The 72,089-nt window shown below is 36.0% G+C and overlaps 3 protein-coding genes across 3 annotated transcripts; 1 reads left to right on the top strand and 2 right to left on the bottom strand.

Moving 5' to 3' along the window:
* Nucleotides 1–5,872: 5,872 nt before the first annotated feature.
* LOC128557297 (shematrin-like protein 1) lies at nucleotides 5,873–6,544 on the top strand. The gene has a single exon (XM_053544543.1). The coding sequence runs from the start codon at nucleotides 5,873–5,875 to the stop codon at nucleotides 6,542–6,544; it is 672 nt and encodes a 223-aa protein (XP_053400518.1).
* Nucleotides 6,545–34,520: 27,976 nt separating this feature from the next.
* On the bottom strand, nucleotides 34,521–35,837 carry LOC123558322 (toll-like receptor 3). The gene has a single exon (XM_045350200.2). It carries the CDS (start codon nucleotides 35,835–35,837, stop codon nucleotides 34,521–34,523), a length of 1,317 nt encoding a protein of 438 aa, XP_045206135.2.
* A 1,559-nt stretch (nucleotides 35,838–37,396) lies between these two features.
* Nucleotides 37,397–38,689, bottom strand: LOC123558323 (toll-like receptor 4). The gene has a single exon (XM_045350201.2). It carries the CDS (start codon nucleotides 38,687–38,689, stop codon nucleotides 37,397–37,399), a length of 1,293 nt encoding a protein of 430 aa, XP_045206136.2.
* Between the last annotated feature and the right edge of the window lie 33,400 nt (nucleotides 38,690–72,089).

Here is a 72,089-nt window from a genome sequence, read left to right on the forward strand (position 1 = left end):
TGTGAATGGTCATGCAAGTTGCAACTATTGTGATGGACATGCCAGTGGCGAGTATAGGGCAGGTCATGCAAGTGGCAACTATTGTGATGGACATGCCAGTGGCGAGTATATGGATGGCCATGCTAATGGCGACTTTTGTGATGGACATACCAGTGACGAGTATATGGATGGCCATGCAAGTGGCAACTATTGTGATGGACATGCTAGTGGCGAGTATAGGGCTGGTCATGCAAGTGGTGACTTTTGTGATGGACATGCCTGTGGCGAGTATAGGGCTGGTCATGCAAGTAGCAACTTTTGTGATGGACATACCTGTGACGAGTATATGTATGGCCATGCAAGTGGCAACTATTGTTATGGACATGCCAGTGGCGAGTATAGGGCTGGTCGTGCAAGTGGTGACTTTTGTGATGGACATGCCAGTGGCGAGTATATGGATGTTCATGCAAGTGACAACTATTGTGATAGACATGCCAGTGGCGACTATGTGGATGGTCATGCAAGTGGCAACTTTTGTGATGGACATGCCAGTGGCGAGTATAGGGCTAGTCATGCAAGTGGTGACGTTTGTGATGGACATGCCAGTGGCGAATATAGGGCTGGTCATGCAAGTTGCGACTTTTGTGATGGACATGCCAGTTGCGAGTATTGGGCTGGTCAGGCAAGTGGTTACTTTTGTGATGGACATGCCAGTGGCGAGTATAGGGCTAGTCATGCAAGTTGTGACATTTGTGATGGACATGCCAGTGGCGAGAATAGGGCTGGTCATGCAAGTGGTGACTTTTGTGATGGACATGCCAGTGGCGAGTATGTGGATGGTCATGCAAGTGGTGACTTTTGTGATGGACATGCCAGTGGCGAGTATAGGGCTCCTCATGCAAGTGGCGACTTTTGTGATGGACATGCCAGTGTCGAGTATGTGGATGTTCATGCAAGTGGCAACTATTGTGATGGACATGCCAGTGGCAGGTATAGAGCTGGTCATGCAAGTGGCGATTATTGTGATGGGCATGCCAGTGGCGAGTATAGGGCTGGTCATGCAAGTGGCGACTATTGTGATGGACATGCCAGTGGCGAGTATGTGGATGGTCATGCAAGTGGCAACTATTGTGATGTATATGTCAGTGGCGAGTATAGGGCTGGTCATGCAAGTGGCGACTTTTGTGATGGACATGCCAGTGCCGAGTATGTGGATGGTCATGCAAGTGGCAACTTTTGTGATGGACATGCCAGTGGCGAGTATTTGGATGGTCATGCAAGTGGCAACTATTATGATGGACATGCCAGTGGCGAGTATAGGGCTGGTCATGCAAGTGGTGACTTTAGTGATGGACATGCCAGTGGCGAGTATAGGGATGGTCATGCAAGTGGCGGCTTTTGTGATGGACATGCCAGTGGCTGGCGAGTATATTGATGGTCATGCAGGTGGCAACTTTTGTGATGGACATGCCAGTGGCGAGTATAGGGATGGTCATGATAGTGGCGACTTTTGTGATAGACATGCCAGTGGCGAGTATGTGGATGGTCATGCAAGTGGCAACTATTGTGATGGATATGTCAGTGGCGAATATAGGGCTGGTCATGCAAGTAGCGACATTTGTGATGGACATACCTGTGACGAGTATATGGATGGCCATGCAAGAGGCAACTATTGTGATGGACATGCCAGTGGCGAGTATAGGGATGGTCATGCAAGTGGTGACTTTTGTGATGGACATGCCAGTGGCGAATATGTGGATGTTCATGCAAATGGCAACTATTGTGATGGACATACCAGTGGCGGGTATAGTGCTGGTCATGCAAGTTGCGACTTTTGTGATGGACATGCCAGTGGCGAGTATAGGGCAGGTCATGCAAGTGGCAACTATTGTGATGGATATGCCAGTGGCGAGTATAGGCTGGTCACGCAAGTAGCAACTATTGTGATGGACATGCCAGTGGCGAGTACAGGGCTGGTCATGCAAGTGGCGACTTTTGTGATGGACATGCCAGTGGCGAGTATAGGGCTGTTCATGCAAGTGGCAAATATTGTGATGGACATGCCAGTGGCGAGTATGTGAATGGTCATGCAAGTTGCAACTATTGTGATGGACATGCCAGTGGCGAGTATAGGGCAGGTCATGCAAGTGGCAACTATTGTGATGGACATGCCAGTGGCGAGTATATGGATGGCCATGCTAGTGGCGACTTTTGTGATGGACATACCAGTGACGAGTATATGGATGGCCATGCAAGTGGCAACTATTGTGATGGACATGCTAGTGGCGAGTATAGGGCTGGTCATGCAAGTGGTGACTTTTGTGATGGACATGCCTGTGGCGAGTATAGGGCTGGTCATGCAAGTAGCAACTTTTGTGATGGACATACCAGTGACGAGTATATGGATGGCCATGCAAGTGGCAACTATTGTTATGGACATGCCAGTGGCGAGTATAGGGCTGGTCATGCAAGTGGTGACTTTTGTGATGGACATGCCAGTGGCGAGTATATGGATGTTCATGCAAGTGACAACTATTGTGATAGACATGCGAGTGGCGGGTATAGAGCTGGTCATGCAAGTGGCGATTATTGTGATGGGCATGCCAGTGGCGAGTATAGGGCTGGTCATGCAAGTTGCGACTATTGTGATGGACATGTCAGTAGCGAGTATGTGGATGGTCATGCAAGTGGCAACTATTGTGATGGATATGTCAGTGGCGAGTATAGGGCTGGTCATGCAATTGGCGACTTTTGTGATGGACATGCCAGTGGCGAGTATAGGGCTGGTCATGCAAGTGGCGACTTTTGTGATTGACATGCCAGTGGCGAGTATAGGGCTGGTCATGCAAGTGATGACTTTTGTGATGGACATGCCAGTGGCGAGTATAGGGCTGTTCATGCAAGTTGCGACTATTGTGATGGACATGCCAGTAGCGAGTATGTGGATGGTCATGCAAGTGGCAACTATTGTGATGGATATGTCAGTGGCGAGTATAGGGCTGGTCATGCAAGTGGCGACTTTTGTGACGGACATGCCAGTGGCGAGTATGTGTATGGTCATGCAAGTGGCAACTTTTGTGATGGACATGCCAGTGGCGAGTATAGGGCTGGTCATGCAAGTGGCGACTTTTGTGATTGACATGCCAGTGGCGCGTATAGGTCTGGTCATGCAAGTGATGACCTCTGTGATGGACATGCCAGTGGCGAGTATAGGGCTGGTCATGCAAGTGGTGACTTTTGTGATGGACATGCCAGTGACGAGTATGTGTATGGTCATGCAAGTGGCAACTTTTTTGATGGATATGCCAGTGGCGAGTATAGGGCTGGTCATGCAAGTGGCAACTATTGTGATTGACATGCCAGTGGCGGGTATAGAGCTGGTCACGCAAGTGGCGATTATTGTGATGGGCATGCCAGTGGCGAGTATAGGGCTGGTCATGCAAGTGGCGACTATTGTGATGGACATGCCAGTGGCGAGTATGTGGATGGTCATGCAAATGGCAACTATTGTGATGGATATGTCAGTGGCGAGTATAGGGCTGGTCATGCAAGTGGCGACTTTTGTGATAGACATGCCAGTGGCGAGTATGTGGATGGTCATGCAAGTGGCAACTTTTGTGATGGACATGCCAGTGGCGAGTATAGGGCTGGTCATGCAAGTGGCGACTTTTGTGATGGACATGCCTGTGGCGAGTATAGGGCTGGTCATGCAAGTGGCAAATATTGTGATGGACATGCCAGTGGCGAGTATGTGAATGGTCTTGCAAGTTGCAGCTATTGTGATGGACATGCCAGTGGCGAGTATAGGGCAGGTCATGCAAGTGGCAACTATTGTGATGGACATGCCAGTGGCGAGTATATGGATGGCCATGCTAGTGGCGACTTTTGTGATGGACATACCAGTGACGAGTATATGGATGGCCATGCAAGTGGCAACTATTGTGATGGACATGCTAGTTGCAAGTATAGGGATGGTCATGCAAGTGGTGACTTTTGTGATGGACATGCCTGTGGCGATTACAGGGCTGGTCATGCAAGTAGCAACTTTTGTGATGGACATACCAGTGACGAGTATATGGATGGCCATGCAAGTGGCAACTATTGTTATGGACATGCCAGTGGCGAGTATAGGGCTGGTCGTGCAAGTGGTGACTTTTGTGATGGACATGCCAGTGGCGTGTATATGGATGTTCATGCAAATGACAACTATTGTGATAGACATGCCAGTGGCGGGTATAGAGCTGGTCATGCAAGTGGCGATTATTGTGATGGGCATGCCAGTGGCGAGTATAGGGCTGGTCATGCAAGTTGCGACTATTGTGATGGACATGCCAGTAGCGAGTATGTGGATGGTCATGCAAGTGGCAACTATTGTGATGGATATGTCAGTGGCGAGTATAGGGCTGGTCATGCAAGTGGCGACTTTTGTGACGGACATGCCAGTGGCGAGTATGTGTATGGTCATGCAAGTGGCAACTTTTGTGATGGACATGCCAGTGGCGAGTATAGGGCTGGTCATGCAAGTGGCAACTTTTGTGATTGACATGCCAGTGGCGAGTATAGGGCTGGTCATGCAAGTGATGACTTTTGTGATGGACATGCCAGTGGCGAGTTTAGGGCTGGTCATGCAAGTGGTGACTTTTGTGATGGACATGCCAGTGACGAGTATGTGTATGGTCATGCAAGTGGCAACTTTTTTGATGGACATGCCAGTGGCGAGTATAGGGCTGGTCATGCAAGTGGCAACTATTGTGATGGACATGCCAGTGGCGGGTATAGAGCTGGTCATTCAAGTGGCGATTATTGTGATGGGCATGCCAGTGGCGAGTATAGGGCTGGTCATGCAAGTGGCGACTATTGTGATGGACATGCCAGTGGCGAGTATGTGGATGGTCATGCAAATGGCAACTATTGTGATGGATATGTCAGTGGCGAGTATAGGGCTGGTCATGCAAGTGGCGACATTTGTGATAGACATGCCAGTGGCGAGTATGTGGATGGTCATGCAAGTGGCACCTTTTGTGATGGACATGCCAGTGGCGAGTATAGGGCTAGTCATGCAAGTGGTGACGTTTGTGACGGACATGCCAGTGTCGAATATAGGGCTGGTCATGCAAGTGGCGACTTTTGTGATGGACATGCCAGTTGCGAGTATTGGGCTGGTCAGGCAAGTGGTTACTTTTGTGATGGACATGCCAGTGGCGAGTATAGGGCTGGTCATGCAAGTTGTGACATTTGTGATGGACATGCCAGTGGCGAGAATTGGGCTGGTCATGCAAGTGGTGACTTTTGTGATGGACATGCCAGTGGCGAGTATGTGGATGGTCATGCAAGTGGTGACTTTTGTGATGGACATGCCAGTGGCGAGTATAGGGCTCCTCATGCAAGTGGCGACTTTTGTGATGGACATGCCAGTGTCGAGTATGTGGATGTTCATGCAAGTGGCAACTATTGTGATGGACATGCCAGTGGCAGGTATAGAGCTGGTCATGCAAGTGGCGATTATTGTGATGGGCATGCCAGTGGCGAGTATAGGGCTGGTCATGCAAGTGGCGACTATTGTGATGGACATGCCAGTGGCGAGTATGTGGATGGTCATGCAAGTGGCAACTATTGTGATGTATATGTCAGTGGCGAGTATAGGGCTGGTCATGCAAGTGGCGACTTTTGTGATGGACATGCCAGTGCCGAGTATGTGGATGGTCATGCAAGTGGCAACTTTTGTGATGGACATGCCAGTGGCGAGTATAGGGATGGTCATGCAAGTGGCAACTATTATGATGGACATGCCAGTGGCGAGTATAGGGCTGGTCATGCAAGTGGTGACTTTAGTGTTGACATGCCAGTGGCGAGTATAGGGATGGTCATGCAAGTGGCGGCTTTTGTGATGGACATGCCAGTGGCTGGCGAGTATATTGATGGTCATGGAGGTGGCAACTTTTGTGATGGACATGCCTGTGGCGAGTATAGGGATGGTCATGCAAGTGGCGACTTTTGTGATAGACATGCCAGTGGCGAGTATGTGGATGGTCATGCAAGTGGCAACTATTGTTATGGATATGTCAGTGGCGAATATAGGGCTGGTCATGCAAGTAGCGACTTTTGTGATGGACATGCCAGTGACGAGTATATGGATGGCCATGCAAGTGGCAACTATTGTGATGGACATGCCAGTGGCGAGTATAGGGATGGTCATGCAAGTGGTGACTTTTGTGATGGACATGCCAGTGGCGAATATGTGGATGTTCATGCAAATGGCAACTATTGTGATGGACATACCAGTGGCGGGTATAGTGCTGGTCATGCAAGTTGCGACTTTTGTGATGGACATGCCAGTGGCGAGTATAGGGCAGGTCATGCAAGTGGCGACTTTTGTGATGGACATGCCAGTGGCGTGTATGTGGATGGTCATGCAAGTGGCAACTATTGTGATGGACATGCCAGTGGCGAGTATTGGCTAGTCATGCAAGTAGCGACTTTTGTGATGGACATACGAGTGGTGAGTGTATCGATGGTCATGCAAGTAGCGACTTTTGTGATGGACATGCCAGTGACGAGTATATGAATGGTCATGCAAGAAAGAAATATTGTAATGGACATACGAGTGGTTAGTGTATCGATGGTCATGCAAGTAGAGACTATTGTATCGACATGTCAATGGTAGGTATATGAATGTTTATGTAAATAGCAAATATTGTGAAGGACATACTAGTGGCGAGTATATGGATGGTCATTCAAGTGTCAATGTTGTGATGTCATGCAAGTGGCAACTATTGTGATCGACTTGTCGTGGTTATATGAATGTTAAAGTTATAATCCTGTTCAAAATCACCGTTTAAAGAAAACAAATAACTTTGTAGATTTGTAGAAAACAGTCTAATGAACAAATTTGCTTGTTAGGTAGACTTGGAGGGCCAAATATTGTTAAGATACGAATGGGTATAAAACCATAAAATATTTAATAACCAGCTAGTCCCTAATTAACTCTCCAGGCTCCGCCGATTTCCGTAAACCAACGAATACAGTGTCACGTGACAAAAATTTAAATACGTCGAAAACGTTTTAACCCCACACATTTCGAAGAAAATGAAAAGAAAAATGGATTATTTGAAAGATAGAGGATTAATCTTGCATTTTTTTTTTGAAGAAAAGATGTATCAGTTTTGCGTTAAAAGTCATGATCCATGGTCTAGTTTCATGTCATCAACACAGATTTTGTACATTTTTAGACATTTACATGCACTTTATCGCCAACGAACAATTTTAGTGTTTGGATATGCGTTGAGGATTACAAAAGCACGGAGAATGATACATGAGTGTATGTGTGTGTGTGTGTGTGTGAGTGTGGGGGTGGGTGGTTGAATTTCTGGAATAGTCCAGTTATCCAAGTTATCCAGGATTCCTCTTTGAGCCCTAGCCCAAAATGGTAGCACATTCTTCTCGCCTTGAGCTTAAAATACCTTGTTTGAATGATTGTAAAAGTACACATTTTATAACACACACACTCAACATGTGACTGTGCCATAACTGCTTGAGTAATTATTGATGCAATATGTTAATATATCACAGAATGGTGTCAGAGTAAAATTACAAATTATGTAATATCTCTTCATATATACATTGTAGAAAAAAAATTCACATTCGAAATGTTTGGCCATTATGCATTCTATTAGCGATCAAGATACAGATATTGCTGAGATAGTTTCGAACGATGGAAAAACAAAACTATAGGTGTTATCAAAATATAATATATTTCGGGGCGTAACAGTTTAAACAAAGATAAATAATATCATATATAATCAAGAAGTGTCAGCAACAATTACAAATTAGATTTTTAATGAGTATTTAACTAGTTTACCTCCGAAAACCTCTTCTGCATGTTCATATCAGGAAATAAGATATTAAGATATTTTACAACATGCGATGCCGCAAGAGCCAATACGTGATTTGGAAGTTCCTTGTTCCGTTCAAGGGAAAATAATCATCTCTATTGACCTTAAATGATACTTAAGATTCAGTATAAGCAATATACAAATAAGTTCCTCAATATATTTCTTACATATCAAGAACAATCCAATAAATCTGGATTTCTTCTTTCGAAAAATTCGTGATCATTAACTGTGGTATTCTAAGAAGACGGCTTTTAAACACAATGCATCTCAAGTGCTGGTATCCTATCCCTATTTCAAATGTCCGTATGGATTGTCTTTAACAATGCCACATAGTACAACAAGGAAGACAAGTGTGGTATTCTAAGAAGAAGAAAAATTAACAATTAAATATACTTAAAAATAACTTGAAATACTTACGCGTTAGGATGAAAATAAACATTTTCGTACAAACTTTTACACATCACATTGATTATCGAAATCATAAATAAGAGATTAAAGAATTAATACAATACTGGTGGGATTTAATGTATGTCAGCAACAACAAGGCCAGGTATCCAGTTAGAAAAGCCCTTCAGCCTAAACCAAAGTTTCAAAAAACATGTATATATGAAACTTAATCTGATCTTAATTGATGATCATCAAATGAGTGAAACTGCTATATAAAAAGATAACTATATGAATTTTTCCCTAATTTTCATGAGTCTGTTCCTGAGTACAGTTACAGAGTGACTTCGCGGCACTTGAATAAAATGAAAGACAATGCAGTATGTATTTACAGCAAGTCATCTAGTTTCAACCACTTATTTTATACGTGAATTGCAACAGGAAGTAAATGGTAACGTATATAATTATGCTCTTTTACACCACAAGATGGCTCAAGTGTTTAAGTGATGTGTTTCAATCTCTTATTGTTTATGTAGGTTTGTTAGATATTTCAGAGTAAGTAATTGAGTTACAATGTATAATAGGCAGAAAACAAAATACATTTGGTACCTTGTTACTAATATTGTAAGCCTTTCCTATCTTATTTTTCATTTTATAAAACTACACAGCGCAAAGGGATTGGATTGTACGGTGGTATGTTTAGGACATATGTTATTTTATTTAAGATTAAATATTCTCGTGTGCACGACATCTTATCTCGTACGCACGACATCTTATCTCGAGCGATCAACATATTATCTTGAGCGATCAACATCTTATCTCGAGCGCACGACATCTTATCTTGAGCGATCAACATCTTATCTCGAGCGATCAATATATCATCTTGAGCGATCAGCATCTTATCTCGGGCGATCAAAATATTATCTCATGCGCACGACATCTTATCTTGAGCGATCAACATCTTATCTCGAGCGATCAACATATTATCTTGAGCGATCAACATCTTATCCCGAGCGATCAATATATTATCTTGAGCGATCCACATCTTATCCCGAGCGATCAACATCTTATCTCGTGCGCACGACATCTTATCTTGAGCGATCAACATCTTATCTCGAGCGATCAATATCTTATTCGAGCGGTCAAAATCTTATCTCGAGCAATCAACATCTTATCTCGAGCGAACAACATCTTATCTCGTGCGCACGACATCTTATCTTGAGCGATCAACATCTTATCTCGAGTGATCAACATTTTATCTCGTGCGCACGACATCTTATCTTTAGCGGTCAACATCTTATCTCGAGGGATCAACATCTTATCTTGTGTGCACGACATCTTATCTTGTGCGACCAACATCTTATCTATATATATTTAGTCCCTTTTTGCGTGTATTTAGGTCATCAGTAAAACATACGGACAAGTTGTTGATTGGGGTCCCGCCTATTCCGATATTATTTAAACTTCCCACAAGTACATGTACAAGTTTATCACATCATTTGGGAGAGCAGTGCATATTATTGGTCATCCTATCTTCTAAATCAAATGAACATAATCAATGATGCATTCTGCATGTTAGAATAGCAACAAATTTCAGTTCGACTGATAAATTCGCGCAGAAAAGTTGCATGCATGAACTAAGGGAAAACAAAGAATTTTTTTTTAATATATGGGCGAAGCCTACATACAAATTGATTTTTTTTGTCAAGGACTTAAATTTCTTTCTTTGCATCATCACTGACGTTTTGCTGCCTTTCTTTTATCAGTTTGCGTATTTAAATTTATAACCCTGCAAACATGTGAAACGGTTATAAGTATAATCGAAACAAAAACAAAAACGGTAGCAGCCGTATGCTTTTACTAATGATTTGAATTCACACAGACGTCCTTAATATATATTGATAAGATGACCGTGACGTGCGCTCAAGAAAAGTTGTTGATCGCTCATGATAATAAGTTGATCGCTCAAGATAATATGTTGATCGCTCGAGATAAGATGTTGAACGCTCAAGATAATACGTTGATCGCTCAAGATAATATGTTGATCGCTCGAGATAAGATGCTAATCGCTCAAGATAAGATGTCGTGTGCACGAGATAAGATGTTGATCGCTCGAGATAAGATGTTGATCGCTCAAGATAATATGTGATCGCTCGAGATAAGATGTTGATCGCTCAAGATGATATGTTGATCGCTCAAGATAATATGTTGATCGTTCGAGATAAGATGTTGATCGCTCGAGATAAGATGTTGATCGCTCAAGATAATATGTTGTTCGCTCGAGATAAGATGTTGATCGCTCAAGATAATATGTTGATCGCTCAAGATGATATATTGATCGCTCGGGATAAGATGTTGATCGCTCAAGATAAGATGTCGTGCGCACGAGATAAGATGTTGATCGCTCGAGATAAGATGTTGATCGCTCGTGATAGTATGTTGATCGCTCAAGATAATATGCTGATCGCTCGAGATAAGATGTTGATTGCTCAAGATACGATGTCGTGCGCCCGAGATAAGATGTTGATCGCTCGGGATAAAATGTTGATCGCTCAAGATAATATGTTGATCGCTCGAGATCAGATGTTGATCGCTCAAGATAGGATGTCGTGCGCACGAGATAAGATGTTGATCGCTCAAGATAGGATGTCGTGCGCTCGAGATTGCATGTCCTTAACATACCACCGTAAGATTGTTTAATTATGTTTATTTTGAAAAGTTGAAATTGTTATGTAAGATCTTGTTGTACCCTTGGATTTGTGTTTTGAGCGAATTTGGGCTAAAGTCACATGAACTCTTTTCATATTTTTACCAGGTCCTGTTCTAACCACTCATGCAAACTATTTTCCGATACTATCTATCTTCCGATACTGACATACACTTTACAGGGACGTAGACACTTTCGCCATCAAAATGATAACACTTAGAATTAATGTATTGTTGTTTTTTTTATCTCTCTTTGCTTCAGCAATAAAAAGACTTTCTCTTTATCTCTGTAATTACTTGATGGATTTGTTTCAAACTTTAAATAGTTATTTCTGATCATCATCCACATCATATGGCACAAGGGCCATAACTCCCACAATAATTGTTCATGAATTATACCACCTTTTACTTAGAATTTCATGTTAAAGTTTTGATGCACTTTCACTCTTTCTCAGTTATTAATAAATGGATTTGATTTAAAAAGTACAAATACAAATAGTTGTTTCACAGCATCACCAACATCATACGACACAAGGTCCATAACTCTAGCAGCAATATTTCATTAATTATGCCTCCCTTTTATTAGAATGTAAAGTTAATTTTGATGCATTTTAACTATATCTCTGTTATTACAGAGAGGATAAGTTGTTTCACATCATCACATACATCGTATGAGACATGGACTATAACTCTAGCACCAGTAATTAATGGATTATAGCTCCTTTTGTTCTTAGAATTTCAGGTTAAAGTTCTGGTGCACATTCACTCTGTCTTAGTTATTACTAAATGAATTTGATTCAAACTTAAAGTAGTTGTTCCACATCATCACCCGCATCATATGACACAAGGTGCATCACTTTTGCACCAATATTTCATGTATTATGCCCCTTATTTCCTTAGAATTATGCTTATTTAATGTTGTGATACACTGTTTCTCTCTTATTACTTAATACTTTAACACAAACTCAAGCTATTGTCCAATATCTTAATCCAAATTGGAGTCATTAAACACTCCAGTGACAGCTCCAGCTTCCTCAGATGTGCCGAGTTTAAATATCCAGCATCAAATAGTCGAGCGCGCTGTCTCCTGTGACAGCCCTTGTTGATGTCTTTTCGATTACTTTTTTGTGTCCACCGAGAGGTGTTTGAAGTATTGTGTATTCGACTCGTACAGTTAAAATTAAAATGAAACTTGGTATACATTATCAAAACGAAGTTTTATGTCTGAATATTAGTTTTTAACTTACCAGAGCATGTAGTGTTAGGATCATTGGATGTCAGTCCATAATTTCTTTTAAAAATATCATTCTCTTAAAACCACTGCGCCACTTTCAACTTAATAACAAAGGAATGTGCCTTGTGTGGTTCCTATTCAGATTCCTTTAAATCATGTTGAATTCTGGTTCCTATGGCAACCGAAAGAGATTGCCTCGGGAATCAAAGGCCCGATTTTAAAATAATTTTACAGAAATGTTCCTTTGGTGACTCTCTACCGACTTCAGATCATTTTGGTCCTATAAAGAGGGTAGGGCTGGTTTTCCTGTATGTCTTTATGGAAAAAATTTAAAATCTTATCCCTTTTCCTCTCAAATTGCTGGTTCGATTTCAAAATAATTTGACAACAGTGTTCCTTGACCATGTACCAAATTCCTCTAAGCCAAGTTGGTTTGTTAAAAAACATGGCTGCATAAGGATGGTGCTAGTTTTCTGTGTATGACTAAGGACAATTTTAAAAACCGCCCGTCTGCTTTTTAAAAACTTTTTTTTTTTACTTTTTTATATTGTCTCTCTTAGTATCATATATTATCCCCTACACAAATCATACCTGTCCATGTTTATTTATTTAGTGGAAACTTTTACAACCATCTTGCCAGAAAAGGGTCTCGCCCTATTTCAAAACAATTTGACAAATATTTTCTTTGCATGACCATCTACCAAAAATGTCCAAGCAAGTACAGTATTTCAGGTGAGCAATCTAGGACCAAAATGGTTCTCTTATTTTTATTTTAACCAAACAGACTCCATATGACACCAGACACCAACACATTTGTGTTACTATAGTTTACCAACAAAAGTTTCTATATCTCAAACCAAACTTGAGTAATTGAGGAGAAGTAATAGATGCTTTTAAAAACAAATATGCATAAAAATTCAATCTGTTACCATGGTAAAAAGTCATTAAATTTGTGACCATGACAAGTTCTAAATTTACAAAATAAGATAGAATAGATATAAAACAATGAACATTTCTTGATGTGTCTTTATTTTGAAAAATTGAGAAAATACAACTTTTACGTTACTTTTCAGCATTTTTGAGTAAAGAAGAGTTATCTCTCTTGATATTTTTTTCTTCAAGTACTATAAAGGGTATTAAATGTCAAAATGAATTGCACACTGTATTAGCAAGGAATTATCAGGTAAAGTTCTAATCTAAGTAAATAATAACTTCAGTATGGCACTTTTTAAAGCATATCCCCTCATAAACCAAATATTCACACACTTGGACGCATGCATATATAAATAATATTTAAAAAAAAACAACAACAACAAAAAACAAACAAACATACCGACTTTATTAAGATATTTGGCAACTAAATCAAGAAAATAGACATATTTTATAATCTAATGATGCATTTAAAAACAAAATTGGATCGGGGCCCTAAACGCCCATTATCATACATGGTCCTTTACAAATATTTTGCTTTTCTCTGCCGTTTCTACAAAAAATACATTTATGTTATCAAATTAAGCCTGTTGTTCAATAAAAGAAAGGCAGTTTACCAGAAAATGCGATACGAATGTGCTAGACACGTTGTTGTTGTGTTTCTTAAATAAATTTAGCGTTGCTCTTTGTACGGTCCTGTACGAACAATCATTTAGCGTGACTCTTTGTACGGTCCCGTACGAACAATTAATTTATCTACATCTGCACGATCCTTCCTGGTAAATTAACTTCAGCTCAGAGATGTAAATATGCTGTTACAGATCTCTGAGCTAAAACGAATCCCTTACTGAAACGTGACAAGGAATCGTGCCAGACGTCTGTCACGTTTTAATTTCATCAAATGAAATGCAATGGGCTCACTTTTACTTTATAACATTTCTATTCCATTTTCCTTTTGATCTGGCATAAAAAAATCCATGCAACATAATTTGAACACGAGTTATACATACAAGTTTCAAACTGGTACCCTTGTCTGCAATATTTTGTCCGCCATTGCAATTGTCACCCGATCAGGGTACTCTTCATTTTGAAAACCAATAGGCGGTATAGAATCGTTATTAAACGTTATTTATTGACACTTTCTGAGAACTTAAACCTTCTAAGGTATGTTTTTATGGATTTTATCGAAAATGGTTATGTTTGTGATTAAATACGTGCTCTGAACTGTTGTATGGCATCATCAGTTTCTCACGAGAGACTGTACGAGATGTTGCAGTTTGATACTGGTTAGTTTACCAAATGGGGTTTTGCCATAACTTAATGGACGCGACCATCAGAAAATAAAAACAGCGTCAGTTCAGTTATGGTAGCTTATCAGTAATCTAAGCCACTCCTGGACTCATTAATAGCACTGGATTTTACATGATGTGGTAGGTTGTTCCAGAGTCTAATGGTTCTTAGAAACAATGAGTTCATGTGATAATGGGCGCGAGAGGAGGGAATATAAAAGTGAAGGTCCCTAGAGTCTAGTAGGTACAGGTGATCTACAAAAACAATGGAATGATGGATTTTATATAAAAATAGGAATGTGAAATTTCTCCTTGTTTCTAACGTTTGCCATTTAAGTACAGTTAACATTTCTGTGATGCTTCATCTACAGTCATAATTGATTTAAACATATCTAGCGGCAGCGTTCCGTATTCTTTCAATTTCATTAGTTAGATTTTGTTGCCTTGAATGCCAAACAGTTTGTCAGAATAATTTGTATATTTAATATATTGATAACGTAACACATAAGCACATATAGGTTGGATTCAACTAATAATTTATCCCAGTACCTTGATAAGGAGACTATTGTAGTTACCCTGTCAGGGCGGATAAATTATTAAAAAGAAGACGTTTGAAGTTCATAGACTAAAGAACAGTTGCAGAATTTCAACAAGATTTCGAGCTATAGGGCCAGCGCATAGGAGTTTTACCTTAAGGGTAGTTGAATGCTATAGACGATAGCATATATAAGCTGAGCATCGGGAAGCTGAGACAGAGACCCAGAGTTTGGTAATCTACTGAGATAGTAGGAGCGTTCCAGTTTATAGACGGTTCAGCATTATTGGCGAAGTACAGCCAAGGCATCGGGGATATACCTATATGGTAGTTGAATCCCTACATATGATAGCATATAGCCTGAGCATCCAGGAGTCAGGGCAATCATATAGAGTTTGAGAGGACGAGGCCGACATCTATGCGATAGGACTTGTATGTTTCGATTCAAAGACTTGTCTGACGGAACTTCAACAAAAAGACCATCAAGTATAGAGTCTCCATCCTAAGGATTTTGAGCTAATCATTTTAATTGAAGATTGTTAGCTTAAAACATTTAGTGATTTGCCTGACCCTGAATTGTCTAGCCATAATAAAAAATCATTTACGAATCATTGGTAAAAACGAATCGTTTTGGCAAGGTAGCGAGAGGAAAATTCAAATATATGAGATATTTGGTCTCACCATTCTAACGTTTTAACAAAGGACATTCTACATGGGTTGTCAGCTAGTCTAAGACATAGTCACCTTAGCGATTGGACCCCAAACTATTGTTCAAGATACGAAGGCTAGGCACTTCCCTGGGTCATATAACCATATCCTGACAATTTGGGGCTCGCCGGAATCTTTTATCCAAGGAGGACATAGACTGGTGTTTTTGACTTTTCTGTTGGGTACAGAAGGCGCTGTGACAACGGGTAGTCTGACTACATACAGTTGAGCTTTAGAGATAGTTCCAACTTAAAGTTTCAAGATGGACTACAAAAAGGGGTAGCGATGGGTGAACGAATGGGCTTTTCGGTTCAGAGCTGAGCGATTATGTGGATAGAAAAGAAAAGGAGTACACTGAACGTGAGGAGCGTATGCTGAGACGAGATGAGGAAAGACGGCGTTATGATGTTTGAACAGCGTAGTTTTGAGCTCGGGAAGCTGAGAAGAAAAAGGCTTTTTTAGCTTGAACAGGCCGAGAAGTTACGGCATTATGAGGAACAACAGGCAAAAGAGAAAGGTTATTTGAGTTGAACGTTTAGAAAAGGAACGAGCTTTAAAAGAGGAAGAACGAGTTTTAAAGGGAACAGGAGTTGGAAATGCTTAAAATAAAGGCTGATGCCGGAGCATTAGGAACTGATAAAGGTGCTGACCACTTGAGTAGTCAAACATTGCGGCCAAGGCTACCAAAGTTCGAGGAAAGTAAGGATGATATGGATGCATATGGATGCATACCTCGAGCGATTTGAGCGGCTTGCAAATAGCCAGGGATGGAAAGAAGAGACATGGGCTGTGAGCCTCAGCTCATTACTTACAGGAAAAGGCCGGGACGTATACACAAGCATGCCCCAGCCCAAAGCCAATGACTATACGGCTTTGAAGAAAGCAGTTCTGAAGCTTTATCATTAACAGAAGAAGTTTTAGATTGAAGTCGGGGAATGCAAGCCAGAGCGGGTGAAACTGTTTTTCAGTTCATGGCAAGGCTGGATAGGTATTTCAGTCGATGGACAGAAATGGCAGAAGTTCCACAGACCTTGCTTTGTTCTTAAAGGAAAGAGTTGCAAAATCGAGAGCTGAGATCACGCATTTGGCAGAAAAATACAGGGAAGCGCATGGTAGTAATAAACCTCAAACAGGGTTTTGAAAAATAAATTCATCATCCAATAGGCCACCACAACGTCCCAAGTATGACACATCATCAAAACCCCCAACAAAGAGAAAGGCCACTTTTTAAAAGCTTATATTTACTTATGTAATAAGGAGGTCATATAGCACGGGAGTGCAGAGACCAAAATAAGAGGAAAAGATAAGCGGTCTGCTTTGCCATAGGGATCCTACGAGAGAGACAATAGATAAGCATGACAGACAAGATTCTACAAACCCAAGACTGGAGAAAGAAGAGCATAAAGACAGAGACAACATAGATGACAGGAAAGTGTCGGCTTCATGCATAGCTGTCATTGGATGACAAAAAAGTAAAAGAAAACATAGAAGATGGGCGGGTTTCTTAGCAAATGGACAATCCGTTCGGTCATAGCAAGCATCTGTACTATTGACTCCCAAAACCAGTGAAAGGAACTTTGGGATTGAAGAAAGGATATATAGGTGATAAAGAAGTTCAGATTTTGAGAGATACAGGGTGTGAATTTGGGAGCTGTTAGGAAAGACTTTGTTCAGAAGACCAAATGATAGATAAGAAGTATCTTATGGTTGCAATTGATGGACGTTCAAGGGTAGTTCCGTCAGCAAAGATACAGGGTTTACACACCATATACACAGGGGAAGTTGAAGCCATGGTTTTGACAACTTTGATCTGCGAATTTAATTATTGGAAATATCAAAGGGCTTCTGATAGACCAGACATTAACTGGGGTAGTAGGGACGGAGAACATTCTCCATCAAACGAACATATTGTTGCAGCTGGGTAACGAGAGCACAGGCTGAGAAAGAAAAACAGTCAATAAAAACCCTTTTAAGGTCACAGAACCTAAACAGGATGAACTTTATGTCGACAATTTAAAAAAAACTCAGAAGGAAGACAATACCCTAGAAAACTGTGGACATATGCCTCGCATCAGAAACAAGAAGACAAAGTGGTTAAAATTTATGTACAAGTCAAGAAGGAGTATTGTATAGAACCTTCGAAGAAAAGAAAGCATATTATCAAAGAGATAAGCAAATTGTAGTTCCAACTCAGTTCAGAAAGAGAGTTTATGTCTTTAGCTCATGAATCAATAGTATCAATAAAAAAACAGTTGATGGATACAAACAAGTTTTTACTGGCCTGGGTTAACTAGTGTTGTCACAAGTTTTTTGTAGGGCGTGTGATATTTGTCCAAAAATGATTCCAAAAGGGAAAAATTAGAAAGGGTTTCCCCCTTTGGGGAATATGCCAATAATGGAGACACCATTTCATCGGGTTGCTGTGGATTTAATAGGACCATTGCTCCTGTTTCAGAAAAAGGAAATCGGTAAAAATTCTTACCGTGGTCGACTATGCCACAAGAATCCTAGCAGGTGCATTACCTAGGGTTGAGACAGAACGGGGAGCTGAGGGTCTGCTAGATATATTTTCTAGAGTAGGATTTCCATCCGAAATTTTGAGTGACAGAGGAATCAGTTTACCTCACGCTGATGGAAGAAGTTTGTAGGCTGATCATCTGAAACAAATGTTAACAACTCCGTATAATCCAAAGTGCAATGGGTTTTGTGAGCGTATGAATGGTATTTTAAAAAGTAAGTTTAAAAAGATGGTCAAGAAAAACCAAAAGACTGGGATAATATTTGTCAGCCGTATTGTTTGCATATCGAGAGGTTCCACCAGGCAAGTACCCGATTCTCACCATTTTAACTACTCATGGTAGGACAGTCAGAGACCTATGCAAGTACTTAAAGAACTTTGGACTGAAGCTGAAACACCAGAAACAAGAACACATATGAATATGTATTAGACTTACGGAATCGGGTGGAGAAACATGTAAGGGAGCTAGAGAAAGTCTTCATGCAGCACAAGAAACGTACAAACACCATTACGACAAGAGTGCCAGAAACAGAAATTTAAGGGCGGGGATAAGGGGCTTTTACTTTGCCAACTAATCACCAAAAAGTTTATCATTCATGGAAAGGACCATATGAAGTAGTTGATGTGGTCCCAAAAAATGGATTTTAAAAATAAAGGTCGGTGACAAAAAGGCTTTACCATATCAATTTACTCAAAAAGTACGAGGAAAGACAAGATACTTTTGCAGAAGTGTCGCTGTGATCGAGGCCATGATATATAGAGACAGGGGGAGTTGATGACGAAAAATTTTCTTGATCTTGTCAGAATAGGAGGGTCGGAAACATAAAGATGTAAAAATCAATCCTCAGTTATCCAAAGACCAAATAACTCAAATAAAATCTCTTGTGAAACAATATCAAGAAATTTTCACAGAAAGTCCTGGAACTACAAATCTCGCAGAACATAAGGTCGAGCTTACCACCACAGAATCTGTTAGAGTCAGACAATACCCCATACCATATGCAAAACGAAATGAGGTTAACCAAGAGGTTCAACACATGTTAAAGGCTGGTATCATCGAGCCTACCACCTCTGCATACAACTCCCCTATCGTTATGGTAAAAAAGAAAGACAATACAAACAGATTTTGTATAGATTTTAGACGTTTGAATTCTGTAACGAAATTTGATACAGAGCCAATGGGAAATGATGAAGATATTCGGTCGAAACTTCATGGGGATAAGTTCTTCACAAAATTAGACCTCAGCAAAGGTTACTGTTAGATTCCTGTCGAGAAGCAATCTAGGCACTTGACAGCATTCACAACATCTGAGGGAAGTTTTCAGTTTCGGAAAATGTCTTTTGGCATGATCAATTCAGGTGCTACATTTAATAAAATGATGTGAAAATTATTGACAGGATGCAAACATGCTGACAATTACGTGGACGATATTTTAGGTCACACAATAACATGGGACACACATATGTCAATGTTACAAGATATTTTTAACAGAGTTAGAGATGCAAAACTCACACTAAGACCATCTAAGTGTCTCATAGGATATGATAATATTTTATTTACTGGGTATAAAGTTGGAAACGATCAGCTGGAAATGGAAGATGATAAATTAGATCGCATAAGGAATGCTGACGAACCTAAGACTGAGAGACAAGTACGGAGCTTCCTTGGTCTAACAGGATATTACAGAAAATTCATAGCCTCATACTCCGAAGTTGCAGCACCCATGACCGACTTGATCAAGAAAGGAAAACCTAATAACGTCGTATGGGAAGAACAACATGCCAAAGCTTTCAATACTTTGAAAACCTTGCTTACACAAGCTTCTATTCTACGGTTACCAGACTTTTCACGACCTTTTATATTACAGTGTGATGCTTCAGATACTGGTGTTGGAGCAGCCCTGCTTCAGAGGTATGAAGATGGACAATTTCCTATAGCTTATGCCAGTAAGAAATTTCTCCAAAGAGAGAAAAACTATTCAGTAATTGAAAGAGAATGTTTATCAATAGTATTTGGAGATAAGAAGTTTCAAAAGTATTTGTATGCCCCATTGAGTTATATATAGAAATGTAAAGTAGAAAGTTCGAGAATTATGAGATGGGCATTGTTTTTGCAATGTTACAGATTCAAGATAGAATCTATTAAAGGTACAGAAAATGTATGTGCTGATTATTTAAGCAGACAATAAAGGATTGTATGTGTTATGTGTAACAGATATTTAAAAAAATCGAGAAATAGTAAAAAGAAAAGGAGATTTTGTACACAAATTATTCCTTAAATTTTTGAAAAACTGAAAGTATTTTGTTGAGAAGGGGGCTATTATCCGATTAATTTGTATATTTAATATATTGATAACGTAGCACATAAGCACAGATAGTGCTTGACTCCCTTTTCATGTTGTCATTGCTATATTTTTTGTTGAATTGCTGTTATTAATAGAATTTGGGTCATTTATGGCTGATTGGGGTTCATTATATAGATAGCTGGGTCCCAGCATCACACATTATGTCATATACAAAAGTTGAAGGGAACCAGATATTTGATAGAGCAAGTACTCTTTGTAAAACGCTATGTTTAAATTTGGACCAATCAGAAACAAGTTCTAAAAATAGCACGTCTGCTGGGGTATAAATAGGTAGATGGATGACAGAGAGCTCATTCGGTATCCAGCGGTTGAAGAAGACACATGGCGGATTCAACTAATAATTTATCCCAGTACCTTGATAAGGAGACTATTGCAGTTACCCTGTCAGGGCGGATAAATTATTAAAAAGAAGACGTTTGAAGTTCATAGACTAAAGAACAGTTGCAGAATTTCAACAAGATTTCGAGCTATAGGGCCAGCGCATAGGAGTTTTACCTTAAGGGTAGTTGAATGCTATAGACGATAGCATATATAAGCTGAGCATCGGGAAGCTGAGACAGAGACCCAGAGTTTGGTAATCTACTGAGATAGTAGGAGCGTTCCAGTTTATAGACGGTTCAGCATTATTGGCGAAGTACAGCCAAGGCATCGGGGATATACCTATATGGTAGTTGAATGCTACATATGATAGCATATAGGCGCTGAGCATCCAGGAGTCAGGGCAATCATATAGAGTTTGAGAGGACAGAGGCCGAGCATCTATGCGATAGGACTTGTATGTCGTTGATTCAAAGACTTTGTCTGACGGGAACTTCAACAAAAAGACTAGTCAAGTATAGAGTCTCCAGCCTATAGGAGTTTGAGCTAATCATTTTTAATTGAAGATTGTTAGTTTGAAACATTTAGTGATTTGCCTGATCCCTAAAATTGTCTAGCTCATAATAAGAAATCATTTACGAATCATTGGTACACGAATCGTTTTGGCAAGGTAGCGAGAGGAAAATTCTATATATGAGATATTTGGTCTCACCAGTTCTACGTTTTAACAAAGGACATTCTACATCGTTTGTCAGCTAGTCTAAGACATAGTCACCTTAGCGATTGGACCCAAACTATTGTTCAAGATACTGAAGGCGTAGGCACTTCCCTGGGTCATATAACCAGTATCCTGACACAGTTGACCAATATTCCAATTATGGGTGAACTTATGTTTTATACTGAGTTTCTTAATTTGTACATTAATATTTGTTTGATCGTTTTTTTTTCATGTATGTTTAGGGTCTTGTTTGCCTTGTTTGATACATTTTCAAACTGATCTGACACTGATGTTTCCTCTACATATTTAGCATTTTTTTATAGTTTTAATTCATGGATATGTAGCTTATAGGGAAAAGCAATGTTTTATTATTTCTTTTTTTATATCCTAATCACTTCACATTATCAGAATTAAGCTCCCTTGACCAGGTCTTTTTCCAAGTTCTAAATTAAGGAGGTCCTGCTGGAGAGTCTTACAATAATGCATTCTTTTTATTGTGAGATAAACTACTGTATCTGGCAGGTGACTGATATGTTAAGAAAAGGCCTAAGGACATACCCTTGGGGTACTCCTGATACCACAGGTAATTTATCTGATTGAAGACCTTTTGTGTTCGTATTTAAATGTTTTTCTGTATATACCAAATTGAAATAGCTTGTAGACCAAAGTATTGTGATCGTCTTTGTCAAACGCTTTGCTAATTTCCATTACTACTGTAAAATCATTTAATTTCGTGGGCATGAAATTTCGTGGTTTTGGTCAAAACGGCAATTTCGTGGGGATATGAATTCGTAGCTTTCAACTTTTGAACATAAAATGAATGGGAATTTTACTTGTTCTTTGGGATTAAATTTCGTGGATTGACACAACCACGAAATTCACGAAAATTAGTCCCCCACGAATATTAATGATTTCACAGTATTAGGTCTGTCTATTTACTAACTTCAAGGTAATCATAAAATTCTTGACTAAAATAAATAACTGAAATTCACAACTGTGCTTTGAGCGGAAGCCATGTTGGAAGGAATTAAGCAAATTTTCTTATCTAGATGATTCATAATATTTGATACTAAAACATGCTCCATCAGTTTGAAGCAATGCACGTAAGAGAATAGGTTTGTAATTCCTGGCTTTGCTTCGTGGACCCTTTTGTATGCAGGGAAAATGATAGCCGTCCTCGAATCTTGTGGAACACTGCCAGTACCAAGTGCAAGACATGTAAATTTTGGTCCCATTTTATAGAGGAGCAGTATTTAAGCTGTGGGCGGACATTTGTGTTGTAAGCTGTTTTTTTTACGTTTTTTTTTTTTTTTTTGACATTCTTTCTGATGAATTTAAGTGAATAATATGCTTTTGATGTGATGTTAGTAATATGTTTTGACCAACTGAGATCTTTACCTTGTGCGACTCCGAGGTATTTTGCAGCGTCTCTAGTTTTTAGTGCTATATATTATGGAGTGTATAATTGTAGATGATAGGGTTTTTTTTTATTTCGAATAATCCTCAATACCTTACATCAGGAAGGTCTAATACGGGGAGTAGAAACTCCGTATAAATCAATACATTTATCTGTATTATGCTGTCGTCCATACCTGTAAATATCGACCAGTCGTTAGCGATCGATATTTTGTTTTCGCCACTATCGATTAGCGTGTAATTAGCATATTACCTCATGTTAATCATGGAGCTATAACACTTATTGTTCAAAGGGTTTACCAGTCACATGTTAAGTAGCGATAATTAGATGATCAGAGATTGATCTAAAGGGATTCTGAAGCAAAAACAGCATGCGACTGCATGTGGTGATATGCTTAATTATTATGAATTAACTCGAGCTCACTTCCCTGAAGAAACATTTTACCACGTAACTTCAAACCTTTATCAAAGGGCCGATTTTTGTTGGATTTGAATAAAAAAAAAAATGGAAAATAACAGAAAGCTGATACTTTTCAAAATCTTATAGAGCCATAATTATAATTATTGTTTATAATGTCAGATTTCTACATACAGAAACAAACATTCTTCTTGAACGTAGGGAATGTTTCAAACGAAATTGTTGTTTAAACTCCAAAAATTAGTTTAATAAATTTAATCTTAAAACTGATGTGTGAAAAATACAATGCATTTAAATTAAAATAACAATATTATTTTAAAAAAGGCCGACAACGAAGTTGTTACATTTAGTATTCCGAACTTTTAGATAAAACTGCAGAAAATCATCTAGGTTTAACACGCATTTAAATGGTGAAGAACAGAGCAATATCATAAACAAATATTTTCAGGCAACAGTTTACAGTTTTGACTTGCTATTTTCATTAAAATATGTCCTAATTTTTTTGTTCTAAATACTCTGAATCAATAAGGCAAATATCATGTAAAAAACGACATCTTTCTCTCTGGGTAAGACAAGTCTAGATTTAGCCATTTTCACGGGGCGAAAAGTAACATTAATGTAGATATTTTCCATTTAAAAACAGATGCAGGCAATAATTTCATGGCAGAACTTTTGTTTTCAACAAAAAATTCAACAAATGCTTTCCCAGATTTTCACTGAAAGGACGAGTTAAACTGTAAGGCGTAAGTGTTTGAGTAATAGCAGAATAACCTACGGCATACGCTTCGATTGGACGACAGCATAAGATAAGATAAATGCCGGTTTCCAGTCCCCGTATCAGTTGTTCCAGCTTACATTCATCCGCATTGAACTCCATACATAAGATACAGATATACTGTAATAATATATGGATAGTGAATACGGCACTACCGCATGAATAATGAAGTAAGGTAGGTAGAGAGAGACAGAGAGAGAGAGAGAGAGGGAGAGAGAGAGAGAGAGAGAGAGAGAGAGAGAGAGAGAATATTGTCAATAATTAGTTCCAGTCTTATCAATCAAAAATTGAAAGAAAATAAGCATATTACACGATATTCAAACCATGTCAGATGTGAACTTCTATAGAGGACATTATTATTATTTAAACTTATTGCATATATGTCATACGATGACAAGAATATTGCACACAGACATAAAAGTAGTCTTTTTCTATATTCGAAATCACTTCCAGTTTATGTGCGACTGAAAATTAAAGAAATCGGTTAAAAATATATCAGTTCAATGACTTCAGTACAATGTAATATAAAACAGCCATACGAATAGCCACCTGCAGGTTATTTCACTATTCATACAGGACCGTACGATTAGCCACTTCCTTTAGCGTAGTTACGGACGTATCCGAATGTTGGCGGTTGTGTCCCTGAAATCGAAAGTAACATTTTTAGCTCGACTTTTCGAAGAAAAAGTAGAGCTATTGCAGGCGTCGGCGTCGCCGTTGGTTAAAGATTTTGATAAAGTCAAATATCTCTATTACTATCAAAGCTATTGACTTGAAACTTAAAATGGTTATTTACTATCAAAGTCTACACCAGAAGAAACAATCCTCATAACTCTGATTTGAATTTTGACAGAATTATGACACTTTTTAACTTAGAATTTTTTGTTAAAGTTTTTGATAAAGTCAAATATCTCTGTTACTATCAAAGCTAATGACTTGAAACTTAAAATACTTATTTACCATCAAAGTCTACACCAGAAGAAACAATCCCCATAACTCTGTTTGAATTTTGACAGAATTATGCCCTTTTTCAACTTAGATTTTTTTAAATGTTTTTGATAAAGTCGAATATCTCTGTTACTATTAAAGCTTTTGACTTGAAACTCAAAATAGTTATTTACAATCAAAGTCTGCACCAAGAGACACAATTCCCATAAATCTGGTTTGAATTTTGACAGAATTATGCCCCTTTTTAACTTAGAATTTTTTGTTAAAGTTTTTGATAAAGTCAAATATCTCTGTTACTATCAAAGCTTTTAACTTGAAACTTAAAATACTTATTAATCATCAAAGTCTACACCAGGAGAAACAATATCCATAACTCTGATTTGAATTTTGACAGAATAATGCCCCTTTTTAACTTAGAAATGTTTGTTAAAAGTCAGATATCTCTGTTACTATTAAAGCTTTTAACTTAAAACTCAAAATAGTTATTTACTATTGACATAATGATTTACTATCTACACCAGGAGACACAATTCCCATAACTCTGATTTAAATTTTGTCAGAGTAATGTCCCTTTTTAACTTTGATTTTTTTTTAATGGCAAAGCTCTAATTCAGAGTCAAGCACTGAGAAAAGTCGAGTGCGCTGTCTTACGGACAGCTCTTGTTTTATATCCGTCTCCATCGGTGTTACCTATCAATTTACAAGTAAATTTATCCGGCCAATGTTTTCGTGAAGTGACGTTTTATGCGTTGCTGTAGAAAAATGACTTTCTTGTTACATTCGCTACGTAATCTTATCTTGCCAGTATTATAACTTTAATAAGTAGCAAATATTGTATAGTAGTGAGTATATTGATGGTCATTCAAGTGTTGACTATTATGATTCACATGCCAGTGGCGAGTATAGGGATTGTCATGCAAGTGACGACTATTGTGATGCACATGCCAGTGACGAGTATATTGATGGCCATGCAACTGACAATTATTGTGATGGATATGTCAGTGGTGGGTATATGAATGTTCATAAGTAGCAAATATTGTGACGGACGCACTATAGTGGCAAGTATATTGATGGTCATTCAAGTGTCGACTATTATGATGCACATGCCAGTGGCGAGTTTAATGATGCTCATGCAAGTGTCGGCTGGTGTGATGTACATGCCAGTGGTGATGTTGATGGCCACGCAAGTGGCAACTATTGTAATGGACATGCAAGTGGCGAGTATACTCGCCATTTTACAGAAAGAAAACATCTTTAATTTTAACTTCATTTTACATTTTTTTCAAAAAAATGAAATAGGTGCCTAGAGATATTAACCTTCCGGTATTAACGATGCTATTTTTGACAATTTTACATACAATATAAATAAATTATCGGAGGTGCAAAATTAGGTGGGACAGACTAGTTAATAAAATCTGGATTGAAGCCTAGAAAGCAACCTGGCAATATAATAACAGACACGGTTTGATCTGAGTCTGTTTTTGAGAAATATTGAAATGTGCAACACCCAACAATCCGGCTGAACCTATTTAAAACGACAACGTAAAGATCATGTCGGCATATACTCAGTGCCTTTATGGAAAGCAGAGCAACAGAGTAACAACAGAAACTCCATTTAAGGCCTTGCAAAACAGTCAAGAAGAAAAATATCAAAGCTGCTCAGACAATATGTGATTTAAGATTTGCTTATATCGAAGTCTCTATCTGCTCCGTCAGACACAGTCAAACAAGAATGTGTAGCGTTTAAATGTCACAGAGCTGAACACCAGTAAACGCAGTAAATCTCAAAATAACTGGGTTAAAGGTAAAGGTAAAACGTAACGGTCAACTTTAGTTTACGTCGCATATAATCAACAGACAACACGAACTACAAAGCTCTTTTGTGACAAACATTGTATCCAGTAACAGATACTTAACTGGGTTTTATTTCACCTCCTGGTACAACCTTTAAATATTGAGTGCCAAGCATGGAAACAACCAGTATCATTTTTCATGTCTTTGTTAGGACGCGGCTGGGAATCGAACTCTCGACCTCCCGCCCTCAAACTCTGCTATAAACCGGAACAAATTTAATGCAAAGCTAGCTCGAAGTAGAAAGTGATACAATACTGTTGAACGAAATACTCCATTAAGCATTTACAATGAAATGCCTTCAGAGGAACATTCGAATTTCATTTTGTTAGAACATGTGACAATATTGATATCCTTTGCGCACCTGGCCAATTTTTACAGCGATTGCCTGTAGCGTATTGAAACGGGTAAAAAATTCTTTGCCTCAAAACCGGGCCATTCTTTACAGCGATTGCCTGCAGCGTTATGAGAAGGATGCCTTCTTGGCAGGTTTAAAACCGGACGCGAGAGTTGACGTATTTTCAGAAAAGGGTACGTTTAACAACGTTAAAATGAACCCGAATACGTTTTTCTCGGTTGTAGCTGTTTCTTCAGCTCAAGAGCAGATTTTCATTATGACTTCATTTACCATATTAAAGCGTATAAAATACCCATATATACGTTCTTCATCGATAGAGTGCTCTTTCGGGTAAGAACCAAATATACGTTCTTCAACGATACAGTGCTTTCGGGTATTGCAAAAACTGTTAACATAGAAAACAAAGACAAATATCAAACAGGGAATGCCACGCACAAAAAACGCAGCCTCCTCAAAACGAAACCCACAGCACGCAGACGCGACCCACTTATATACACTACAGGCAATCCATGTATTATTTATTATAATATAGTATAAGTAAAGTAAGCAGTATTATAAAACATGTATGTGAACCATCCTATTGCGTATTCACGTTCAAACAAATATTGTCATTTCTGCTGTGTTTTAGCAACAATCGTCGATAGACATAATAAATACGGTTGTGAACGTTACCGGATGAAGAATCCTAACTTTTGCCAACATGCCCACAACGTTCAAATACGTATTTTAAAAATAATAATGATCGATATTACCATTAAGATCGATTTTATTGATCACTTTTATAATTTTATCGAGATAACCCATATATTGTCTCCAAATCCACATAAGTCTTATGTTTGTCTTATAAGGCTTTATTATGCGTGATTGGAATTTAAATGCTACACTAGTGTGTAATTCCATGAAAAGCGGTGTATGGTCCCCAGTTAAAATAATGGGTTTGCCCTAAACGAGAAAACAATGAGCAGAACTAAACAAACTGGAATTTAGAAAGGGGATCTGAGGTTATGGAGCCTGCATATCACAGGAACTGCCAAAAGACAAAATTAAAAAGCAGACACCATATCCAAGGGGTGATTAAACAATACCCAAAGCTATGAAAGCGGGAGTATTGGAACCACCCAGGCCGAAATGTTCATGCTGAGAAACTAAACAGTACCAGTAACATGACATAAAAGTCGTGATGAACGATCTGAGAAGATCGAAATATAAACGTTTCAATTTCAGGAATTAAAAATGAAAAAATAAAAGTTTCAGGGTTCCTACGCTAAAATAGGGTCAGGTTTTGAGGATAGAAAAAATTCCCCCATTTAAAAGCGTTATAGGCATTCATTGTAAATATTGGCCCGTTTTCGAGGACTCAAAAATTTTACCTGTTTCAGTACGTTACCGGTGCACAAAGGATAATAAATATTAAAAATGAAAGGTTCAAGTATATATTTCAATGTATATCATATAAAATACAGATAATTTCCTTCCATTTTGCATCAAATTTCAATATTTAAGAGATTTCTACAAACCGTTTTTGATAAACGGAGTTTATTCATAGATAAAAAGTTCCTAGAAAGCAAAAATCACTTTATGTTTTCATTTCATTTTAATTTCTAACTAATGAAAACATTTTGTACATTTCGAAAAATTTGAGATAAATCTAGCGACATGCAGCTTTAATCAATTTATACGATCATGTTGAATGCATCATAAATACAATTCAAACTCACTTTTACTATCTCTTTCTCTCTTTCATTCGCTTAATATACAAAATATAAAGATGTTGTAATAAATCTCCTCAAATCGCAACCTGTTCGAAGATCTACCAACAAAAATTGTTGGTACTTGGAATAGGAAGTTAAAAACCCAGAGCTATATTGGCTTATCTATTCTCTTCCTACATGTTATAAAGTTTGCTTTATCGAACTTTAAAATGGGAAGATTAATGCATTGATTTATATCTATTAGTCACTCAGTCACGGGATAACTGGGGAGATACCCATGTAAAAATGGAGATTGTCCTATTATATAAATATTTCAGATTTACTACATTTTGCTCATAATGATCGTTATAGTCTGCGTTCATCAGAACACAAGGATCTTTCTGTCGTTAAACCTAAAACGAATTACCTGAAACAAACGTTTATCTACAAAGCTGCACTCATGTGGAATTCATTTATTTCTTACATAAAATTTCATAATAATATGTCTGCGTACAAGCGTGCGTTAAAGAACTTGCTCTTGCTACAACAGGTTTTTGCAGTTTATTACTTGTAGTAACAAGAATTTTGTTGCATTTAATTTTATTATGTTTTCAAATGAACGTGAATGTTGTTATTCGGTTAACAATAATAATAATAATTGTATCATTTTATAATCCCCAAATACGAAACATGTATATTATTTCATGGGACAGACTCCTTTTTGAACGTCTGATTTCTTGTGAATTTATCTTTGTGACGAGTGGTAAATTTTTACGCCAGGTTTGCAATAGGTAGATTTTCATGAAATATGTCGCAAAGGGATTGAATTTTAAAGCCCGAATGTTTGTTATCGTTTGATATTACACTGTGATGAAAGAAGAAGAATAACCTTATCCAACTGATGCTGTTACAAATTATGGCAACTTTTCTGTTATATACATGCAGATATTGTTACATATGTACTTTTAATGTAAAATCTGTTGAGCATCAGATACCCGTATGCGGGGATTGTGACAACAAATTCCAAACTTCTTTTAATCATTTTGATATTGATTTAGTCAGATACATGTATATTGAATTCTGTTTGTTCTTTTAGTTTTTGTTTGTTTGTTCATTTAATACATTTAATTTCTTTTGAGTATTTTCTGAGAATTAAAGGACTGCTTTAAAAAATCTTTTATTGACTATAAAATTTAATATGTTTTCATCAGAAAGGTCATGCGTAGATCATTCTCAGCGATTGATCTATGAATAAGTCTAAACAAAGTCTATTCCACACAGACGTAAAAATTATACTTACGACCATGACAGTTACTTATATTTAATTTTATAGATTTTATGTCAATAAAAGTTTTCACGTGCGTTGTACAATTTAGTGTCTTGGTGCATACAGGTGGTCGTGATGTATAATGTACTAGCAAATCAGAGTGCACGAAAACATTCTAGACTCTTATAATCTTGCGTGAAAAAAAATTGCTTTGTTTTTATAAATTTTTCAACGCATTCTTACCAATAACCAGAGTAGGTTTAGCACTTCAAATATAACTTCAGTTGACGTTAAACTTTCATGAGACGTTAGTAACTGCTCCTTAACGCACGGATTTACTGTTATTTTCACGATGATCATTGGACACGACCAGCGGATCATGTAATATTGCAAGTGTAACGTCGTTATTACACACAGAGTCGTGGTCTCTAGGTTTGAAGCATTCTGTTCCTAAATCCTTTTGGAGTCTGTTGAACAAATATTCTGGTGATAAGACAAATGTTATAAGTAACTTTTCTAGTGATGTCTTTTATGAACATTTACGTTAATTATACGAAATCTTGTTAGTGAAGATAATGATTTTGTTGACTTGCAAAATATTGAAAGTTATTATGAAGAATTAACTGCACCTTTGTAAGAAAGTATAGTACAACAGGCTATTAATTTGTTGAAAAGAAATAAGTCAGCCTCTTCGTTTGATGAGGTTGTGAATGAGTATTTAAAATATTCTCATGTATCTATGCACCTGTTCTGTTTTTCGGCGAAGGCCGTTTAAGAACGAATTCGTGACCTGGACTATTCCATGCCACGTGACTTAAGTTTGCAAATCAGATTACTTGATAACGCATTATAGATAATTCATCAAAACGAAAGATTTATGCAACACTCTGCCTGACTGGACGAGAGTGCCTATTTTTTTCACTCTGCTGATTGTGCAACGCTGAGTGAAATGTCAGACAAAGCGTTTATCCTTAATAAACGCTGTTTACAGTTTTAAAACTACGTTTCGCTCAGTACATTTAGCAAGAATATTGATATATCTAAAATGATAAGTAAGTTTAATAAATATAGTAGAAATCTGTTTAAATACCAACAGATATCATTTTACAGAGAGAGCTGAATACGGTCTGCGTATCACATGAATAAGGGTGTGATTAGCCAATCGATTAAAGTCGTCTAGGTAGAGAAGTGACTTCCAGACCACTGCTGTAATTATTCGTCGTAGAAAAACCGAAACAGAATTGCACCTCTACGAAACCTTTGTGAAAAATTAAAAGAGAACCATTTAAATTGTTGAAGTGTCGTGTTTAATTTTGCTGTTTGCAAAATGTCAGATAGATAATAAAATAACAGAAATGATGTGAAAAACTCTTAAACTTCTTGTCTTATTACAATTCGCCGACCATCTTTTTTAAAAATATTTCTTGTTCACTATATTTTAAGATGCAGGTATGCGTCCTGCAACTTGGAGTAGAGGAGGTATTTTAAAACTGTATAAAAAATAAAGGTGATATAAATGACCCTGATAACTACAGAGGGATAATAATTCTTAGCTGTTTTGGCAAATTATTTACTTCTGTGTGACATATTACATTAAATAATATTTAGAAAGATATAATTTCATTTGTGAAGAGCAAGCTGGATTAAGAAAAATACAGTACAGTTGTCCATAGATGGTTTAACTGGACTTTTTATTGCACTAAGTGCCTAAAACTTTACGTTTTGCAGAAACATAAATTTGACCAATACTATTATTATAGTATACACCTATTTACTGGGAAGTCATTAATCAATGTAGTTCAATGACATCAGAAATGAATTGTCGTATTTCTTTCTTCGAGTTTTGAGTTGTTGCCCAGCAAAAGTTGGTTTTGAGCTATATACCGGTTAATAGCACAAACTATGGACCGTCAGTATATATAAGGAGTCATGTACCATTTTATCCTATGTCAGATTATATTTTTTACTCTTGATACCTTATTTTTAATGGTGGTATCATTTCATCAGTATAGACTTATTGACTGGAAAGTCATTAAATAAGTAGTTTTCAATGACATCAGAAATACATTGTCGTATTTCTTTCTTCGAGTTTTGAATTTAGCCCAGCAAAATTTGGTGTTGAGCTATATACCGGTTGATGGCACAAACTACGGACAGTCAATTTATATAAGGAGTCATGTACCATTTTATCCTAGGTCAGATTATATTTTTTACTCTTGACACCTTATTTCTAATGTTGGTATCATTTCATCAGTATACACTTATTGACTGGAAAGTCATTAAATAAGTATTTTTCAATGACATCAGAAATACATTGTTGTATTTCTTTCTTCGAGTTTTGAATTTAGCCCAGCAAAATTTGGTGTTGAGCTATATATATACCGGTTGATTGCACAAACTATGGACAGTCAATTTATAAAAGGAGTCATGTACCAATTTATCCTATCTTAGATTATATCATTTACTCTTGATACCTTATTGTAATGGTGGCATATCATCGCCATGAGGTTAGGAGAGAAGAGAACTGTTTTACATTTTTAATGCTGACTATAGGTTGAGATTTGTCTTGGAGTTTGTTTACTAGGAACTCTTTATTTATGACAACTAATACAATTATATCCTCAAGTTTTGAATATGATAGTCATGTTCAGACTTTCAATGTACGTTCTTATATACAACGTACACTATTGTAATTGGGGAATAGAGAGTATAACACAACAGATATTGGACATTTTTACTCTTGAAATAGATGAAATATACTCGACAAAAAAGTTCTGCAACAAAACATGTTTTACGCTGTAATTTATGTATTACTTAACGTACAAGTATAATTTATATATCAAATAAAAGTACAAGTCAATCTTAACAAAATACCGAAAACAGAATGACAATAGAATTACCGGTTTTGTCAAATTTCATGTTCAATGTCACATAGGGTACCTGATCAAAAGTTACAAAATTGCTGAGTGAATTTCAATAGAATTTACAGATGGGCCCATATTTGCAGACATGCTTCGAAACTGTGCAGTTTGATGGTCAATGACATTTTCCTTAATATTCAAAACTGTCTTCTCCAATTGCAAAAAGTGAATAAATGTCAGAAAAATATGAACATGGGAACATCTATATTTAACCGTATATTTTATAGTTCAAGAGATGATTTGATAGCACCAAAAGTAAATTTCAAAGAAATTACTCAGAAATAACACAAGAGAACAAAAGCTTTTTAATTAAAACTAAAACTAAACTTAAAACACTAAGTAAAGGCTGTTCGATAATGAAATGCAATGTAAGGTATTTTAATGAATAATTTTTATTGGTTAGCTCCAGCCATTTAAGAAAAAAACTATAACAATATAAACAATTGAACATATTTTCCCCTTACTTTGACTAAATGTTAAAATAAAATATATTCACAACCTACCCGAGATGAAAATATTATGTAAAAATACGCTATTTTACAGCAACTCGGCTCCGAGACGGGAAATTATTAAAATTCTATTGCGGTTCATAACGTTTTCGTTACCAATCCTATTAACTAAAGTTTCGCAATAAAATGCTCTCAGAGTCATAAATTCACCAAGCTTAGTCTTCCAGGTGAAAATTTGAAATATTTTTTATTGTAATTTTGAACAAAAATACAGGTCTTTTACAGGTACAGTTATTCACAGATAGCAAACAATTTTCTAAGCTAGAATGTAAGACGGTGTTCTGTAACCAACAGTATCATATAAATATAAAACCATGTCAAACTCATTTTCAAATTTTATCAACATTCTATTGTAACTAAAGCGATATTCAGGAGATATCAACTTATAAAACCAAATAAACTAACTTTTCCATATATTCATATATAACTCTTAAGAATCGTCTCATCGTGTTTTTTCTAGAGTATGTTTCTTTCTTAATTCAAACCGAACATTTAGTTTAAGAGGAAGAAAAAAAAAGAATTACGTGCGCTATACCATAGCAAAACCCATATAGTATTCAATGTGATAGATTATTGAATTACATATAGAAGATAGAAGCTCTTCTTAAACATTTAAAAATATATACACATCACTGTGAATAGGTATACATTTGTATTTATAAATGGGAAAGTTTCACATACTAGTAGATAAAGGGGTTAGTAAATTCATGATCTTTTGTACAAATAAGTCCGATCGGATATCCAGGTTACATAATCTTTCCATATGAAACTGCATTTTCAATGATGCAGTTAACTCCGATATGTAGAATTTATTAGACATTTTTTTTCGGCAGGAGTTTTAACATGTTTTTCAGTTGATTTTCCTGCTAGCTGTATGATTGAGTTGCAGAATATTTTCCATTCTGGTTCAACATGACCGCCATTGTCATCTGGTATCCACGTCGCATGAGTGTAGCGATCAAACATTTTCTGTAGAAGATAGTCCATCAATTCTTTTTCAACATGTTCAGTCATGAGCATTATAATTGGCTTATTCTGGTCATATGCCTCTCCAATCTCCAAATTACACCATGCTTTTCGACAGAAATTTCTCGAAATAATTGCCAGAAATACCGACGAGTTTTCCACGCAGCGCATTACCTCCTCACGAAGAGCAAATCCAGGTCGAAAATGTCTGTCGCCTATACATACCAGTTCCTCCTTTGAACGAGTTATTTCTGATAAGTGTTCACACAGTTCCGGATAAATTTTGCTCATTACAAGGTCTGTGTCTTCGCTGCAGTGCGACAAAAATGCTAGATGTTGTAAGGGGAAGATTCCCATCTCAATTTGGGCAACAACTTCACGAATAATTAATTTTCTTCTATGACGTCTGTTAAGGAGAAAAACAAATATGATACATATTATAACTGCTGCAGACACAAGGGGTGTAGATATCGATGCAATCTTCTGGAGATTTTGCATTCTGCAGAAATGTTTAGTTTCTGCTAGACCGTTTCCTCTAACGTCTACGAGGTTTTCATCTAGATTACATGTTAATGTTTCATTTTCATCTATAATGTCGGTAGCATGAAGCCATTCCAGAAATCTCATATTCCCTTTGTCGCATGTACATTCAAATGGATTTCCCTCCAGATACACATAGAATATGTCATTGCCGTCTAGAGTGGAATTAGAAAGTCTTGATAAAAGCATTTGCAAATCTATTCGGAAATCGTATTCAATCGTGTAAATCCTATTGTGACTGACAATCAGTTTTTCAATGTTTACTAATTGCTTCACTGCGAAATCTAAACTTTCTATATTATTATATGAAATATCTAAAACTTTCAAATGTTTGTTTTTTGAGAATGTTTGCATAGGTATTTTACTTAAACTGTTATGGGAGAAGTTAAGGTAATGCAATTTTGTTTGAGCCCAAAATAAGTTCTCAAAGTCCTTTGTGTACTTCTCTTGCATTACACTTAGTTTGTTGTTGGAGAGATCAAGAATGCGGACGTTTTCTGACGGCTTCAGGGTTAAAGGAGACAGGTATTCCAAACCATTATTTGAAACATTTAATTCAGATAAAGTACGTTCTGTTTCTTCGTGTAACTTCACAGTCATATTTACCCATTGTATCTTATTTCCTGCAATAGACACTTTTCGAATATGCAGTGGACACATGGACATGTTTAGAAAATATTGACCTTGCCTTACTCCAAATCTTGTATTTGCACTGTTTATGATCAATGATTCTACATGAAACAAAAATTTCAGATAACTGCAACTAACTTCAAAGTTTTCGAAAGAAAAATTGAGCCTTAAAGGAGATATGACAAGTCCGCTCATATCAACCATTCTTAGGCTTGCACAAGCACCCACAGTGTGGATGTTACGGGTATACCCAATAATCGAATTTTTGATATCCAACGAGTTTAATGAATTACACAACGGCTCAAAATGGCTGAAGTTAACACTCGCTATATTTAGATAAGATACGTCCAAATATGTAAGATTTCTGCCAGTTGCAATAGATCTGAAGAAAAAATCGTCAAGGTGGGCTGATCGTCCCAAAGACATTTGCACATTTGATACGCTTAATGACGTAAGACTCGGCAATTCAGTTTCTGCATTTAAAGCTCTACTAATGTAATCAAAGGTAAGAAAAGGGTTGGACGACAAATTCAATATCAAAAGATTCGTGAGTCCATGAAAAATATCTTGGTTTATTGACCGTAGCTCTTTTCCATGTAATCCTAAGTACGTTAAATTTGAAAATTGCTCAAATCTTTTGGAAGTTATAGATGTCCCTCGGTCTGCAGTAATGTCAAGCTTCTGTATCATAGATCCATTTGTGCGTTGGCTGCCATTGAAAGTATCAAAATTGAAGCGTTCAATAAGTAGTTCTCTTATTTCAAGAGGCAGATGTTTTGGCATGTTCCCTTGCTTACACACCATTGTTTTATCCGAACATTCACATTCTCCCCTTGAACACATACCGCTTAAACAAACTCCAGCTTGCAGAAATAAACATAACAAAATAATTTGTACTTCTAAGACACTAAAATTCATGTTTGTAAACTGTTAATGTATTGTTTAATACATAAATCTGTTTTGGCACAATAAATATTCTTAAGATTTAGTTTAATTTTAATCCATGTTATTCGTTAACTGTTTTATACAGATATGGTGAAATAATGAAAGGGTTAGAAGGAAGTGAAATTTTAGACATACTTAATGCAGATTCCCGTTTTATCTACACGGAAGATATTGAATTTAAGGTACTTCTGCCATTTTGAATTTAGAGTGATCTTCATTTGTGGTGTGAAAATATAGTGAACCAAAGCTTTCAAATGCAGCTGTTCCATAGCACAAAAACTGCTCAGTTTGCAAAACCTTAACTAAAAGTAGCTGTATAAAAAGTGAAACTGAAATCTGGAAATAAACAAAGCAGATATTTTATCTGTAATTTTCCAAATTTTTGGTTAAATATATACGCATCACTATGAATAGGTATACATTTGTATTTATAAATGGGAAAGTTTCACATACTAGTAGATAAGGGGTTAGTAAATTCATGATCTTTTGTACAAATAAGTCCGATGCGATATCAAGGTTACATAATCTTTCCAAATGAAACTGCATTTTCAATGATGCAGTTAAACTCCGATATGTAGAATTTATTAGACAATTTTTTCGGCAGGAGTTTTAACATGTTTTTCAGTTGATTTTCCTGCTAACTGTATGATTGAGTTGCAGAATATTTTCCATTCTGGTTCAATGTGACCGCCATTGTCATCTGGTATCCACGTCGCATGAGTGTAGCGATCAAAAATTTTCTGTAGAGAATAGTCCATCAATTCTTTTTCAACATGTTCAGTCATGAGCATTATAATTGGCTTATTCTGATCATACGCCTCTCCAATCTCCAAATTACACCATGCTTTTCGACAGAAATTTTTCGAAATAATCGCCACAAATACCGATGAGTTTTCCACGCAGCGCATTACCTCCTCACGAAGAGCACATCCAGGTCGAAAATGTCTATCGCCTATACACACCAATTCCTTCTCTGAATGAGTTATTTCTGATAAGTGTTCACACAGTTCTGGATAGATTTTTCTCATTACAAGATCTGTGTCTTCACTGCAGTGCGACAAAAATGCTAGATGTTGTAAGGGGAATATTCCCATCTCAATTTGGGCAATAACTTTACGAATAATTAATTTTCTTTTACGACGTCTTTTAATAAGGAAAACATATATGATAAATATTATAACTGCTGCAGAAACAAGGGGTGTAGATATCATAGCAACCATCTGGATTGTTTGCATTCTGCAGAAATGTTTAGTTTCTGCTAGACCGGTGCCTCTAACGTCTAAAAGGTTTTCATCTAGAATACATGTTAATGTTTCATTTTCATCTATAACGTCTGTAGAATGAAGCCATTCCAGAAATCTCATATTCTCTTTGTCGCATGTACATTCAAACGGATTTCCCTCCAGATACACATAGAATATGTCATTGCCGTCTACAGTGGAATAAGAAAGTCTTGATAAAAACATTTGCAAATCCATTCGGAAATCGTATTCAATCGTGTTAATCTTATTGTGACTAGTTATCAGTTTTTCAATGTTTACTAATTGCTTTACTACGAAATCTAAACTTTCTATATTATTATATGAAATATCTAAAACTTTCAAATGTTTGTTTTGTGAGAATGTTTGCATAGGTATTTTACTAAAACTATTATGGGAGAGGTTAAGATAGTGCAATTTTGTTTGAGCCCAAAACAATTTTTCAAAGTCCTCTGTATACTTCTTTTGCATTACATTTAGTTTGTTGTTTGAAAGATCAAGAATGCGGATGTTTTCTGATGGCTTCAGAGTTAAAGGTGACAGGTATTCCAAACCATTATTTGAAACATTTAATTCAGATAATGAATGTTCTGTAGCATCATGTAACTTCACAGTCATATTTATCCATTGTATCTTATTATTTGCAAAAGACACTTTTTGAATATGCATTGGACACATGGACATGTTTAGAAAATATTGACCTTGCCTTACTCCAAATCCTGTATTTACACTGTTTAAGATTAATGTTTCTACGGGGAACAAAAAATTCAGATAACTGCAACTAGCTTCAGAGTTTTCGAAAGAAAAATTGAGCCTCAAAGCTGGTATCAAAAGGCCGCTGATATCAACCATTGTTAGGGTTTTACAAGCACCCACAGTGTGGAAATTATCGGTATATCCAACGACCGAATTTCTGATATACAACGTGTTTAATGAGTTACACAACGGCTTAATATGGCTGAAGTTTAAACTGGATATTTTTAGATCAGATATGTCTAAATATTTAAGATGTCTGCCAATTGCAATAGATCTGAAGAAATACTCGTCAAGGGAGGCTGTCTCTGACACAGACATTTTCACTTTTGATACGCTTAATGATGTCAGATTCGGCAATACTGATTCAGTTTCTGCATTTAAAGCTCTACTAATGTATTTAAAGGTAAGAAAAGGGTTGGACGACAAATTCAATATTAAAAGATTCATGAGTCCATGAAAAATATCTTGGTTTATTGACCGAAGCTCTTTTCCATGTAAGCCTAAGTACGTTAAATTTGAAAATTGCTCAAATCTTGTTGAAATTATAGATGTCCCTCGGTCTGCAGTAATGTCAAGCTTCTGTATCATAGATCCATTTGTGCGTTGGTTGCCATTGAAAGTATCAAAATTGAAGTGTTCAATAAATAGTTCTGTTATTTCAAGAGGCAGATGTTTTGGCATGTTCCCTTGCTTACACACCATTGTTTTATCCGAACACTCACATTCACCCCTTGAACTCATACCGCTTAAACAAACTCCAGCTTGCAGAAAAAAACATAACAAAATAATTTGTACTTCTAAGACACTAAAATTCATGTTTGTTAACTGTTAGCGTATTGTTTAATACATAAATCTGTTTTGGCACAAAAAGAAATTCTAACGATTTAGATTTAATTTTAATCCATGTCATTCGTTAATTGTTTTATACAGATATGGTGAAATAGTGAAAAGTTTATAAGGAAGTGAAATTTTAGAACCTACTTAATGCAAATTTTAAACACCCGTTTTACTTACACGGAAGAGATTGATTTAAATGTACATATTTAATATCAATGTTGAATTATTTAAATGAGAAAGACGCGCCACAAAATAACTGTATTCTTTTGTATTTCGATGATGGTGAGTAAACATGCTTTGCATGAAGAAAATGAGAAATATAGTGGACGCAACTTGACCCCGATGGTTGACCTTTGCATTATAATACATAATGAGGCACAACCTATTATTGAAAAGGAGTGTACGTAAAACACGAGCTGCACAAGAAAAAGCAAATATAAATTTGTGCAAATATAAATTAGAGTATTGGAAAGTTTTAACTGATGAAATGTAAGTATATATACTTTGATACTGCACTGTATACAAACTAATTCCATATAAATATACACGGCTACCCTAAGCACCCTTGATTTCTATAATGAAATAACCAATATGAATAATCAGCCTAAGATCAACCATTGCGGTCAAGTTGCGACTACTATAACAAGTATCTGGTTACAAATTGACAGTGACATATATAAGGCCAAGACTATGCGTTTAATGTTTAAATATATTGTCAAATTAATGCCGCAATATGCACAATACTTGATGTATAAAGGTGAGTTACGACCACACTTTGTTTCGACAGTGTAAGATATTTATTATTCTATGTTTACAAAATTATACCGAAAAGAGAATGACGGAATAAGTTTGCAATGAAGTTGCGAAAACATTTCAGGGAGGGTTTTAATTGTCCACCTGTCATCTTGTAGAATAGCTGTATAGTGTTATCAGTAGGGATGGGAACGAATACTGAAATCAATATTCGAATATTCGGTTTGCCATATTCGAATATTCGGTTTGTTTTAATGGAAGCTTTACATACTTATTAAGTGACTGGCATACACACAACGTATTCATTTGTTTAAAGCGTGGATCATCGTACGTAATAAGGCCAAAAAATGTTTGTTTCAGGTAACCCGATCCTACCTAGCAAAACCCGCCGATCCTAGCGTTTTATTTCACGATTCTGTCAGTATAATCATGAACATATTTAACTAATTATGTGTTTTAGCTTCAAAATGATACAAAAAATCAAAACGATTATAATTTAGACCGTCGCAATTTTATCTAAAAATAGCAGGTCATCCCATTTAAACACGTGACGCGCTGTTGTATTACCGCCGCCATTTTAAAAATTTTCAGTCGACGTGTGAAAATCGTCGTGTTAAAAACAAATAAGGCAGACTTAAACCTCCTTCAACATGAACTTATGCACCAAACATATGTTATTTCTTGATTTTAATATAAAGTACTTCAAAATTGCGGATGAAAACCGATTCTGCGGATGGTCTAAAACGTCGTACAAAATATTGTGAAAAGATCGACAATATCTACAAGTCTGGTATTGTTTTCGAAAAAATAAATTTCTACAACTTGTTACATAAAACAGGCGCCAATAAAAATGAACAAAAGATAAAAAGATATCACATTTACGCCTAATACAAACTGTTAATCCGTAGCGATGACCCCAAGTAATTATGCATTGCAATTTTCTTGTTAATTGGACATCTTTTGACATGCATCTGACACATTGACGCCTGTTGCAAACTGTTAATCCGTAACGATGGCCCCTGCCAATTATGCATTGCTGTTTTCTTGTTAATTGGACATCGTTTCATACACGATGAACAAACATGACATGATTTTATTCTGTAGAATTAGCATGCTCATATTGCCCAAAATCAATGATACTTATTTAAAAAAAAATACAATAATTTACGAATATTCGAATTTGATTTTCATATTCGAATATTCGACCGATTTTCGAATATTCGAATATTCGTTCCCATCCCTAGTTATCAGAATGATTTGCATGAAGTTCGTGTGGAGGAAACAGTTGGTCACTAGGCCGTGGTGGGTCTTTAAGCCATTTATTTACCCTAAACGCGACGTGTGTACCAGTCTAGATCACCCATGCACCATTCATCTGGATGTCTGGTGAAACAATTTGAAATTAATATTCCCCAGTTTAATTTTCTGTTTTCTTTACACTTAAGACAATATTGTAATTGTAACAGCACTTTCATCTGCGATATGGTATTCGGCATATTCAAAGCAGGGATCCCACGAGGTCCTTTCAGCGATTGCGATTCCACGAGAGCCGAATGCATCGTTCATATACCTATTTCTAGCGTGATGTCAATCAAAATTGACTACAAGTTTAGATAACAACGACTGAAAACTAGAATGACGCGGTTAACGTTCTGACGCACAGAACGCCGAGACGCGATCAATTGAATATTTTCCGTACCGATGGGAGTAAACTACAGGGCTTTGTTTTCATTAGTAAAATACATGCTGAATTTGAGACAGAAAATTTATAGCTATTATAAATATCAAAAAATAGTGTTTTTTTTTTTCAACTTTCAGGAATGATTTTTTTTTCATGCGAATTATGTTAATGACAGAATTTTCCGATTACATTCTCTGATCATTCATTTTATATGAAATCATATTCTGCCGATCATTTTGCATGAACTCTGAAACTTCACCTGTCTGTGGCAAAAACCACCTCTGTAACTTGAATCCCGAAGTAGGATACACAATTACGTTATCGCACGAATCTTTTGCCACTTTAAGTCAAATACCTTGCTCTTCGTTGTAGATAATGCACATAGTACACTGACGAGATAAAGAAACGCCTCATTCAAACTCGGTATACAATTTTTGGTTAACCGTGATTCAAAATTAGAAAAGAACAATTCCATTCGCAAATTTGATGCTTTACAAGAATTTGTGGTCAATAAGAAATCATTTCATTGTCGCATTATGCTTAAATCTTGAATTTTAATAGCCCGGTCGGAGAAATTGCATTAGAAAAATCAGTAGCGCGTGTGGCCACCTCTGCTAGCAACCACAGCAGCAAGGCGACGCCTCATAGAGCCGCACCAGTTGCGTAACAGACACCGTGGGATTCTGGCCCACTCCTGGTGCAGCGCTGCTACCAGTTCCCGGACGTTTGCTGGCTGGGGTTGACGTTGGCGTAACCGCCGTCCGAGATAATCCCACGTGTGTTCAATCGGATTGCAGTCCGGTGAACACGCCGGCCAAGGTAAAACATCAATGTTTCTAGCCTGTAGAAAGTCCCTGGTGACGCGTGCAACGTGAGGTCGCGCGTTGTCGTGCTGATAGACTAATCCTTGACGTTGACGGAATAAAGGGACAACTACATGACGTAATATCTAGTAAATGTAACGCCTGGCTGTGAGATTACCTTGGCAAACGACGAGTTGGGACTTAAACCTATGGTTGATTGCTGCCCACACCATTACTCCACCTCCACCGTAACGATTGTGCTCCAAAACGCAATTGTTTGCGTAGCGTTCATGGCGTCGTCTATAGACACGGATACGTCCGTCGGCGTTCCACAAGTTGAAACGCGACTCGTCACTGAACACTACGTTCTGCCAACGCTGGCCGCGATGGTTGCGGGCCCAAATAAGACGTTGGTGACGGTGGCGTAACGTTAGAATTAGACCGCGGTAGGGCCTACGACAGGTAATTCCGCGTTCTCTGAGTCAATTTCTCACTGTATGTCGACTAATTGGACGTCCACGGTTACCTACAACTATACGTGACGTAGATTCCGCCGTCACAAATCTGTCACGTAAATGACGTCGGCGTATATAATTATCCTGTCGTATTGACGCTACACGCGGTCTACCTGAACGTGGTCTATCGATAGACGTTCCCATGTCTCTAACACGTCGAATAAGACGCACAATTGTCGAACGAGAGACGTTAAAACGTCTAGCAACTTGTTCCTGCGTTCGCCCACATTCAAGCATAGCCAAAACCTGAGCCCTCTCTTCAGAATAAAGCCTCGACATTACGAAAACTAATGTTTTTTCCAGAGTATAGCTGAAAATATGGTTGTGTGTCGTATTACACATGTACCTGTGCAAAAATCGTTCAATCAAACCACATGGTTTACATGCACGGACTGCACGAGGAAATCATGACCAGGTACATGAAGTGAACGATTGGCTGAATGAAATCGCGCGAGTTTTTGTTCACTGTGTTTGCCGGTCAGAGTACATGTAGATTTACTACATTTTACAACAATTAAAAGCGTTAGGAAAAAAATAACGCCAAATTTCAATGAGGCGTTTCTTTATCTCGTCAGTATAGTTTCCAAACGTGTAAATTTAATCTTTTAACCCGGAAGTAAGTTGTAGTTTATATAACTGGATATTTGTTGCCACGTAGGTAGCGACCTAGTTGAGTGGGTGTTAAACATATTAATGGCCTTGACCGTCATCTTCTTGTTAAATAATATTTTGTATTATTTTGTAATAAGTCGAATATTTTGTCGCCTATACAGACAAGTATTCAAAAGGTATTTGAAGAAGAAAGTTTTACCAGGTGATAGTTGTCTGCCAGTTCTACTTATATTTTGTTTATAACAAGGTCAGTGGTTTTATAAAGTTTGATTTATTACGAAGAGAGGTCCTGTCTCAGTTTGGGCAATTACTTCATGAATCATTAATTTTCTTTTAAGAATGGAAATGTTTTGTTTCTACAAAACCGATGTCTCTGACAACAACGAAGTTGTCTCAAGAATGTATTTTTATGTTTCATTTTTATCTATGACTTCAGGAGAATGAATACATTCTATAAATCTCGAATTCACATTGTCACACGTGCAATATCTGTATGAATATTTCAAAGAAACTTCATATTCCTGGAATGATAAATTTGACGCGGAAAGATCAAATAAACTCAGTGATTCTTCGTAAGTATATCAAACTGTCTGTGGTTTAGACCCTACACACAACACGATATATCGAAATGCCCTTCATAAAAAATCAAGTCGACATTTAACAATTGTAAATCTTGGTCAACTGTTTTATCCTAAATGAAAATCAGTCAGACTTTGATAATATATCTGGTCAATTAAGTGCCAAAACATTTAATCAATATCCGTGCTTCACGAAACAGAAAATTTACCAACTTGATACCATTTCCCGAAAGAATTTCTTTTAAGAAGTCTTTCAATTATACAAATATACATCGTCATGCAAATGGCGATTTTTGTGATGGACATGCCAGTGGCGAGTATAGGGATGGTCATGCAAGTAACAAAATTAATATTGTAATGGACATACGAGTGGTGAGTGTATCGGTGGCCATGCAAGTGGAGACTATTGTATCGACATGTCAATGGTAGGTATTTGAATGTTCATGTAAATAGCAAATATTGTGATGGACATACTAGTGGCGAGTATATGGATGGTCATTCAAGTGTCAACTGTTGTGATGGACATGTCAGTGGCGAGCATATGGATGGTCATGCAAGTGGCGACTATTGTGATCGACATGTCAGTGGTTGGTATATGAATGTTCTTATGTAGCAAATTTTGTGACGGACACACTAGTGATGTGTATATTGATGGTCATTCAAATGTCGACTAGTGTGATGCATATGCCAGTGGCGAGTATATTGATGGCTATGCAAGTGTCGATTAGAGTGATGCCAGTGGCGAGTAAAGGGATGGTCATGCAAATGTCGGCTATTGTGATGCACATGCCAGTGGCGAGTAAATTAATGGCCATACAATTGAAAACTATTGTGATGGATATGTCAGTGGTGGATATATAAATGTTCATAAGTAGCAAATATTGTGACGGACATACTATAGGCGAGTATATTGATAGTCATTAAAGTGTCGACTATTATGATGGACATGCAAGTGGCGAGTATACGGATGATCATGCAAGTAACAAATATTGTGGTAGACACGCTCGTTAATAAAATCTGTGAAAAGATCCTTTGGAAGCATAGAAAGCATCCTGGCAGTATAATAGCAGACTCGGTTTGATCTGAGTCTGTTCATGAAAGATAATGAAACGGCAACACCCCACAGTCCGGCTGAACCTAATTTAAAACGACAACGTAACGATCATTTAGGCATATACTCAGTCCGTTTATTGAAGGCAAGAGCAAAACAGCAACAAGAGAAACGCCATTTAGGGCCTGGCGAAACAGTCAAGAAGAAATTATTTTTTTTGTTTGATTTAACGTCGCACCGACACATGATAGGTCATATGGCGACTTTCCAGCTTTAATGGTGGAGGAAGACCCCAGGTGCCCCTCCGTGCATTATTTCATCACGAGCGGGCACCTGGGTAGAACCACCGACCTTCCGTAAGCCAGCTGGATGGCTTCCTCACATGAAGAATTCAACGCCCCGAGTGAGGCTCGAACCCACATCGATGAGGGGCAAGTGATTTGAAGTCAGCGACCAAGAAGAAAAATATAAAAGCAGCTCAGACAATGTGTGATTTAAGATTTGCTTATAACGAGGTCTCTATCTGCTCCGTCAGACACAATCGAACAAGAATGTGTAACGTTCAAATGTCACGGCACGCAGTAAAGCTCAAAATAACTGGGATAAATGTAAAGGTTATACGTAAAGATAAGCTTCATCTAACGTCGCATATGAGAAACAGACAACACGAACTGCAAAGCTCTTTTGTGACAAACATGGTATCCAATAACAGATACTTACCTGTGTGTTATTTCACCCCCTTATACAACCTTTAAATATTGTGTGCGAAGCAAGGGAGCATCCAGTATCATTTTTTCACGTCTTGGTTATGACGCTCCCGGGAATCGAACTCCCTACCTCCCGCCCTCAAAACGGACACTCTACCATCAAGCTATTGAGGCGGGTTACAAACTCTGCTAAAAGCTGGAACAAATTTAATGCAAAACTATCTCGAAGTAGAAAGTGATACAATACTGTTGAACGAAATACTCCATTAAACATTTACAAGGACATTACTTCAGAGGAACATTCAAATTTTATTTTTGTTAAAACATGTGACAATAATGATATTAGATATTTAAAATGATAAGTTCAAGTATATAATTATTTCAATGTGTATCATATAAAATACAGAGAAATTCCTGCCATTTTGCATCGAATTTCAATATTTGAGAGATTTCTACAAACCGTTTTTGATAAACAGAGTTTATCAATAGATAAAGAAGCTCCTATAATACACAAAGTCACTTTATATTTTCATTTTATTTTAATTTCTAACTAACGAAAACATTTTCTAAATTTCGAAAAATCTGGCATAAATCTAGAGGTATGCAGCTGCTGTAACATGTTGCATGCGCGGATCCAGCCAATTTTCTCAGAGGGGTCCGACCGATCCTCACTACGACAAACACGTGTTTCTATACACATTTTTGATATGTTTTTTTTTTGTGGATGCTAAGGTTTACAAGTATGGCGTTGCCCAAAGTTTTTGTCGAACAGGCTGAAAAAGAAAAGTAGCGGACCAGCTATGGGGGCCCGGGGGCATGTCTCCTGGAAAAATTTTGAAATTCAGCGCTTCATTTCCTGCATTCTGGGGGCATTATTTTCAAGTTTTTATGAGCTCACCTGTTAAATTTGGGGAAAATAATAACATATAGTGTTCTTAAAGGTAAAATTCTTTGTTTCTTTGAGATAATTAACATAAATATGAATTATTTCGAGGTCGCATGTAGCAGCAGCCACATACACTTTGAATGCGGTCCTAATATTGCCTTTTCGAACAACCATTTTCTTTCCTTCTTCTCTTCATTTCTTTCTTCTTTTTTAATTTTCCAATGGGGGGGGGGGGTGAGTCCGGACCCTCCTCTGGATCCACTCTTACTATCTCTGTCTCTCTTTCATCCGCTGTATATACAAAATATACTCGACAAAAAAGTTCTGCAAGAAAACATGTTTTATGCTGTAACTAATTTATTACTTAACATACAAGTATTTTTTTGGTTTTGTTTTGGGTTTAACGCCGTTTTTAACAGTATTTCAGTCATGTAACGGCGGGCAGTTAACCTAATCAGTGTTCTTGGATTCAGTACCAGTACAAACCTGTTCTCCGCAAGTAACTGCCAACTTCCCCACATGAACGTACACGTATAATTCATATATAATATAATAACATATTCATGACTATTTGGTCAGATCCGATGCAGTGGGTCAGATTGTCAGTAAATATGAAGTATCAGCTACAAACTCTGGTTTTCAAATAATACTCGTACGAGTGTTAGTAGTGGACCTTTAAATGTACATATTTAATATCAATGTTGAATTATTTAAGTGAGAAAACTTAAGTCATTTAATTACACTGAGCGCGACCTGTGTATGTCTAGAGCACCCACGTGTCATTCATCTGTATTTCTGTGAAAATGATTTGAAATTAATATTCCCCAATTTTATTTTCTGTTTTCTTTAAACTTAAGCTGAAGTGTCTGGGAAAATAAGGTAGTTATAACAGTACTTTCATCTGCAATACTGTATTCGGCTTAAGTGCATTTGCCAAACGTGGATCCCACTAGGCCCCTTCAGTGATAGCGATTCAGCCTGGCAAAATACACGAGAGCCGAATGCATCGTTGCATATCAATATACTGTTTCGATTGCCCTTTTTATCACATACATATACCTATTTCTAGCGTTATATCAATCAAAATTGACTACAAGTTTTATCATATACACATACCTATTTCTAGCGTTATATCAATCAAAATTGACTACAAGTTTTATCATATACACATACCTATTTCTAGCGTTATATCAATCAAAATTGTTTACAAGTTTTATCATATACACATACCTATTTCTAGCGTTATATCAATCAAAATAGACGTTTAGATAACTATGTCTGAAAAATGGAATGACACGATTCTAGCATTTTGACGCACGCGATCATTACATCATTGCTGAACGTATCAGATGGAAGTAAAATACAGGGTTTTGTTTTCATTTATTTATAAAATACATGCTGTATTTGAGATAGAAATTTTGTTGCTATTATAAATATCAAGAAATATTTTTCTTTTCAATTTTCAGGAATTATTTTTTATGCGAATTAAGTTGACGACAGAATTTGCCGATATTCTTTTATTCATTTCGTATGCAGTTATATTCCTCCGTTCATTTCACATCGACTCCGAAACCCCAAGTGTCTGTGGCAAAAACCACCTCTGTAGCTTGTATAATCTTCAGTAACGGCCGAAACATGCCGAACTAAGATACAAAAATACGTTATCGCACGAATCTTTTGCTACTTTAAGTAAAATACCTTGCTATTTGTTGTAGATAATGCACATAGTAATTTTAAAACTTTTAACCTGGAAGTAAGTTACAGTTTATATGACTTGATTTTGTTGCCGCGTAGGTAGCGACGTAGGTAGCGACGTATTTAATTAGGATGTAAAACGTAGTACATGTACCTTGGTCGTTATTTTTCTTTAAATAATATTTTGATATATTTTTAATAAGCCGAACATTTTGTTGCCTAAACAGACACGTTTTAACTCGTTTGAAGAAGATAGCTCCAGTTCTATAGTTATATTTTGTTTATAACAAGGTCAGTGATTTCATAAAACTAGATTTATTACGGTCTGAGGTCCTGTTTCAGTTTTGGCCTTTACGTCATGAATCATTAATTTTCTTTTAAGATATTTCTTAAATAGTACACAAAAGTGCATAATATTACTGCTGTAAAGAAAATGGTTACGGACATACCATCAATTTTATTGATGTTTTGCATTTTAAGGAAAAGTTTTGTTTCTACTAGACCGGTGTCTCTAACATCTACGACATGGTCTCAAGAATTTACCTACATAAAAATAAATCATATGTTTCGTTTTATCTATGACGTCAGGAGAATGACATTTATATTCTATAAATCTCATATTCACATTGTCGCATGTGCATATCTATTTGAACATTTCAAAGAAATTTCTTATTCCTGGAATGATAAATTGAAATGTCCCTGATAAACTATGACGTAGAAAGATCGATTAAATTCCACCGTAAGTATATCAAACTGACTGTGATTTAGCAAGTAACAAAAATTGTAATGGACATATCAGTGGTGAGTACATACAAGTAGTGACTATTGTGATGGACATGCCAGCGGTGAGTATATGAATGTTCATAAGTAGCAAATATGGTGACGGACATACTTCTTGCGAGTGTATGAATGGTCATGCAAGTGTCGACTTTTGTGATGGACATGCCAGAAAAAATCCATTGGAAGCATAAATTGCAACAAAAATATAATAGCAGACTCGGGCTTATCTGGGTCTTTTCAAGAGAAGTAAATGTGCAACACCCCACAATCCGGCTGAACCTAATTTAAAATGACAAAGTAACGATCATTTAGGCATATACTCAGTGTCTCTAGGGAAGGTAGAACAAGAAGAGAAACGCCGTTGAGGGCCTGACGAAACAGTCAAGAAAGCTAAGTCTCCCATCTGCTCCGTCTGCGTTCTAATGTAAAACAGCTGAACAAGTACGCAGTAGATCTCAAAATTACTGGGTCAAATGTAAAGGTAAAAGGAAAAATACATGTAAGCTTTATGTAACGCTGGACACAACTAATTCTGCCTTTGCGACCAGTGTGGATCAGCCTGCACATCCGTCAGTATTGTGTTGGTAAGCACCCTTTTTAACAGGTAATGGTACTGTCCAAATTGAAAGATAGACAAGTTCATTATAGACAATTAGCAGGATAAGTGTTAACGTCGTATATGATTAACAGAGAACATGAGTTACAAACCCCTTTTACGACACAAATGGTATCCAGGAATAGATACTTACTTCGGCTTATATCATTTCCTGATACTGAGTGCCAAGCAGGGGAGCTAAGTACCATTTTCACATCTTTGATATGACGCAACCGGGAATCGAACTCCCGACCTCCCGCATTCAAAAAGGATACTGTACCATCAAGCTAGTGAGGCGGGTCACATACTTTACTAAAAGCCTCATCAAAATTAATGTACTGTATTAACAAGATTGACGTGTAAAATGATATACAATACTTTCGAACGAAATACTCCATTAAGCATTTAAAAGGACATGCCTCCAAAACGAACATTAAAATCTCGCTTTCTCCTAAGCACCGAGAACAATGCAAACATTACACGTTTGGATGTTGTTATATTTTCTGGCCTTTTGGGATCACGAAGTCCACTCATTTTTACTGTAATAGAATTCCGCTTAAGCCGGTGCTAGGTGGTATAAGGGGTGTTGCACCTTACATTGCCTCTCATGAACAAACTCAGTCAAACCAAGACTGTTATTATTTTGCTTGGTTGCATTCTATGCTTCCAAAGGGTCTCTTTACACATTTTATTAAGTAGATATTTCAATGAGTTTCATATAAAAATAGGAATAAATTATTTCCAATTTGCAACACATTTCAGTAGCATGACTGACACTTTTGAACGCTTTCTACATACCTCATTTGATTAACAAAATTTTATTTATAGATAAAAAGATAAAAATAACGTTATAGTTTCATTTTATTGCAATTTCTAACTAATAAAACATTTTAAATTTCGAAAAAAAAAATGACACTAATTATACCGTAATCTTGAGGTGTGTAGCTTTAAGCAGCTTATACAATGATGTTGGGTGCATCATAAATATAGTATCATCACTGTCTCTCTTTTATCCGCTGAATATACAAAATAAAACTGTATTATCATAAATCTTATCATGTCGCAACCTGTTCATAGACCTCTACCAACAAAAATGTTTGGTTCTTCAAATGGGAAGTTAAAAACCTACAGCTTTATTGGTATCTATTACCTTCTGGCATGTTGTAATGGGAAGATTAATACACTTATTTATATGTATTAGTTACGAAGTCACGGGATAACTGGGGAGATACCCATAAATATTTGCAGGTAATTAATATTATTACATAATCTTCCTAGTCCCGATTAAATTACAATGTTTCCGGAAACCTAACACTTACGCATGAAATTCATATCGGGTGCGTGACGTAAATTAATGAGTGTCATTCAGTATTGTCAATCTAATTCAGGCTATTGAACAAATTCATAATGTTAACATTAGATTTATACGTGTGGAAACGTCTTTGCATCAGGAAATATGCAATACACTGTTAGTCATTTTGATATTGATTTATTCAGATACTAAATTCCGTTTGTTTTTTGTTCTTTTTTGTATAAATCTAAAAGAAAAATTAGTGGCATTTTCTTACCACCGCTCATCTCAGAATTTCATCTCTTTTGTGAGTATTTTCTGAGAATTTAAGGACTGCTTTAAAAATCTCTTTTATTGACTAAAATATGTTTTCATCAGAAAGGTCGAGCGTAGATCATTCTAAGCGATTGATTTATGAATAAGTCAAAACAAAGTCTATTCCACATAGACGTCAAAAATTAAACTTACGACAATGACAGTTACTTATATCTAATTTTATAGATATAAAATTTTCCATGTGCGTTGTACAATTTAGTGTCTTGGTGCATACAAGTGCTCGTGATTTATAATGTACCAGCAAAATAGAGTGCACGAGAACATTTTAGGCTCTTACAATCTTGCGTGAAAAAATTTGCTTGTTTTATGGTAGCATATTTCTGCCGCGAGATAGCTGGGTAGCTATCGCGGTACTAAAAAAAATATCTTGATAAATTAATTTATTGCGATAATGTTTTCAAAAAAAACAAACACAACCTTGCTGGAAAGTTTGAAATATCATCGTGAGAATCTCGTGGCAGTTCCAAGCATTTACGCAAAATTTTGCACTAAAACATTTTCAGGAAACGAATAAAAATATTTAGAAAATATTATTAACTGTTGAAATGTTTTCAGAAAAAAAATGCACATATTTCCTGGAAAGTTTAAAAATTATCGTGATAGCTACCTAGTTATCTCATGGCAGAAATATGCCACTGTAGTTTTTATAACATTTTCAACGCATTCTTACCAATAACCGGGGTAGGTTTTCAACTTCAAACTTACGATGTATCTTCAGTTGAGGTTAACATTTCATGAGGCGTAACTACTGCTTCATGAGGCATAACTACTGCTTCACGCACGGATTTACTGTTATTTTCACGATGATCGATTCACTGGACACGACCAGCGGGTTGTATCAAGAGGGCCATGATGGCCTTATATATCGCTCACCAGAGTTGATCTGCCTACTGACATAGTTTTTACCCTATATGACCCAGTTTTGACTTTGACCTAGAGATCATCAAGACTTACATTCTGACTAAGTTTCATAAAGATTGGGTTATAAATGTGGCCTCTAGAGTGTTTATAAACTTTTCCTTTGATCTGGCCTAATGACCTAGTTTTTGTCCCCACATGACCTAGTCTTAAACTTGATCTACAGATCATCACAATAACATTCTGACCAAGTTTCAGAAAGACTGGGTCACAAATGTTGCCTCTAGAGTGTTCATAAGCTTTTCCTTTGATCCGGTCTACTGACCTAGCTTTTGACCCCACATGACCCAGTTTCAAACTTAACCTAAAAATCATCAAGACTAACATTCTGACATTGTTTCATAAAGATAGGGTCACAAATGTGGCCTCTAGAGTGTTCATAAGCCTTTCTTTTGATATGGCCTACTGACCTAGTTTTTGACCCCATATGACCCAGTTTTGAACTTGACCTAAAAATCAATAAGATAAACATTTCAACTAAGTTTCATAAAGATTGGGCCACAAATTTGGCCTCTGGTGTGTTCACAAGCTTTTCCTTTAATCTGGCCTACTGACCTAGTTTTTGACCCATCATGACCCAGTTTCAAATTTGACCTAGAAATCATTAAGACTAACATTCTGACCAAGTTTCATAAAGATTGGGTCACAAAAGTGTTCACAAACTTTTCTTTTGATCTAGCTACTGACCTAGTTTTTAACCCTATATAACTTAGTTTCGAACTTGACCTAGAAATCACGAAGGCTAACATTCTGGCCAAGTTTCATAAAGATTGGGTTATATATGTGGCCTCTAAAGTGTTCACAAGCTTTTCCTTTGATCTGGCCTACTGACCTAGTTTTTTACCCTATATAATCCAGTTTCAAACTTAACCTAGAAAGTTTCAAGGCTAATATTCTGACCAAGTTTCATAAAGATTGGATCATAAATGTGGCCCCTATGGTGTTCACAAGCTTTTTCTTTGATCTGACCTACTGACCTAGTTTTTAACCCAACATGACTCAATTTCAAACCTTACCTAGAGATCATCAAGACTAACATTCTGATCAAGTTTCATAAAGATTAGGCCACAAATGTGGCCTCTAGAGTGTTCACAAGGCAAATGTTGACGGACGATGCACACCACACGACGCACGTCGACGGACGCCGGACAATGACCAGTCACAATAGCTCGCTTTGAGCACTTTGTGCTCTGGTGAGCTAAAAATGAAAAAGTAACGACGTTATAACACACAGAATCGTGGTCTCTATTCAACATTTGGACACTCGTTTGTAACACATTTTAGAAATTTCGTACGGGATACTCCAAGTCTGGCCTTCAACAATTCATTAAACTCTAAACCGCCGATCCAATACACCCGAAACCAAGGAGGTTTTGTGAACACTGTGCAGTCCAAGATTTCTCCCACGCAATATTGCTGATTATGATAGGGACAAATGATTTATACTACCAACAGAATTCCTCGGAAGCTGTAGCCCAGGCTATTCTTCAACTGTCAGATACATTTGCACAGGGCATTTATGTTAATATAGAGTGGTGATTTGCTGGATTTTACATAGACAGCCATCAATCAAAACCAGATATCCCATAAATGTTAATTTTAGAGATTTCAGGTAGTACCAGTTACTATGAATACAAGGTGATATCAGTATTATATAAGCATGCCACTAACAAATCTCTTTCATTTTTACACGCTGACATAATTACCCCACCCACTTTATTTTCAATGGAATAAACGTATTTAAGTCTACAAAAAAATATCTGACGTTAAAATTAAAAACATTTTGCAGCTTTAATGACACGAAATATGCTTCAAAACTGAAAGAAAATAAAGTTCGGGTCATCGTGCATCTAGGAGATTTATTTAGAATATATAAAAAAACTGGTGAATTTTTATATTCAAGTTCTTTTTGATTTAATTCATATTTCCTGGAAAATATAAAGTGCTATGTTGAAATATTTTATATCAGTTGTAGCTTATTATTATACATATATCAGTCAGAGAAATTCTAGAACCAAACCTGGTCTACTTTTGTAGATATTTGAAATTACCAACCTCTACCCCATTGTACATCTTATATCAATTTTAGGCAAATGCCAGCCAAAATGCAAAAAATGAAGGGATTTTTTGTTTGTTTTCGCAACGAACAGAATATGTTTTATTATAATGTTACGTTATTAGCCATATTTTATTAATTAGCATTATTTTTTGGCAAACATTTTGTTAGATAGATATATTCGACGCTTTTTTTTTAGAATTAATGGCGGACATCTTTAAAAACAAACGCTCGTACATCCTTAAGGTAAACTGTTAAAATATACTGACACACTTATATTTTCACCTGTGCATAAGCTATTTAAAAGGTTTGAAGCATTCTGCTCCTAAATCCTTTTGTACCATGTTGAACAAATATTCTGGTAATAAGAAAAGTATTGCAAGTTCATTTTCTAGTGATCTTTTTTATGAACATTAAATGAATTAAACGAAAATCTTGTTTGTAAAGATAATAATTCTATTGATATTGACTTGCAAAATATAACTAGTTATAATAAAGAATTAACTGCACCATGTGAAGAAAGTGAAGTACTAAAGGCTATTAATTTGTTTAAAAGAAATAAGTTAGCCTCTTTGTTTGACGAGGTTTTGAATGAGTGCTTAAAACATTCTCCTGTATCTATGTTACCTGTGTATTGTAAGTTTTTCAGTATTTTTTAAATGCTGTTATGCATCCTGAAATTTGGAGTACAGGAATTATTTTAAAACTGTATGAAAATAATGGTGATAAAAAGTGACCCTGATAACTATAGAGGGATAATAATTCTTAGAATTCTTAGCTGTTTTAGCAAATTATTTACATCGTGTATTACATTTAAAAAAATAATTTCTTAGGAAGATATAACTTTCCTCAATACTAAACCTACATGAATATATCAACAATTAACTATAGGTTAAGTTGCAAAATTGTGATATACGAAAATTCAAGGGAGACCATTTGAAAAAACAAAGGGTTCCACCAACGGTTTAAAGCTACAAAAAATACAAAAAGAATTTCTCTAAAAGCTCAGAGATTCTTAAAAAGATGAGATGGAAAATTAGCAGGGCGAATAGACCTTTCTTCTATGAGACATTGCTCTGTGATTTGGACTGAAAATTTAACACATTGGAAACAATATTCTCTTTGTTTTCCATCTTCCGGCTCAACCCTTCTATGTCTCTCCGAAATACTGCTGGCTAAAGTTCGGAAATGAAAAGCTGTTATTCACACAAAAAAGCGCAGTCATACTATCGGACGTGTTCTAAAGTACAGAAAATAAAATATTGCTAAAAGTATTTCTGTTTGAACTGAATTAAAACCAGATGATTATCTAAATGTTGTTACTTGTAAAAATGTTAGCTTTTGTAAAGGAAAACTAGAGAAACAGTATCAAAATACGTCATTACTTGAATAAATGCCAGATATATTCATACATTCCTTGAAACTAACATTCGAGTTGAATTCTGTGTAGTGCGAAAAATGGAGCATTTTCCTACTTTGTAACCGAGATCAAACTTATCAATTTACTGAAATATTTTAACTAAATTCTCATTGCATCCTACCACCCTTATTGTTTCATGATCGTCCTGTAATGCAACGCAGAGAAAGTACCAGTTTCAAAAAAGATATTAGATAAGGGCAGATTTCTCGGAAGCACGGAGCACAATAAACAGCCTCAGAGTCACGCATTTGCAAACATTTTCAAATATTTCGAAATTATGTAAACAGCTGTTATATCCCCAAGATAAAAATTAAACTGAACTGTTACAGAAAGAATTATTTAAGTGTAATAATTCTCTTATTGTATGAATTTCCAACTTCAAGCATTTAATTCAGGGTTAAATCACAAGAAATAATTCAATATCTCGAGAAAGTGGTTCGTGGCAGTGAGTCATCGTTTGACAACAGTCACTCGGCCAAAGAGGACCACATATAGATAAGATGTTTTTAGACGATTCAACTTGCTGCCACACAGGAAGCGTATTCCCGATGCATACATTCTCGAACTATTGTAAAACAGACTGGAACTAAGGTATCTCATTTAGAGTTTTGTTTCTATGTATGCGTTTGCAACGCAACTTCGAAAAATTGACACTTGTGAAAAACAAATAAAAACATGCTTTTGATTGTCGTAAATAGTGAATCAGACCATTGAACAGCTAAAATTATTTGATAGTGAGTTTAAATAGAAAACGTTGTCAAACGTTTCTGACACAATTTAGTAGTTAAGGAGAGATCACTTCACAAGCGTTCAGAGGCATCCGAGAAACATTTAATATTTTGTAACTTTCTGTTTCTTTGGCAAGCCGAGTAATATGTAAACTTCTAATAAGTATAATAATATAACAATAATTTTATTTGTGCACTTCATGTCAACCCAAATTACATAGCATATTACATAATCACAGCATTTTATCAGATCTCACAGTTGTAACAAAGAAATGTCATGTCTCACATAATAATGATAATAATTTACCACAATATGCCTTCGAAAAAGTATTGAATTGTTGACATTACTAGTGTCAATATTCTTCAATTTTATACTAAAACTCTACATCGGTTGATTGTATCAGGTGAATTACATATCTGTTTAGAAAAGATGCGCGCGCACTTCACATTATGCATACGTCGTTTATTTGATAGCGGTTGATATTTGTTCTATGTGTAAAAACGGTAGCAATCATTGACGGATGTTGCGTTTATTAAATATATAGTTTCTGGAAAGTAATGTGAAGTTTGATATAAAGAATAATAGAAAAAAATAAAAAAGAAGCTTTAATTGTTAACTTTTAATGCTTTTGTTTAACTTCTAGTTTTCGGATTTTTCATTTCAGTTGACGAAACGCATGATACAGCAGCACAGAATAACGGTGAACTCGTGTTATGTTCAAAAGATGAGGGAAAAATTTTCAATTTTGCTGGCTTTTTTAGGTAACTACTTTTACAATAATTTCATATTCCACCAAAAACGTAATTTCTATTTATTTAAGTCATAGTGCAGTGCCATACAAACAAACTTGTGTATACGTATAAACAATCACATTTGCTAATCTGTATATTATCATTAAAGATACATTTTTGTATATGCTACCCTGAAACATGAACTTGACACAAAGTTAATTCGTTTGTTTGCTTGCTTGCTTTGAGCTTAGTGACATTTTTCAACATACATTTTAGTCATGTAATGGCAGGCAGCCTAACCAGTGTTTCTCTTTACCAGAGGAAAAATGCTTTCTGACACTATCTCTATATATCAAATTATCATGGAGAACATACGCCATGCCCGAGGATCAAACTCACGATCCCGCGGTCTGCGCTCTCCCTATTGAGCTAAGCGGGCGGGCTCGCAAACGTTTCATTGAATGTTTATTGCTGTATGAAAATGCTTAAAATGACTTATTTCAGCTTTTGTAGCTGGGTCACCTACTGAAAAAGTAGCAAAGTTTCCGTTCTCTAAGTGTATACAAACTGGAAACAATATAACATGTGACCAGATCATCTTTCCAGGTATTTACGTCAAAATCACGAAAACAATTGTTTCATTTTCCTTTATTAATGCAGTAAAACCACTTGTATGCAATATTCAACTAATAACTTAGAAGTTTATAAGAGTTGCTTTAACAGTCTAACGAAAAACTACAATTTCAAAATTAATACAGTAAAATTAAATATTTGAAAAAAAAAAGCTGAAACGTCAAACAAGCACCAATTCACAAATGCATGACCTGACTGCTTTGTCGTTTAATAATACAAAATTTGAGGTTTGACAAAGACATTTAAAGTCATTCTTTATCTTATACTTTTTGATGTATAGAAGTTTTTAACAGTTAAAACATGTTAGTTCTGTTAGTTCTATAACATGTTTAATAGCTGCAATTCAACGTCTTGTTTATTCAATAATTAAACATACTTGCATACTGTTGATTCGACTGTAAAATGTGTACATTCATTTTTTTGTTGCTTGAATCAATAAAAACACTGGTCAGATTAATTTAGCCACGTTGAAAAATAAGCATTCTGTATTTGTGAGTTAACAGCGCTTACGTGAAATGAATATTCTAAATTGCTGTAAAAGTATCTGCTATGTTTTCTGTGTTAACAGTGTAATAGTGTTCCTATATAATTGTGAATTATAACGATATTTAACACAATTAGCCGTTCTAACAATAGAAAGACACCCGAGAGCAAGTTTATGGCCCCCTGGACCTTATACAATACCAATGTCTGTGTATGGATGTCCGGAATCGCTACACCAAGGATGGAAACATGGCTTTTTCAATATCACATCATCACAAGGCAGAAGTTGGAGACTTAATTTCTGTACCAAAATTAGAAACGATCCGACCCTAGACACTGGATTGTGGATTCCTGGTAGTTACAACATCTATATGGCAGGAAAAACCTGTCCGGAAGGTAAGTCTTCTTATCATTCTAAAATTTAAAGGACAACAGGAGAAGGAAAGGTTAAAGTATTATATATTAAAGATACAATGCACGTCCGGCTGAAACGATTACAATTCAAGTTTTATTCAAATTTATATATTTTTCCGTTCCAGTCTTCCGGTGAACTACTTTTTGTACAACAATTGCTCATTTGAGAATGTTAAAAACAACTCCTTTCCATCACTTGCACAAGATAAATTATTCTTTTAAACAAATTTTAGAACGTTATTTGTAGATATACATCCAGCAAGTAAATACATTTAAAACAAATAAAAGAACTGTTATTTTTTCTGAACTTTATCCTGTAGGATTTTCGCCTTTCTTACGAAGCAAGGCATTTCAGTCGTACTCTCAGTATGGATTTCTTCCGAAGCTTACAGCCTCCAGTGGGTTTGGTATGTTCATAAAATAGCAACTCGTTCATTATTGATGTTCTAAATACAATGCTTGTAATTTAACCAGTGTTATGCAAATTGCATTATTTTAAAGGCATGGAAAGTATAATAAACTGTTCTCCAAATCATTTTTATTTAATGAACTATGTATGTAATATAGTGCACCGTCAGCCTTTGCTATAGCTGTTTGTTGTGCTCTTTGTTTCCGAGAAATCTACCCTTAATAAGAGAAAGCTCACTGTGTATTGCGATTCATTTTTTTTAATTTGCTTGTAGTCTACAGTCATACAGATTTTTCATTTCAATGTGCCTTTCATTTTTCTTCATGTGGTTGCATTTTACATTAAAACACCACAGTCATTCTTTGAAGACACATTATTTAATTCTGTATAAAAGCATTAAATATTTTTCTACCTAAACAAACCAGCCAATCTCTCAAAAACCATTTTTTTCTAAATTATGAGAGTAATACTAAATTAGTAATAACAGAGAAATTACTTTTAACAAATGTTTTTAGCCAACGCACATTCGGTGGAATGATATGACATATTTAAGTATTTGTATAGCAAAATTATCTTTCTTTTTTTTTTACAAATTGTATTTCAGAATAACACTCATTATGCATAATTCATCTAAAGCCATAATGTAATTATTACTGGACAATATCAAAATATAAAGTATGTACGATTGCTAAAGGTTGCTTTGTTTGATGTATTAGGATACTAATATTATAAATACAACTGTCAAACAATTACAGCTAGATGCATTTCTTCAGATATTCAAATAGTTAATAGTAGATTAAGTTCTCTTTCCTTCCGAGAAATCTACCCTTACCTATTATCTTCTGTTGCTTCGTTTTCTGCTTGTCACGATCATTTTTTAGAAATTTCATCTAAACAATACAAAGCGACATATTTTAATGAGATAGATTTCAAAGACATTCACAATTCATTAAGATTCAACAATTAAATGCTACAGAAGTATAAGTTACTTCAAATCGTGTGAAATGTAATATTATGTTTTACAAAGATCGTTCAAAGGCTCATTATCAATACAGATATACCTTGTTAATTTATCAACAACACTTGAGACGTTCATACTTTCCGTATAAAGATCAACGTCGTAGTTATTTTTGATGCGCAATGTACATTTAATTTAGCAAATGAGCCGCACCATGAGAAAACCAACATAGTGCGTTTGCGACCTGCATGGATCCAGAAAAGCCTGCGCATCCGCGCAGTCTGGTCAGGATCCATGCTTTTCGCTAACGGTTTCTTTATTTGCAATAGGCTTTGAAAGCGAACAGCATGGATCCTGACCAGACTGCGCGAATGCGCAGGCTGGTCTGGATCCAAGCTGATCGCAAACGCACGGTGTTGTTTTCTTATGATGCGGCTCAAATATGTAATTGATAGAAAATATATTTACTGTGTATTCATTTCTTTGGAGATCGATTCCATGTTAGTTTTGCAAGGGATACGTTCATCAACAGAATTCAAAATTCAGCTAGAAGTTGTATTTGGTAGTGATCATAATCAAACTGAGACGGAATCCCCAAGATAGCTCTTGTCATTTTCATATTTCAAGCCTGGTTCACAGCACAAAATAATATAAATTGAAACTATGAACAGATGGTAAAATATTAAACTGACGGTCTCTAAACTGTATCCACAATTTTAAACTATGATACAATGGTTTTGTAATATAAAGACATATAATTGTCTCACCATCAATTCATTCATGCAGTTTTTTAATAGTTGACTGTGTATATATTCTTTGCATTTTTGTTGGGTAAGAGTCATTACGGCATAATTTAAATCATTTAGCGACTGTTCCAGAGTTTGATTCCGGAGGAAGACAATTAGTGCCAATGTAGGCACTGTTTCATGCATTGGTAGGTACCTGGGTAGAACCGACATTTTTTCGTAAGCCCATTGTATTGCCTCTTCATATGAGATTCAAACTTATATCGGTATACGGCGAATAATGCAATGTTAGTAACTTTAACCACTCGGCCACTAAGGCTCCTTTCACAGTAGTATAAATACATTTTCTTTGTCATGTCAAATTGACGAAGCAACATGTATGCCTCTGACACCGACTGGTTAAATTTATTGAATAATAAAAACCTTTGAGCAGCATGTCATTGTTCTGATTTCTCGTACGCTTTGTGGTGTAATTTTGACTGTTATTTTATTTGTTGTTCTGATAATTTCAGTATATGAATTACAGTAATCTATACAGTATACATAGACGTAAGAGCAGGGAGGTGGTGGTGAGGGGCATCATATATATATATATATATATATAAAAAATGTAAAAGTTTGTACCGGATCAAGTATATTATAAAGAAAAAATAAACAACATTACATGAGTAACATTATATTTGCCTACCGGTTTCGTTTATACTCACCAGGGCAAAAACCGGTAGGCAAATATAATGTTACTCATGTAATGTTGTTTATTTTTTCTTTATATATATATATATATATATATATATATATATATATATATATAGTTCTTTTATATTCATAAGACCATAATGATATTTCTAAATTTTAAGCTCACTACAAGTCAGCATTTGACGTTTGAACTATTCAAAATCAGTACCACAGTACCACTTCCTACAAGGATCTTGCACCCTAATAAACAGTTCTACTCATATACCTTTGTTTCCGAGGCTTGATGACATTATACATCTTAGACCAAAAGTAATTGACAATCATAATTTTCAGTGTTGTAATCCCCTTAGAATTCAGGATTTAACATGCATAAATTGCAAAATTTTATGGGGGAGGACTCCCATAACCACCCAATAAAGAAATGTTAAAATATTTTCTCAAAATATTTATCATTGTTTACACTTTATAATAAATACAAGCTTTTCTGCAGATAAAAATGTAAAACACCTGTAAAACTATAGTTGATGACATGAATGACTTTCTTTTAAAACATAGCAAATTGCAAGATTAAGTGTTTAAAAGTCCAAACTATTGCCTGATGGGGTTCCCCCTCGAATAGTCTCCCTTACCATCATACGTCCTGGTATACATACACACATATATAATACTGTGTATACACTATCTGAGTCAGGGGTGCAACCAAAACACCATTGTTCCCAAAAATCTGTAAGCATACATTTTCAAAACCTAGCTTCAGATGTCAGAGAATTTTAAAAGAAACTCTCTGCTCGCTGCGTTGCAGTTCTGGTATCAGTAGTAGTATATTAAGCTGAAGTCAAGGGGTAGCAGAAAACAGACCCACTGTATTCTTGTCAAACAAAATATTTGGCTTCCTTTTTCTCTGCCCATGCGACTGCTTGTACCCTGTATTAGGTCTAGACAGTTGTCATTTTTATTTTACCTAAAACAAGTATTATTCAAATGTATATGGTTGAACTTGATCCGACAGTTTTGCTGGCATTTACATTATTAAGACCACAGAGGTCATGAAGCTAGGACATGCTTATGATGTTTACAGGTACAATTATTTATCTCGAAATACACATCGAAATGCACCAAAGCTGTTCTGTAATTTCATTTTTCCCCGTAGGAGCATGCTCTTGAACCCCCTAATTTGTCCCGATCAACATCCAGTTTGGCTGGCTCTGTCCCTTAATTAGGACTCATTTATTCTTAACGTATCAATATTATTATTTATGTATATTAACATAAAGAACAATTACTTTGCTCAGAAACATGTATCACTTAGGAACAATAATATGGGTCAAATTGCTCCTTATGTAAACATTCATCAAAGAGACTTGCATTTAGCTAGATATGTGTACAACGGCAAATTACTCAATACAGAATGTATGTCTTTATCGCGCTTATTAGTTTTGAATAACATACATGTAAGTATAAAAAAAATATTTTGAGAAAAAAATCTTTGTTTACTCTGAAAAAAATATTCTGGCTTTCAAGTTCTGAAAAAAAGTATTCTGACTTTCATAGAATGCAAAAACAATTTCTTGGCTCCAAGCAAAATCCCAAAAGAAGTTTCATACTTCCTAAGCAGACGACTTTATAAACCTGTGAAGATAATACACATTTCGTTTTTGTTAGCATATGACCCAGTCCTATATTCCTTATATCATGAATGCTTTATTCTTTGTACAAAGTTATTTTGTCGGGTAATAAGAGAAATTAATATTAACATTTATTTTATGCTCTTCTGTGAAATACTGAAATTTATCAGTGAAATAAATATTTGGGCCATATTTGACCCTAGGGGGGTATTTTGAATAAACTTGGTAGAGGACTAGTTGATGATGCTACATACCAAATATCAAAGCCCTAGCTACTGTGGTTTTTCAAAGTTTTCCCTATATAAGTCTAAATAAAACATGTGACCCCCGGGCCCGGGCCATATTTAACCCTAGAGGGATAATTTGAAAGATTTTAGTAGAGGACCACTAGCGGATGTTATAAACAAAATATCAAAGCCCTAAGCCCTGTGGCTTTGGACAAGAAGTTTTCAAAGTTTTTCCTATATAAGTCTATGTAAACCATATGACCTCCAGGGCGGGGGATAATTTGAACTAACTCGGTAGAGGACCATTAGATGATGCCACATAACAAATATCAAAGCTCTAGCTACTGTGGTTTTGGACAAGAAGATTTTTAAAGTTTCCCCTTCGGTTGCCTAGCAACCAGAGTTCTGCATAGATTTTAATTCTTTGGGCAATTTTGATCGGGGGTACCCAAGGATCATTTCTGTGAAGTTTAATATAAATCTTGTAGTGGTTTTGAAGAAGAAGTTTCTTTGAAATTTACAATATAGCCATATAAGGAAAGTAAGTCCCGCCCCCTGGCGGCCATGTTTTTTGATCGAAACAAAATGGTTTAGACAATTTTGTTAGATTGTCACCTAGAGATTATTTCTACAAAACAGTTTTGATATTCGGCTAACAGTAGTGACAAGAAGATTTTCAAAGGATTTCCTTTTGGTTGCCATGGCAACCAGAGTTCTGCATGGAATTTTGTAGTTAACAAGGCAAGTGGACCTGATGAAATAAGGCATCGTATGTTAAAGGAAACTCTAATTATTTGAATATTGACTGTTTTATTTATAAAATCCTTGGAGTTAATTATGTATCCTGATTTTTGAAAAAAACAGCTGAGTTAAATGCCATTATTTAAAAGCTACTCCTTCAAACTACAGACCTGTCTCACTCATTATCTATCTTGGGAAGTCAATGGAATGCATTTAATATTAAACTTTATATTTAAAAATCAGTCAGAATTTAACTCGGGTCATCCTATCAGCTAATTGATATTTATAATCAAAGGGGGAGGGGGGTCCCAGTTAGGTGTCTGCGCAAAATGTTTTTTGATTTAATTTATACTTTGTGGTAATATACCTACATGTATTAAGTTACATTAATAAGTATTACTGTTACCAGTTTTGACTTACTTTTATAGATATTCACATTTAAAGTGGGTGGGGTAATCTGACATGTGACCAGCCAGGAACACAATTTCTGTTATTTTTTTAAAAATGGTTTAAACTTTTTTCCTGAAACTAACTGGGACCCCCCCCCCCCCCCACTCCCCCCTTTGTAAAGCTTTTGGTGACAGAAATGCCACATGGATTTTTTTCTGCGATAAAAGCAAAGCTTTTGATCTTGTTTGGCATTAGGACCTTAGTTACAAACTGAAACTGGTCTTGGTGCTTGGGCCTTTTTTAATATACGTTAATGATATTGCTGACTCTCTTTCTATTATAACACGATTGTTTGCCGACGATATCTCTTTATCAGTAAGTTACAATGACGTTAAATACATCGCGACAACGATAAATACAGATTTGAATATTATATCACGTTGGGTAAATCAATGGCAAGTTAAGTTTAATCCGCAAAAAATAAGGTTATGTTCCTTTCATTAGCCAAACAAAATCGCAGTTTACGGACACTTTATTTTCAAGACACACTTTTAGCCTTTGTTGAAGGCCATAAACATTTAGGGGTTACTTTTAGCAATGATGTATTATGGCATGATCTTATTTCCAATACGATCAAAGCTGTAGGAACAATGTAAATGTTGAAATTTAACCTTAAATGAACAACATTTAATATAATTTATATTTATTACTGAAGACCTATTATTGAATATGCATCGATAGTCTGAGAAAGTTGTATAATTTACGAAAAAGAGTTATCAGATAAAATTCAATACGACAGAGGTTTAACACGATCCATATCTTTAGAAAGATTACTTCTTGAAATAGAAGACACATGCAAAAATTAACATTGGCATATAAATATAGACAAATTATTAAATAGATTAGTTTTCATATACCATATTGGAAACAAACACTTTTCGTGAAGAAACAATGCAGATTACGCTACTGTGGTACGCCGGCTACACATTTTTGAAAACTCTGTCATACCGTCATTTGTCAGTCTTTGGAATAATCTTGATCTGCGGTAACGCAACTCCAATTCTTTACAAGTTAAAAGAAAAATTTAAACCACATTTTATTATCTTCCTTTTCATTTCTGGGGAGGGATTTCCACAGATTCATTATGCAGGAATAAGAAATAATTGCAGCAGCCTTAATGCAGACTTATTCACAAACCACTTACACAATAACTCAGTCTGTGAATATGAATATATTACGGAAGATGCAGAACATTATTTCTTTAAATATCCAAATCTTGCGTCTCAATGCCGACAAGTGTTCATTAACACGCGATAGTATCCAAAAAGTTATTTTTGGGGTTGGATAATTTATCAGATGAAATCAATTATAATAAAAGAAACGAAACGTTTAAGCAATGACAAACATTTTAAGTCAAAGGTTAACACATTTAAACAAATTGATTTATATTACATACCAACATTGTTGCATCTGGAGCTTGAAGGGCGAACAAACCATATTTTTCCTTTTTGCTTAGTTACATTTGATAGTATATTTCATAAATTATCTCTGTTGTTCTTTTTAAAGATTTTTCCCCCTAACGTAAATATAGAAAACCGCATATACAACATTTACTTGGTATTTTATGGATTTTGTACACTCCTCATTTGTTACCTTACTTATTTCAGGGGAGGGCCGTCATTTATGTCGGAAAAACTTGTAGTCAAACCCATTGACTTTTCATTCAAATCAGCTTCGTCACATGTGTGTTTATTGTAGTGTGTTATGTGTACCGATGTATTGTATATTATAAATTCATATATGCAATGAAATATGATTAAATTAACAAATAATAAAACTGTATATATTGTTGTCTTAACATTTTGTTTTTTATACTTCAGGAAGTTCTAATATTACGTTTTACATGTGTGAACGAAAATCAGATGGAGAGAAATCGCAGCATTTTCCGAAGAACCGGATGCTGGAAACTAGGTTTCTGCTTGAAAAGGCAAGGTTTTAAGTTATTTTATATGACTGATATAACTTTAACTGTTTTAGAATTGCCATAAAAATGTAACTATTAAGGCAGCGTTGCATGCAAGCGGAAATCAGGACGTATATGTAACAATAGACTGACACTGAATAAAGCTTAGACCTGGCATATAGAATGAAAAAACATACTCCGTAGAAACAACATCCCATGAAACATTTGTAAACTGCAACAATGATAACAAAATGTTGGCGCGCAAAGTATTTTAATTATCGAAAACCTAAAAAAATAAGCATCTTATACAATTTTTTTCATGTTTATTATAATAAACAGTACTTTTACAACTGAAAAATACATCTTTGAAATCCGCATAGTAGAAAAATCTCTTTCAGTAAAACCGTCGTGAAAGTTGTCACAAATAGTCGACATTTATCATAACTCAGAATTCTATTACAGTGTTTTCGAAAACTTGTTTTGAGTTGTCCTTTGAGTTTGCTCAAAGTACTGTTTATCAGATATTTGGATGTTTCATGTAGTAAATAAATAACATATCAGGTATTTCAAGTAATATCCGAATGCATGTTTATACTGGAATTTCTATTACTTACAATTGAGAGTACGTTTGGCATAATGAGACCAAGAACATTACTTTGGAGGAACCTGCTAGACAAAAAGCCTCTCTCTCAGTTCTAAAAATATATTTTTTTAAACAATGCTTCATGAAGTTGAAGAATATTAACATTACAAATGGAATTGTTGCAATTATTCTCCCCAGTTGATCTGAATACACTTTATTTTTAAGGAGTCAGGTGGCAATTGCAATACAAATGGCATAATTTTTTCATGTCAGCCAATTTATATATGGTAATATTTCATGGTCGGCATTATTTCTCCCACATTTATTGTACGCACACATTGAATGCCTTTTAAACCTAACCCTAACATTTAGTCAGCGTACTGCACACACAAAATGGCGTACATCCAGAGGCGATTTAATGATGGTGAATATTTCAGCCATCAAACTATGTGATCAATGTATTTACTTAAGGCATTATTATATCATTCTATAGAAACAGTGTCAGAATAATTTGTATATTTGATATATTGATAACGTAACTCATAAGCACATATAGTGCTTGACTCCCTTTTCAGGTTGTCATTGATATAATTATTGTTGAATTGCTGTTAATAATAGAAAAGGTGGCTTTTTTTTGCTGATTTGGGTTCATTATGTGGATGGCTGGGTCCCAGCTTTGCAGATTACGTCATATACAAAAGTTAAAGGGTACCAGATATTGATAGAGCAAGTACTCCTTGTAAAACGTTATGTTTAAATTTGGACCAATCAGAAACAAGTTCTAAAAATAGCACGTCTGCTGGGGTATAAATAGGTAGATTAATGACAGAGAAGGCATTCGGTATCCAGCGGTCGAAGAAGACACATTTCAACTAATAATTTATCCCAGTACCTTGAGAAGGAGACTATTGCAGTTACCCTGTCAGGTTGGATAAATTATTAAAAAGAAGACTGGAAGTTCTTAGACTAAAGAAGAGTAGCAGAATTTCGTTAAGGTTTCGAGCTATAGGGTCAGCGCATAGGAGTTTTACCTTAAAGGTAATTGAATGCTATAGACGATAGCATATATAGGCTGAGCATCGGGAAGCTGAGACAGAGACCCAAAGTTGGGTAATCTACTGAGATAGTAGGAGAGTTCCAGCTTATAGACGGTTCAGCATTATTGGCGAAGTACAGCCAAGGCATCGGGGATATACCTATATGGTAGTTGAATGCTACATGTGGTAGCATATAGGCGCTGAGCATCCAGGAGTCAGGGTAATCGTATAGAGTTTGAGAGGACAGAGGCCGAGCATCTATGCGATAGGACTCGTATGTTGTTGATTCAAAGACATTGTCTGACGGGAACTTCAACAAAAAGACCAGTCAAGTATAAAGTCTCCAGCCTAAAGGAGTTTAAGCTAATTGAAAATTGTTAGTTTGAAGCATTTAGTGATTTGCCTGATCCATGAAATTGGCTAGTTCATAATTAAAATCATTTACGAATCATTGGTACACGAATCATTTAGGCAAGGTAGCCAGAGGAAAATTCTATATCTGAGATATTTAGTCTCACCAGCTTTACGTTTTAACAAAGGACATTCTACATCGTTTGTCAGCTAGTCTAAGACATAGTCACCTTAGCGATGGGACCCAAACCATTGTTCAGGATACTAAAGGCATAGGCACTTCCCTGGGTCATATAACCAGTATACTGACAAACAGAATACACAAAATTTGCAGCTAGCCCTGCAAATTAATGTAAAATGCTCATTGAACAGAAATGCCATAGGCTTAATGCATATAATATTTTCCTTTTCTTTTGATAGAAAGAAAATAGCGATTGTCCAGTTCAAAAAGATGGGGTAATAACAAAACTTCGGTCTTTGGATGGTGACTCAGAAAATGTTTACTGCTTTTATATGCCGGATATCGATGGTAAGTATTCTAGATACATTTGAAATATTGCTTGTACTTCTTTTTTTCGAAATGAGCATGTTTAAGGAGACTCCAGACATTAGACAATGAAAGCCAAAATTAACGCACATTAATGAATATTTGTCTGAAATACAGATGTTTTTACACAATCCCCATCTTCAATGGTTATGAACAGCGCCCACTAGCAAATATGTAGAAAAAGGTTGTTTTCCGCCATAATCAATGCAAACAGCCTAATTTATTTCCCTCACGTGCTAAAATATAGTTTATTTTGACAGACGCCAAATATTTAAGAATTTATTTTGAAACTATAATTAAACATTTATTTCATTAACACGCCCGTTTACAGTGACTATTAAACCAGAATATGTGGGTTAATCTGAATAACTCGTCTTGTATCTTTTTTGTGACAGTAAATGCATTTTTATAATTCTTAAATTTCTTTCTTCATTGTCTGGTCTTTGAATACATGAAATATAAACGCACGTGTTACGTTTGCGTTTTCATAACTTTGTAACTTCGTAACTTTGAAAATCGTCATTGACCAATAAATACGACGTCTTGCGTATATAATAAGTGAAATCGCCTACTGATTAAATGATGTGTCGTTCTTTACAAGAGCAATGAAGCTTTAAATTAATATAAATTATTTTAAAAGTTGTTACGATGTATTAAGAAAGTTAAAATTAAAAAAACAGGCGTATCATTTTGTGAATAGTGCTTGCTCTTTTTTTATCAGCTGCAATGGACATTTTGTCAAGATCTGGCTTGTCAGCAGATATGACATTTTTGTATTTCTTTCATAATTTAAGTGGCGTGTCATTACAAAAAAAAAAAAAAAACGAAATGATTTAACTAGTAAATATAACGATTTATCGGGTAAAAAACAACGAATCTGCACTTTTTGATCGTTAGTTAATTCAAACAATAGACCCGTATTGTCAATCGGCAATTACCTTGTGATGACATGTCTGCCGTATGCGCTTTCAGCATCATTCGTCCATTACAGAAAAATATTTTATAACAATCGGAGAATGCCGAAATCGCATACGAAGAATGCTGAAATCGCATGCTGAGAATGCTGAAATCGCATACGAAGAATGCTGAAATAACATACGGAGAATGCCGAAATCGCATACGAAGAATACCAAAATCGCATACGTAGAATGATGAAATCGCATACGAAGAATGCCAAAATCGCATAAAAAGAATGCTGAAATCGCATACGAAGAATGCCGAAGTCGCATACGGAGAATACGAAAACAAACGGAAATTGCCAGTTGTCATTACGGGACCTTTACCTTTAAACTAGTTTGTTGTTTCAAAAGCAAAAAAAAAAAAAAAAAAAAACAGAGATGTAATGGTAGCCGATGTTCGCATTGTACCAATATCGAAACAGGTTCAGAATTTACCAGTCAAATGACTGGTCAATCATACAGTTTACATCATAACGTAAACTGTAAAAGTAACTGTGTAATTTATTTGATTACTTGCAAAAAATGTGACAAACAGTATGTGGGACAAACTAAGCAACCTGTATCAAAACGCATGAACAGTCACCGATTTGATATTAATAGTTTTACTGACCCTACTTTTTCCTCAATAGTTGCATCACATTTCAATTTACGAGATCATTGCTTAAAGGACTTTTCTTTTATGCCTATTGATGTTGTAAGAAATGACATTGATCGTCTCTGCAAAGAAACAGTGTGGATACATAAACTGAAAACGCTCTATCCAGATGGTTTAAATTCTAAAGTTTTATTTGAAATTAATTGACCAATTAACTAATTGTATTGATCTACATATATAGATATGTAATGCCGAGTATATCGTTGTTTTTTCCTATTTCTGTTTTTTATATACATAAGTATAGGAAATTTTGTATAAACACTATCCGACAATTTACCCGGTATGTTTGTTAAATCCGTTTAAAGGAACGTTATTTTTAATTTATTTAACATTGTAAATAATGTAGATCTAAACTTTGTATACATTTTACCACCTTTTTACGCGACGTTGTTTAACGACGTCACGTCCGTTGTTTTTATTGTTATTCTTCCCTGAGGAAGGCTTAACGCCGAAACGTTGGAAGTTAATAATTATCTATGAACAAACGCTACACGTGTGGTTGTTGATTTTTCTTATTTGTTTCAAAAGCAAAATATGAAGAGAAAACATTTTAAACATGCACAAAAAAGGGAATGTTAATATCCTGAGATTACCGCTTGAAGTGTCAAGTTTTCCTTGAAGAAGGACAAACTTAATTTGCCTACTTGAAGATGAAATTGTTATCGCTCTAGTTTTCAAACATTTTGTCATTGTCATCGACTATTTTCCTATTTACTGAGAGGCCAAATAAAAAGAAAACACCAATTAAGCAAATTTGGTATTGAAACGGATACAAATTGACGGAATACTTCTAGGTTCCCACCTGTAACTATTTTGTTTTGAGTCATAATTTACTGCACACGGGCTTATTGAGCACGACAACGTAAAAGGA

The sequence above is a fragment of the Mercenaria mercenaria genome, chromosome 5, assembly GCF_021730395.1.
Source record: "Mercenaria mercenaria strain notata chromosome 5, MADL_Memer_1, whole genome shotgun sequence".
Classification (NCBI taxonomy): domain Eukaryota; kingdom Metazoa; phylum Mollusca; class Bivalvia; order Venerida; family Veneridae; genus Mercenaria; species Mercenaria mercenaria.

What these genes read in the sequence shown, in the direction of transcription:
- LOC128557297 (XM_053544543.1), top strand. Translation starts at nt 5,873, where the DNA reads ATGCCAGTGGCTGGCGAGTATATTGATGGTCATGGAGGTGGCAACTTT.
- LOC123558323 (XM_045350201.2), bottom strand. Translation starts at nt 38,689, where the DNA reads ATGACTGTGAAGTTACATGATGCTACAGAACATTCATTATCTGAATTA.
- LOC123558322 (XM_045350200.2), bottom strand. Translation starts at nt 35,837, where the DNA reads ATGACTGTGAAGTTACACGAAGAAACAGAACGTACTTTATCTGAATTA.